At 34.3% G+C, this 66876-nt stretch overlaps 1 protein-coding gene, 2 long non-coding RNA genes and 1 pseudogene across 4 annotated transcripts; 1 reads left to right on the forward strand and 3 right to left on the reverse strand.

Moving 5' to 3' along the window:
* The first annotated feature begins 9266 nt into the window (after nucleotides 1-9266).
* Nucleotides 9267-9381, forward strand: LOC141694326 (small nucleolar RNA R71; annotated as a pseudogene).
* Nucleotides 9382-19984: 10603 nt separating this feature from the next.
* On the reverse strand, nucleotides 19985-21444 carry LOC141689237 (uncharacterized). Its single transcript, XM_074493466.1, has 2 exons — nucleotides 20875-21444; nucleotides 19985-20749 (listed from the first exon to the last, which is right to left on the reverse strand). The coding sequence occupies exons 1-2, from the start codon at nucleotides 21442-21444 to the stop codon at nucleotides 19985-19987; spliced, it is 1335 nt and encodes a 444-aa protein (XP_074349567.1).
* An 8467-nt stretch (nucleotides 21445-29911) lies between these two features.
* Nucleotides 29912-31455, reverse strand: LOC141693291 (uncharacterized). Its single transcript, XR_012563062.1, has 3 exons — nucleotides 31131-31455; nucleotides 30797-31003; nucleotides 29912-30231 (listed from the first exon to the last, which is right to left on the reverse strand). It is a non-coding gene; the product is annotated as an uncharacterized LOC141693291 (long non-coding RNA).
* An 11911-nt stretch (nucleotides 31456-43366) lies between these two features.
* LOC141693290 (uncharacterized) lies at nucleotides 43367-46252 on the reverse strand. 2 transcript variants are annotated; one of them, XR_012563061.1, is made up of 5 exons: nucleotides 45935-46252; nucleotides 45757-45835; nucleotides 44459-44533; nucleotides 44228-44328; nucleotides 43367-44129 (listed from the first exon to the last, which is right to left on the reverse strand). It is a non-coding gene; the product is annotated as an uncharacterized LOC141693290 (long non-coding RNA). The 2 variants fall into 2 exon arrangements; XR_012563060.1 differs by having other exon boundaries at nucleotides 45925-46252.
* Nucleotides 46253-66876: the final 20624 nt, after the last annotated feature.

Raw genomic sequence — 66876 nt, forward strand, 5'->3', positions numbered from 1 at the left:
CAAATGACTTGTCGACATCTCAGAGATCTCTATATACATTTTGACTTGTCGATATCTTTGAGATCTATAATGATAATTTAACTTGTCGATATCCCCAATCTTCATATCTTCATTTGGCTTGTCGATATCTCTGAGACTTCTCTATAAGCTATTTTGAACTTCTCGATAAGTCATTCTGGAGTTCTCGAATGACTTCTCTATATGACTTGATCTGTGACTTGTTGATATCTTGACTTAAAATATTTTCCCAAAACATATTTATTCAAATCCAAGCTTCTTCACAATTTCTCTGAGGCATGATCTTCTTGATCTTCTTTCAGAGTTTATTATTAGACTTGAGACTGTTTACAGAAAAATACTCCAGTCTAATCTTTGACATTTTTATAGACTCAAGTAATACAGTACAAAACACAAATTTTGGATTATCATACAACTAATTCTTAGGGTTGTCAATTTCACTTAGTCTTGTTATAGTACATGCATGTCTTGCACAACACATCTCAATTCCAATTGGAAGAATATGACATTTACCGGAGCCACTGTATATGATGATCAGTCGTAATACGAAAATCTATAACCTTTTCTACTAGTAGAAGGACGACTTCCTTACTCCCGGTTATCACCCTGGCCACATTCGGGCTATGTGTCCCATTTCGGGTATGCACACACTTCACAAGTTCTTGAGTACATAGAGTACCTTCGCCTGCGATAACTTTTCATAGGTTCCTGAGTACACAGAGTACCTTTGCCTATGGTACTTTTGGTAGTCTCCGTGGTGCTCATAGTACTAGGGTCTGCCCCTCCTTGTCCTGCGAAGAATCCTATCATATCTCGAGAACTCAAACCACATCGAAGTTCTCCAACCGTTTTGTTTGTTGATAGGCACAGCTCATCTCGTTTATATATATATATGTAATTTCGAGAATTTTCGGAGGAAGCACCAAGATAATGTGAGTTGACCATTGTCAACAGATAAGTATTTAAGAGGGGGTTTATTTTGAAACTATAGTCAAATTATTTAAATTATGTCAAGATAATATTCATCGACGATCTGAAGGTATTATAATGATTTTCCGAAACTCAGAAAATATTTTAAAAGAGGTTTTATGATTTGTAATCGATATTATATTATTTAATAAATATTTAATAATTAATAATAATTATTAAATAATTAAACCTCAAATAATTATATTTTAAAAGAATAATTGAAATTATATTCTTCTACTAATTTATGTTTAGATAATTAAATTAATCAATAATAATATAAAATAATTGGTTTTAAAATAAAATAAATTTTGGAGAATACTTCTCCCTTTTTAAATGAATATCTGAAATAAAATTCATTGCTCGGGTAATTAAATAGAGTTGAGGGAATACAATATTTAGAAATCATTTAAATAAATTCGAGGTATTTAATAAATCGTGAGAGGACTCGAGTCCCTTGAGATAAAATAGATACAGACTTTTATTCGTCCAAAACAGCTCCGGGGTTTATACTTTATAAAAGATGACCGACTCTCGGTCTTACAATTTATACATTATGCTCTACTATATCGTTAAAATATTCTACGATATATTCATCGTAATCTCGATTGTTATTTGATACGTAAAACTCATATTTTACTATCATGGCAAACATGGCAATTGTACGAAAATAGTAAAACAATCTTCACAACACAACAGAGTGTAGAATAGGATTCATGAACTTTTCTGGGTACTTTGAAGTGGAGGGTGCTCTAGGGTTCGCCCAAAAATCTATAATTATAAATAATTATCGTTTCGTTAGATTCCGTTCGTATTTATCATTACTTGTACATACGCGATATTTACTGTTCATTCACGCAACTCGCTTTACTCTCATTATTCCAATAAGTACAATTACTTGTCATATTCGCTTTCTTTTCGAAATCCCTTATGTTCGTTAATGTCTTTTACATTTCGTCTCTCGGCTCCACTCTCGATTCTTAAGTTATTAAGGGTTTCTATTCGCGCAATCTCGGCTCCAATATTTTTATAAAATTGAAAAATATATATTTTCACTTAAAATTTTTATTACGGTTAAAAAACTCTATTTCTTACTCTCTGTAAAAATTTATTATTTTTGAATATTTTTAAGACGGTCATTTCTATTTCCAAAGTTCATAATTCGTAATAGTTTTTATCGCGTAAATCATTTTCACTAAAATGGACTTATCTTTTAAACCGTAAATCGAAATCAAGCGATTCAAGCGCCTAAATGATCCTTAAAACATGTTATATCATTTTTAAGTCTTACTTGTCAGGAAATTACAGTTTATACATTCTGTACTTCTGCAGAAAACTTATAGTTACGTTTCTCTCGTTTTAACATCGTTACGCTCGCGATTCGGGTTTCGTTCTCGCTCTAAATCATTAACCAACCATCAACCATCACCATACTATCATTTTAACACTTACGCCTCTCAAGAACATCATGTTCTTTACGCCATAGTATCAACCTTAATAACTAACTAACTAATCATCAAGAAAAAGACAAATTAATTATAAAAACTATGTTTACAACTAAGATCTTTAATCTTTTTGATACTTAAGCCTTAAACAAAATTTGGATAAGGATTTTTACCTTTTTTGAAAACTTGAAATTTGTTCTTGATGGTTGAACCTTGGGGAGGCTTGGTTGTGCTTAAGGATCCTAAATCATGCCATAAAAATCAAGAAATCAAGAAGTGTTACTATTTGACACTATTCATCATCACTTTCATGATATTTGACTATCTAAACCTCAATTAAATGCTCTAAAAAATTTATCCTACCTTACATATACTTATTTGGTACGTATAATCATGTTATCTACTCGGAAACTAAATTTCCCATGTATAACATAGTGTGGGATAAAACATTTCCCCGGTTGTCAGGGTTACTATTCATTAATCATTTTACAAAGTCTCAAAAATTCGAGTTATTACAGATATTCATATTTATGATACAGTTTTGATTCTCTTATTAGATTATCTTTTGATTTCATTCATAGTTGTATGATATAGGTGTGTGTGATGAGTAATATCGGATTTTAATGGGATTTGGGTTGGTTTGTTTTGAAAATATAGGTGGTGAATTTTGTATGTTGTATAACATCTACATAACTTATTATGTGGCAGTTATGGCTGACTTGATATCCGATGTGTCTGCTAACTTAACTTCATCCAATATTTTCCGTCAAAGTCAATGAAATTTAACGACGATGCTTTTTTTCAGTGATTTAGTTGCAAGATTTTTTTTTAGTTTAATCATCAAAATGCAAACTTTTTCAGTTGATCCAGTTGCAAGTTTGAACCAGCTTCAGCTATGATTTACCCATTAACCCGTTCATAAATATATCACTATGTGCTGCATATTTAATCAATTCACCCAACCACTATATCCAGTCATTTCCAGCTTAAGTTCTTAAGTTTTGGCTGTGCTTTTTACTATTGTCCTTGTTTGTTACTGGCTCTTGAGTTTAATTCTTGTGTCCTAGATACCAAGACTACACAAAAGACATTCCACAATAATCAATGTCCTCTTGCTGGGGTAGGGCTTTATTGGGTTTCCTACTCTAAAGTTCTTTCACCAACAATCGTCATTTTTTAAATTATCACTTGTATAAAAAAAATCTTGCATCCTTTTCAGGAAAGTAAGTAGCCTTTTTTTCTTTATCCTTCCCATGCTTTAGTGGGACCAGTTAACCCATAACGGTTTGCACATCCAGCAATTCGATAAATATACTGTATATCTGAAGGAAAATTAGCATATTGATTAATAGATAGTGTCAATTTATGTCAAGTAAGAAATATAGGATTTCTGTTAAGCTTGAAAAAAAAGATACAAAGAGAACTATTTTTCTATACTACTCCTTAATCAAATAATATAACACATATATGGTATATATCTCATCTACATTAATTTGAAATGCAATTTGCATTCCTAGAGGACAGTTGTAACAGTTGTCCTAACTGAAATCCCCATCTTGTGTGATTGTGTATTAAACCATTTTGTCATGAGGAAGTTGGGCCTGAGTAGTGTGTGATTCAGTGGACTCTATAATCTCAACATCTCCCTCAAGTTGGAGGTTTGGAATAGATTACAAAGACCCAACTTGGAGAGTAATTGAGATGGGTGAGAGGAAGCCAATGTCTTAGAAAACATATCGGCTGGTTGAGCAAGAGAAAAAATATTGGATGTAGTTATCACACTGAGCTTGAGTTTTTCATGAACAATATAACAGTCATGTTCAAGATGTTTTGTCCTCTCATGAAAGATGAAATTAGAGACAATATAAAGAGTGGAGTCGCTATCACATAAGAGAAGAGTGTAATAAGAGGAAGAGTGTAATAAGAGTGTAATAATAGTAAGCTTATAGTACCTAAAAGCTTTGAACAAAGATAGGAGCCAGACAATTTCACAACATGTATCATCCATACCCTTATACTCTACCTCAACAGAGAAGCGAGAAACAATATGCTACTTTTTGCACTTTCAAAAATTCAAAGATAAGTCAAACATAACACTATTGGCGAGTAATTTGACAACCACCTTAGTCGGAGTCACGGTAAGCATGTAAGACAGGTTCTAAGTTAGCATACATTAGATTTCCTTGACAAGGAGATGATTTGAGGTATCCAAGTATAAGCGGCCCGTAAACTATCACACTTTAAATTTTAAATTTAAGCATGTTTACATTTTTAAGACAATTAGATCTGTCTTTTTACTCAAATACTCTTGTTTAATATTAAATTAACACCATTCTAAAGTATTAGTATTAATGATAATAGTGGTAGATGAATGATAAAAGTGAAAAATAAAATTATTTTAGTGATAGAATAACCTAATAACTACATTTTTAATAAGTGTGCATGATCAAAATATGATATTTAAAAAGAAATGGAGGGAGTTTAGAATAATAGTTAGCTATATTATAAAGAATATAAAGGTATTTCTTATCGTAGAGAATGTCGTATTTTTTCATATATTTATATGTTATTTGGCCCTACTAGTTGGATCGATTGTTTTCTTGCTGGGTTTCGCCGCTCATTACTTACAATTGCAGGTTTAGTTTAAGATTTGAGTTGGATAACATTAGAATTTGAGGACCTTAGGTTGGGAGTGGTTTAACTTTTGGACTTTTGATTTTAACTGCGCGTTTGTAATAGTCAACTTTGTAATAGATTTTGGATTAGTAATTGAATTTTATTTTGGTTTTGATTTATAATTAATAGTCCGGAAGTGCGGGCTGTTACAATTGGTATCAAGAGCAGGCTGTCCTTTAGAGTGTATTAGGTATGGGACTAGTACATTCCCTAGGATACGTTTCTGTGGACCATAGTTTGACCTATAGGAGATTAGAGAGAGTAGACGTATAGGATTATTATGAATTTGGGGACCAAATTATTTTAAAGGAGGGTAGTATGTAATATCCCATAATTTCTAGAATTATGATAATAATAATAGGATAATTGAAAGAAAGGATTAAAATTAGATAAGGATTAGGATTTAAAATTAGTTTAGACTAGTGGGCCTAAAGTTTGGATCACATTCTAATATGGATAACTTGTAGGTTAAAAATTGGGTTTTGTAATGTTATAAATACATTATATTCGTATTCCTCTCCTTAAATATTAAAATTCGTAGGCCTTTATTCATAAAATTCAGCTGGCTTGTAAAATTCGTAAAAAAATCATCGTAAGTCAGAATTCGTCGATTCTAGACTTTTCAGAAAGGTCTTTTCGTTCTCTACAACTTTCGTGTTTCGTGATTTTGAAGAAAGCCTCGTTTAGATAGGCAGAAGGGTAAATTCAGATCTGGTCAGGTTTTGAAGTAAATTTTTGATCGATCTTGCTAGTGTTTTTAAAATTATGTGTTATGTGTGTATATTTGATTATCAAAATATTGGCTAAATAACAATATATTTTGAAGTGATATGTAATATCGTATATATGTGTGGTGTGCCAATGATAATTTCAGATCTTTGATTTGGGTCATGCTTTGTGAAAATATCGAATAAGAACTTAGGACCATAGTCACCGGATTGTAGTGACAGTTTTCTGAAAATTTAGGACCATTATCACCGGTTTGTAGTGGTCGTGGCATGGATTACGGATTTTAAATTTTTATTATTTATGTGCTATGTGTATCTTATGTATCGAATAAGAATAAGAATATGAAAGTTATCGAAAGTGTGTGCTTCGTATATCGTATAGAATGTCATATTTTGTCATATGTTTATATGTTATTGGGCCCTACTAGTTGGATCGATTGTTTTCTTGCTGGGTTTCGCCGCTCATTACTTACAATTTCAGGTTTCGTCTAAGATTTGAATTGGAGAACATTAGAATTCCAGGACCTTTCGCTTTTAACTGCGCGTTTGTAATAGTCAACTTTGTAATAGATTTTGGATTAGTAATTGAATTTTATATTAGTTTTGATTTAGAATTAATAGTCCGGAAGTGCGGGCTGTTACAATTGGTATCAAGAGCAGGTTGTCCTTCGGAGTGTATTAGGTATGGGACTAATACATTCCCTAGGGTGCGTTTCTGTGGACAGTAGTGTTAGGCACAAAACACGCGCTAATATCCACACAAGTATACGCGTTCGAAAGTAATATAGAATAATTTCTAGTTCGTTCCCACAGAGACTCAGACTAATTATGTTCAATTAACACTTACTCACCAATGTATGATTACTTCTCAAAGTCAAGACAATAACACTTAGATTTGATTAACTAATTATTAACTACAATTAAGTACGAGAATTAAAACACTTAATTGGCACTTGAATTAACAATATTCAACACACATGAGATTATAACTTCATTACTACTTCCTTCAATAGTCATCGTTATTACCCTTAGCATGAAACGGTGATGATATTAATTGAACAACACGAAACTGATAAAAGCCAACTTTCGTTGTACTAATACCATTCTACCAAACATCCATAATTAAGATAGAAGTTGAATAGGCATCAATTATGTTGAGACCCTATATGTCTACAAAATTTGACAACATAACGATTTAAGCACAAGTTATTCTTTATGATTACACAGGGCAAGTAAAACGGTTAGAGTTACCCACTAATCATGCATAAACATACATGAACCTATACTAGCATGGTAAGTTCTAAACCTCAAGATCCGCCGTCGCTTCACAAGAGATTAACAGCCTATCTTATATGTTCGCGACGCACATACGACGAATAAGCACAACCTATGCTAGATATCATACAATCATCACACATTAAGGTATTAAACAACTAACTAAAGAAATCCATAGTAAATCCGTTACGACCCCATGATCACGATTAGCCCATGATAGAACTCATCGTCACCATGGGTTCATATGAAAACATGATGATAACACACAATAAAAACTAATAAAAATACTTATTAAAACCAGAGTACGTCACAAGAGTAATAAGGTTCAAAGTAAAGAAAACTAGCATCCACTGATACAACGAATAAAAGAATCACAAGAAAACGTATGCTTCCTCTTCTTCGTTGCGATGTGCTATGTTGCTCAACAGTCGGCTTACTACCTTCCTCTAGCAGAATTTTATGCATACAGTACGAAGGGCTGATCCCTTTTATATCTGCTATAGTCCATCCGATGGCCAATTTGAATTCTCTCAAAATCCTCAAGAGCTTGTCCTCCTCACTACCTGAAAGGTCAGATGCAATAATAACAGGTAAAGTAGATTCATCACCTAAAAAAGCATACCTCAAGTGTTCAGGAAATGGTTTAAGCTCCAAAGTAGGTGCTTCCTCAATAGATGGTTTGAGCTTTCCCTCAGCATTCTTGAGATCAGTAGTACCAAGAGATTCAAATGGCATGTCTAGCTTTCGCTTCTAAGGAGAAATCTGCAGGGAAGAAGAGCTTATCCACCTTTACTAACACGTCCTCCACGATGCCTCGTGGGTATGTAATAGAACGATCAACCAATTGTAGAGACATGTAGGTGGGCTTTGGATCAGGCAAATTCAACTTTTTGAAGATAGACAATGGCATCAGATTGATGCTTGCTCCCAAATCGCACAGGCATTTGTCGAAAGACAACTTGCCAATGGTGCAAGGAAAGGTGAAGCTACCTTGATCTTTAAGCTTTGGAGGTAATTTTTGTTGCAGCACAGCACTGCACTCTTCCGTTAGAGTAACGGTATCAAGGTCATCCAGTTTCACCTTCCTTGAAAGAATACTCTTCATGAATTTTGTATAACTAGGCATTTGCTCCAGAGCCTCAGCAAAAGGTATATTGATGTGAAGTTTCTTGAACACCTCCAGAAACTTACCGAACTGCTTATCCAATTTTTGTTGTTGCAATCTCTTAGGGAAAGGTGGTGGAGGATAGAGTTGTTTCTCCCCTGTATTACCCTCAGGCAGAGTGTGTTCAACAGTAGTCTTCCTTGGTTTCGCCGCTTTCTCCTTTTACTTCTCTTCTTCATCAACAACATCAGCTTCTCCATCTTTTATTTTTCAGCAACTTTTCCAGACCTTAAGGTGACAGCCTTTACTTGCTCCTTAGCTTCCTTCCTGCCTGGCACTTCAGTATCACTGGGAAGTGTGCCAGGTTGACGATTGAGCACAACATTGGCTAATTGACCGATTTGATTTTCCAAGGTCTTGATAGAAACAGCCTGACTTTTGCACAACAGCTTGAGCTCCTCGAAATCAGCACTACAAGGTAGAGCAGCACCTCCTTGTTGAGGATATGATTGCCTTTGAGCGTAATGCTGTATTTGCTGGAATCTAGGTGGATTAAACTGTTTACTTACAGGTTGCTGATATGGTTGCTGAACAGCATTCTGATTATTACTCCAGCTGAAATTGGGATGATTTCTGTTGTTAGGATGATAAGTAGTTGGCATAGGCTGCTGCGGTCGCTGATAATTATTCACATACTGAACAGATTCATTAACAAGAGAAAACTAATCCGTAGCATGAGAACCTGCACAAAGCTCACAGACCATAGCTATCTGATTGACTCCATAGTTGGCTAAAGAATCGACCTTCAAAGACAACGCTTGGAGCTGCGCTGCAATAGCTGTAGCTGCATCAACTTCCAGAATACCTGCTACCTTCCCAGGCATCATCCTTTGAGTTGGGTTTTGATGCTCATTTACAGCCATAGTTTCAATAAGATTATAAGCCTCAGTATAGCTTTTGTCCCACAAGGCGCCTACAGCTGCTACATCGAGCATGGTCTGAGATTGGGCCCCCAAACCATTATAGAAACCAGTGATCACCATCCAGTCAGGCATACCATGATGTGGACACTTTCTCAACATCTCCTTGTAGCGCTCCCAAGCTTCGCACATAGATTCTGTTGGTTGCTGCGCAAACTAAGTAAGAGCACTCCTCATAACTGCAGTCTTCGCCATTGGATAGAACTTTACCGGAAACTTTTGCGCAAGATCTTGCCAAGTAGTGATGGACCCAGCTGGCTCAGAATGTAACCAGTCCTTAGCTTTATCCCTCAGAGAGAATGGGAAAAGCCTCATCTTGATAGCCTCATCAGTCACACCATTATATTTGAAAGTACTGCAGATCTCGACAAAATTCGTGATATGCATGTTGGGGTCTTAAGTCGCAGCACCTCCGAAAGAAACAGAATTCTGCACCATCTGAATAGTGTCCGGCTTGATTTCAAAAGTGTTAGCCTGAATAGCCGGATGAAGGATGCTTGACTGAATGTCATCAATTTTAGGCCGAGAAAAGTCCATAAGAGCTGGATCTGCTGCTGGAACTATACGATCCCCCATGATTACTGGTTCTTTCTGCTCACTCTCTTTATCCGAATCTTTAAAATCTATCTTTTCTGGAATATCAAGAACTGAGTCTGTCTCCTCAGCTGTATCTAAAGTTCTCTTGCGAGTGCGAGAACGTGTTTGCATAAATGCTCGCTAGAGTACCTAAAACACAACCGGAAATAATAAGTAACACGTCTTAATCAATGAGTCCTAATGACCACTGATGGCAAGTACATAAACTAGACAAATACGCCGAGTCCCCGGCAGCGGCGCCAAAAACTTGTTAGGCACAAAACACGCGCTAATATTCACGCAAGTATACGCGTTCGCAAGTAATATAGAATAATTTCTAGTTCGTTCCCACAGAGACTCAGACTAATTATGTTCAATTAATACTTACTCACCAATGTATGATTACTTCTCAATGTCAAGACAATAACACTTAGATTTGATTAACTAATTATTAACTACAATTAACTACGAGAATTAAAACACTTAATTGGCACTTGAATTAACAATATTAAACACACATGAGATCATAACTTCATTACTACTTCCTTCGATAGCCATCGTTATTACCCTTAGCATGAAACGGTGATGATATTAATCGAACAACACGAAACTGATAAAAGCCAACTTTCGTTGTACTAATACCATTCTACCAAACATCCACAATTAGGATAGAAGTTGAATAGGTATCAATTATGTTGAGACCCTATATGTCTACAGAATTTGATAACATAACGATTTAAGCACAAGTTATTCTTTAAGATTACACAAGTAAGACGGTTAGAGTTACCCACTAATCATGCATACACATAAATGAACCTATGCTAGCATGGTAAGTTCTAAACCTCAAGATCCACCGTCGCTTCACAAAAGATTAACAGCCTATCTTATATGTTCGCGACGCACATAAGACGAATAAGCACAACCTATGCTAGATATCATACAATCATCACACACTAAGATATTAAACAACTAACTAAAGAAATTTATAGTAAATCCGTTACGACCCCATGATCACGATTAGCCCATGATAGAACTCATCGTCACCATGGGTTCATATGAAAACATGATGATAACACACAATACAAACTAATAAAAATACTTATTAAAACCAGAGTACGTCACAAGAGTAATAAGGTTCAAAGTAAAGAAAACTAGCATCCACTGATACAACAAATAAAAGAATCACAAGAAAACGTATGCTTCCTCTTCTTCGTTGCGATGTGCTAAAACGGTCTTCTTCCTTCTCTCCTTGCTCCTTGCTTGATACCACTCTTTTGTGAAACGTCTCTGAAAACTACTTATATAGAAGCCCACAAGAACCAGCCGCCTCAGAAGTCCAACAGAATAATGATTATAAAAAATCAGTATTTAAGGAGTTAGACCTATAGGAGATTAGAGAGAGTAGACGTTTAGGATTGTTATGAATTTGGGGACCAAATTCTTTTTAAAGAGGTTAGTATGTAATATCCCGTAATTTTTAGAATTATAATAATAATAATAATAATAGAATAATTGAAAAAAAAGATTAAAATTAGATAAGGATTAGGATTTAAAATTAGTTTAGACTAATGGGTCTAAAATTTGGATCATATTCTAATATGGATAACTTGTAGTTTAAAAATTGGGTTTTGTAACGTTATAAATATATTCTATTCATATTCCTCTCCTTAAATATTAAAATTCGTAGGCCTTTATTTATAAAATTCAGCAGGCTTGTAAAATTCGTAAAAAAATCATCGTAAGTCAGAATTCTTTGATTCTGGACTTTTCGGAAAGTTCTTTTTATTCTCTACAACTTTCGTGTTTCGTGGTTTTGAAGAAAGCATCGTTTAGATGGGAAAAAGGGTAAATTCAGATGTGGTCAAGTTTCAAAATAAATTTTTGATCGATATTGCTAGTGTTTTTAAAATTTTGTGTTATGTGTGTATATTTGATTATCAAAATATGGGCTAAATGACAATATATTTTGAAGTGATATGTAATATCGTATATATGTGTGGTGTGCCAATGATAATTTCAGATCTTTGATTTGGGCCATGCTTTGTGAAAATATCAAATAAGAACTTAGGACCGTAGTCACCGGATTATAGTGACAGTTTTCTGAAAATTTAGGACCATTATCCCCGGTTTGTAGTGGTCGTGGCATGGATTACGAATTTTATATTATTGTTATTTATGTGTTATGTGTATCGTATGTATTGAATAAGAATAAGAATATGAAAGTTATCGAAAGTGTGTGCTTCGTATATCGTATAAAATGTCGTATTTTGTCATATGTTTATATGTTATTTGGCCGTACTAGTTGGATTGATTATTTTCTTGATGGGTTTCACCACTCATTACTTACAATTTCAGGTTTCGTCTAAGATTCGAGTTGGATAACATTAGAATTCGAGGACCTTAGGTTTGGAATGGTTTAACTTTTGTACTTCCGATTTTAACTGCGCGTTTGTAATAGTTAACTTTGTAATAGATTTTGAATTAGTAATTGAATTTTATTCTAATTTTGATTTAGAATTAATAGTCCGGAAGTGCGGGCTGTTACACTTAGCTATTTATTAAAAAAATATTTTCACTGCAACAAATATAGGCATTTATGACAGTTAACTTGCAACAGGAAAAAGTGCGCTCTTAAATTTCGATGAAAAATTTCTACCATCGTAATTATTTATGAAGGAAATATTATTCCTTCGTAAATTTATTATTTTATTATTAAAATCCACTATCAAATGAATAAAATCAGTCAAGCAGGAGAACGACGTCGTGCAGACTTTACGACGGAAATATTAGTTTGTCACAAGTTAAATATTTTATTATTATTCCATTATAAAATTTAATTAAAAAAAAGAAAATAGAAGTTTTATTGGATTTGATGACATCGTTTTACTGTAATTTACAACGGAAATATTAGTTTGTCATAAGTTAAATATGTTATTATTATTCCATTATAAAATTTAATTACAAAAATGAAAATAAAATTTTCATTGGATTTGATGACATCGTTTTACTGTAATTTACGACGGAAATATTTTTTGTCATGAATTTTCCACCTTCCACAATAAATGCCACGTACTAGCATTTGTTTGCCCTCGAAAATAATACTTTTTTTAATAAAACTTATGACGGAAAGCCAATTCTTCAGTCGCAAGTTAATATATGCAAAATGCTACTGACTCTTTTAGCAGTTCACTTTTTCCCCTTGTTTTTTCTCACAAAAATATATCTTCGTATAATTCAAAATACATGATGACATAATTACAATAAATTTTACAATCTTCAATGTAAGTATTAAATTCTAGTTTTCTCTTATATTATTACATGCATTTAAATGTGTGATTTAGATTTTTATGTGTGCATGTTCAATATAAATATGTGTATGTATGTGTGCTTATGTGTTATTGACTTAACATTTTATTTTCATTTGTGATGTCTTATGATACTAGTTAGATCACTAAACGAATTATTCCCGGTGGTTATGATTTTACGAAAGAAATTAATAAAGGGGTTAAAGATTTCTTGGCATTTGCAATAAAAAATAGCAAGAAACCGGATGATCCGGAACTTTTGATTAGATGTCCGCGTAATCATATAACAATCAACTCTTTCAACTCATTTCTGATGTCGAGTTTCACTTATATGCAGTCGGTTTTCTTGAGACTTACACCATATGACATTATCATGAAAAAGAAGGTGGCTCAAGAAATGAAGAAATGAATGATCATGTAGATGTATTTGATGAATATGAGATGTTGAGGGATGCCTTTAGCGGGGAAGATTTTGGATATGTCAATAGTGTCCACGAGGAGCCGAACGAGCAAGCATCTAAATTCTTATATAATGTGAATAATGTCGGAGAACCAGTATTTCTGGGTAACATCAAGTACACACAATTGAAGTTTGTCACAAGATTACTACATTGGAAGAATTATAATAAATCTAGAGAGACGCGTTAAGCTATTGTTAGGATTATGGTGGAGGTCCTAAACAATATCTAAAAGAAGGACGGAAAATGAGCTGCCAAGATAAACTTGTCGTTAACCTTTTCTCTTGGAGAAGTTATACGAAATGTTAGAAGTTCAAAAGTTTCTTATATCTGATTTTAGGTTGATCTTAGAGTGTTACCACCCTAATTTATCAACTAATATGACCACGTGGCTTACCCTTGTTTCCACGCCACTTTTCTCATTTCTGGTGAAGCACAAGAAAAATGTTAAATGTAATAAGAATGTCAGGAATTCGACATTTTCGATAAATTATAATATTAATGGTTCTTGGGAAAAATACAAGTAAATATAATATATTTAAAATAAATTTAGTTAATATTTAATTAAATACAAGTAAATATAATATAATATATCTATTTATTGATTTATTTAACGAAAAATATTGAATGTATAATTATATAATTATTATAAGATACTTATAGATGTTAAAAAACATATACTTATATATATTATGAAATTATATATTTATATCATATTCTATATTATTATATAAAATTAAATTTTGTAGTATTTTTATAAAAATTCAATGTGTATTTAAATATTAATAAATTTGGTCAATAAGAAAGCCATAAGTTGACATTTAATATTATATAAAGTTAAAATATTAACATTAAAAAGAAGACAACACATATACATAAATTTCTTTAGGTAAGAGGGTGATGATCGTAGATGCTCCAAGTCATTAGCCAAACGGGCCCCTAAGTTTAGGGGCAGGGCATCACTTTCAACATGTGCAGAGAACGATGAAACTCCAATCACTGTTTTAATAACTAAGTTTGAATGGTATGAATAAACCTCAGCCTCACAATATATAACTAAGTCATCTTCATACAATGGTAGTAGTGGATACATGATGAATTTGCAGAGAAACATGATACACATGGATAAACTTTATCACATTCGCTCTGTTTTTTATTCTCATTACTTCCGTTCACCCTCGCATCAGTATCTACAACAAGACAAAGAGAAGCTCTGGAGAAGTGGATGAATAATAGCCTACCCCCGTCTTCCTTACTCGATTTATGGTCACTCGCTAATCTAGCTAATATTTTGTAACTGGACTGGTATTCTCTGTAATGCTTCTTCAGGTGCAGTCTCTGAGATATTAACCTTTCAGCACCTCGATTTTAACTCTAATAATTTTAGTGGATCCATCCCTTACCAGCTTAGCAATCTTCCTCCTGAGTTAACTAGTTTGACATTTCTGGAGGTCTTGAATCTCTCAAAATATCATCTTATCAGAGAAATTCCTCAAAAAGGACAACTTAGCACTTTCAATAATGATTCCTACCTAGGTAACTCGGCCTTATGTTGTATCTTTGGCATATAGGAGTAACAATATTCGTGGTGTCATAGTAATAATTTTATTTGCCAAGTTCACTAGTAGTTGAGGTCAGCTGGTAATAAAGTTAGTTTTGTTTCACAGTCATTAGTCTTCCCTTCAAATTATGTTGACAAGTTTTTTGCCAAAAAAAGTTCTACAAATAACATCACAGAAGATGTTTCAGAGTAGAAATGCGTCTCATTAGGAGGTTATTGAATTTGGAGAAGTCTCATTTTCGCAGATAAAGTAGACATAGAAGTTCTTTAGTCTAAACCTTCTTCTTACCAACTCTAAGACAAAGAAATGTATTTTAGTTTTGATTTCATCTAGATCTAACATATTAAGGGTGAGAAAGATGGAATACATTAAGTGTTACAAAATACATTACATACAACAGGGAACGGTAAGAACAATGCCTGAACCTAGGGGATAAAATTTAAATTAGACTCAATAGACCCAAGTAATCTTCTTATTATTTTTCTTTATTGTTATCACCCAATATTAGTGCTCCGGGTTAGGAAGCTGACGGTCTCGTCACTCCTTATCTTCTTACTAATATCCCTTTCCTTTTTATAATTTGTTCTCACTATATTAGTAATATTGATAGTATTACTTAAATTATTTGGTTTTAGTCAAATGGTTAGTATTAGTCAAAGATGGTCAATATTAGATTAAGTCAATATGAGAGGTAAAAAGTTAGTTATAACTAACTTTCCCTCCAAGTATATGGTGATGTATATATATGAGATGTAATAGCTGTAAATATAACTCCTTCTTCAATAACAATGAAATGATCTTCTTTACTGAAAATAACATGGTATCAGAGCTCACTAAGCTCATTAATGGCGGATAATCAAGTAGTAAGGTGACCGTTACAAACTGCTCGTCGTGAGGTTACGTTCTCGATTTGCTCCTTCAATTTCTTCATTTTATGTTTGTTTCTTGTGTTCAAAGTTCATATGAATAAGTGATTCATGATTGTTTCTGAGAAATCTTGTTTGTTTCTTGAATAATTGTGATCATACATCACCGATCTTGCTTATCTGGTTAGCCGATTAGCTATAATTGATAAATTCTGAACTTGATCATAATTGCACACCTAGTGTTTGATCAATTGATCTTCTAAATATCATAATCTTCAAACGATTTGTTCATTTCTCTTCTACGAAACTATCTCGTTCAGTTTTTTTTTATCTGCAATGGCGACTGAAACTACAAATACTGCCAATACCTCCTCCTCTAATACTAATCAAGATCCTATGAGTGTGTACTATATTCATCACTCGGATGCATCATCTACTCAACTTGTTTCAGTAAAATTCAATGGAGTAGGCTTTCACAATTGGAAACGATCTATGATGCTTACCTTATCTGCAAAGAACAAAATAGGCTTTGTGACTGGTACAATACCAGTGCCTGCATCTGATACTGCTGAGTATGCATACTGGGAGCGTTGTAATAATCTTGTCATATCCTGGTTGATTTTTAACCTTGATGAACACATTACAAAAAGCGTGTTGTTTCTTCCAAATGCTCAACAGATCTGGGAGGATTTAGAAGAAAGATTTGGTTATGCCTCCATGACACAGATTTATTCTTTGGAACAAAAATTACTGGAAATCAATCAAGGCACAGATTCTATATCTGAATTCTTTACTAAGATCAAGACACTCTGGGATGGTCTTAATGATGCAGATCCTCTTCCTCACTGGACCTGTAAATTGTGCACTTGCAAACTTACTTAGAGGATTCAGCAAAAACAGCTAGAACATAGGCTGTTGCAGTTTATGATGAAGCTAAGTGATCAGTATAGCACAGTAAGGGGAAATATATTGATGATGCACCCTTTGCCTAGTGTTTCTCAAGCATACAGGTTGTTTGCACAAGAAGAAAGACATAAAGAAGTATCTCAAATTTCCACTCAGACAGAGTCTCTTGCTTTTGTGGCTAACAAAAATAGTTATCAATCTCAAAGGTTTACTGGGAATAAGCAACAATTTTCAAGAAACAGTGATAACAACAAAAAAGAGAAGGTCTTTTCCTGTGAGCTCTATTAAAACTGTTTCAGCATTTCAATTGCTACATTTAGACATATGGGGTCCTTACAAGACCAAGTCTCTTTCTGGATGTACTCAGTTTCTTACAATTGTAGATGACTTTACCAGATTTACTTGGGTACACTTGCTTAAGTCTAAATCTGATGTGTTTTCAATTCTGAATAATTTCTTCAATTATGTTAATAATCAGTTCAAAACCAAAGTTCAGTGTGTGAGGTCTGATAATGCATTGGAATTGACTGAAGGATTACTTAAACAGTTATATGCCACTAGAGGAATCATTAACCAGACTACCTGTGCTTATACTCCACAACAAAATGGTGTTGTGGAGAGAAAGCACAGGCACCTCTTAGAGACAGCTAGAAGTTTGCATTTACAAGCTAAACTTCCTGATAAGTTTTGGGGAGATTCTGTGTTGTGTGCTACTTATCTGTTAAATAGAATGCCATTGAAATCCTTTGGTCTCCAAACTCCTTATTACAAATTGTTTCAAGATAATGCTGATCTCAGTCACCTCAAGGCTTATGGTTGTCTCTGTTATGTATCCACCAATAAAGTTCATAGAACCAAATTTGATCCAAGAGCACCGGCTGCTGTTTTTATAGGATACCCCAATTATACTAAAGGATATAAAGTTTTTAACCTTCAGAAAAATTCCACTATCATTTCCAGAGATGTGATCTTCCATGAATCCAAATTTCCTTTTCACATCATTTCACAGCATCAACAAACACAATCTCAGTTTCTGGATCACATTTTTTTACCTATTCTCCCTTCTTCTTCTTATTCTGGTTATGATGTGCACCATTCCACTACTGTTTCTGGCACTCCTACTATCAATGATTCAACTTCTACTACCAATGACACAAGATCTGTTGTTGATCTTTCTACTATTCCTGTCAGATAATCTTCTAGAACTAAAACAACTCCTTCTTATCTTCAAGATTATGTCTGTAACCTCAGTCATACTCCAAACTCTCATTGGTTTGGAATTGTTTCAGCCTCTAATATTCCTTGAAAACATTATGCTCTCTTGTCTCATTCATACATTACTGAACTTAAATCTTATGCAGAAGCTTCTACTAATCCTTTGTGGATTACAGCAATGCAAAAGGAATTAGAAGCCCTAGAAAAAAATCAGACTTGGGACTTAGTTCCTCTCCCTCAAAGTAAAAAACCAATAGGCTGCAAATGGGTATTCAAGGTAAAATTTAATGATGATGGATCTTTAGAAAGGTGTAAAGCAAGGTTAGTGGCTAAGGGTTATAATCAGAAACTTGGGATTGATTATGATGAAGTATTCTCACCTGTTGTGAAAATGAGTACAGTTAGATGTATCATTTCTTTAGCTGCCAGCAAACATTGGAAACTGCACCAATTGGATGTGAATAATGCTTTTCTTCATGGAGATCTCCATGAAGAAGTATACATGAAAGTTCCTGAAGGATTATCTAATCCCCTCAACTATGTCTGTAGATTAAGGAAATCTTTGTATGGTTTAAAACAGGCTTCTAGGATGTGATTTTCTAAATTGGCTACAGAGTTGCTGGCTCAAGGCTTTACACAATTCAAGAATGATTATAGTCTCTTCATTCTTAATTCTAATGGACATACAACTATTATAGCAGTTTATGTGGATGACATCATTGTCACAGGTAGTGATGAAACTCATATTGCCTCTATTAAGTCTCATCTTGATCAAGTCTTCAGTATTAAAGACTTAGGTTTGTTGCACTATTTTCTGGGAATAGAGATTAATTACTTCCCAGAAGGAATTATTCTTAGTCAAAAGAAATTTACAGCTGAGCTTCTTGAAATGAGTCAAATAGATGTATCAAAAAAGGCTGTAACTCCACTTCCTATTCACCTCAAACTAGATAACTCTCAAGGTGAATTGTTTTCTGATCCTGAACTATATAGATCAATCTTGGGAAAGTTGAACTTCCTTACTAACACCAGGCCAGATTTAAGCTATTCAGTTCAGGTTCTTAGTCAATTCATGCATCAACCAAGAATACATCATTTTGTTGCTTTGACTCATACTCTAAGGTATATTGCTCATTCTGCTGGTCAGGGTATCATCTTGAAAGGTTCAGATAAACTTACTCTGCAGGCTTATTCAGACTCTGATTGGGCTGCTTGCCCTGATTCCAGGAGATCTGTCACTGGTTATGTGCTCATGCTTGGAAATTCTCCAATCACATGGAAATCAAAAAAACAATCTACAGTTTCTAGGTCTAGCTCTGAGGCTAAATACAGGGCTATGGCTTCTGCTGCATCAGAGGTCACCTGGCTAGTTAGATTGCTTGCAGAATTAGGCTCACAAATCTCACTCCTGTCACACTTCATTGTGACAATCAGTCCGCTATATATATAGCAAAAAACCCTGTCTTTCATGAAAGAACAAAACACATAGAAGTGGATTGTCATTTCACTAGAGACAAAGTTCTTGAAGGCCTTCTTCAACTTACCTATCTTCCAACTAAACACCAGTTGGCTGATATTTTTACAAAATCAGTACCTTCTCCACAGCTTCATTATCTCACTGCCAAGTTAGGGTTATTTGATTCTGCATTCTCAACCACCCCTAACTTGAGGGGGGATATTAGTAATATTGATAATATTACTTAAATTATTTGGTTTTAGTCAAATGGTTAGTATTAGTCAAAGATAGTCAATATTAGATTAGTTAATATGAGAGGTAAAAAGTTAGTTATAACTAACTTTCCCTCCAAGTATATGGTGGTGTATATATATGAGATGTAATAGCTGTAAATATAACTCCTTCTTCAATAACAATGAAATGATCTTCTTCACTGAAAATAACACACTATGTAGCGGATGGAGCGATAAATGAGATTGAAAGAATAATTAATCCCAACCATGTCAATAGTCCTAATGTAACTGCAGCAGCTGTGCTGTTAGTCGCAAATTCCTCTTGGGTAGTAGCTGCAACTGCACATGAATAGGCCATTATCATTGATGTGAGAGTTATCCACATGGCCGCTCGTATAAGCCAAACAAAAAACCTCTGTTTCAGAGTTGCACCACTGACATATAGAAAGATCACACTTAGAGAAGCCATAAACGAGATGGTGTTACATATCCAAAACCTGTCGCTCAAATCAGGGTAGTAGTAGGCTAGAAGGGAATTTGCAGGAGCAGGTCCATATATATCTTTTGTGGCATCCGTTCCAGCAACACCACCAGGTGGGCTAATAGTTGCTTGGTAAGCCATAGCAGCTATTACAGATGCAGCTACCAGTAGTATCTTGTCTCTCTTTTCTCTTTTCTCTTGAAAGAAGGTAAATCTTTTCACCTTTTTCCACATCTTTACCAGCTTGCTATTGCTGTCAGTTGCTGGTTCTCTGCCTAAGTTTTGATCAGCTACTCCGCCTACCTCTGGAATTAGGAGGCTAGTCGTCTTTGATGCTTTAGCCCGCAAAGTACCAGCTGAGATCAGGAGCTCCTTAATTTCAATGGTGTTCACATCTTTAGGCATCTGCTCTACTATGTCCAAGGCTGTGAAACCATTTTCATTTACTGCATCCACGTCTACTTCTTGAATTCTACTCATCACCAGGTACTTCACTATCTGAGTAATTAAGCATAAAGTCATTCACAAGAAGTAAAATATATTAAACACATATCCAGAAAACAAAATATTAATTAGAATAAGTGATCTACAGAATAAGTAATCACAGGTGTAGGAAATTTTACCTGCATCCGTCTCAACGTTGTTGCAGAATGTAAAATAGTATTGCCAGCTTTATCTTTGATGTTTGACAAACCAGGACCATTTGATTCTAATATAAGAATGAGAACATTTAAACGATTATACATAACACACAAGTGCAACACTGTTGTTTCTTCATCACACAACTTAGGGTGGACTTTAGTCAACTCACTGACACACTCAAGTTGACCATTCATTACAGCCAGATGGAGAGGGGTCCTTCCATCCTCGTCAGACACTTGACACATGTTTGGATCATACTCTAACAATATTTTAACAAGATCTGCATATCCGTTAGCAGATGCCAAATGAAGAGGAGAACGACTTTGTGAATCTAATCTGCTTGCAAAGTCAGCCTCGTAAGAAAGAAGAGATTTAGCAAATTCAAAGTGGCCTAACATAGAAGCTACATGCAAGGGTGTTTGGTTAAAGCAAGAAGATATCGAAACTCGAGCAAGAGTGAGTTCATCTTCTTCCATCATTGCTTTCAGAGTATCTATGTCTCCTTTCAAACATGCACCGTACAGCTTCTTCTCCATCACCCCAATATTCATACCTTGTATTTATTTGTCGAAAATATGGCTGTGATGAAAAAAAATAGTTTTGGGAAGGGTTTTTATAGAAAATTAATTACTGTAGCTATGAGTTTGATTCTCAGGCATGTCCAAGAATTCCCTGCACCAAAGATACGGCAAAATTATCAGAAGTCAAGATGACTGATTTGATAATTTCGTAGAAATTATATATTCCCAACTTGCTATTCACGCACCTAATTAACATCTAGTGGCTTGATGGAAATAAATTAGATTGTTATTCATCCTTCCCAAAATATAAGTTATTTTGATTTTTTACTTATATTTTATGGTAAATAAAAAATAATAACTTCACAAATTATTTTTTAAATTTTCTTTTTCTAAATAAAAATATATATATTAAATTTTAATTTAAAAAAAAAATTGAAAAAAGTGTAAGGAGCTATAATTTTTATACACTTTAAGTACACGTAAAAAATCAAATAGACTTGTATTTTTATACGGAGAGAGTATGTTTTAGGAAAAGATATGTTCGGATAAAATTTATTATTAGGTGATTAATTAACATGAATTAGCATGAACATGTCATATTATAATTCATATAATTATTTGTTTATGTGTTGTTACAATTCGATCATTGGTACAATAGCAAATCGATTTAGTATTTTTAAAATTATTGTATGAAAATCCACCCGAAGGGTAGCGGCTGCGGGTTACCTACGATAAAAAAAAATAATAAATAAAATAAAAAAATAATTACATAACATTATTATATAAAAATCGTTAATTACAAGTAACTCTTAGATATTAAATCTATATGTAGCTTTCACAATTCATTTTTTCCAATATTTATTCTTTTTACACTTGTGACAAGCTCCAATAAAAAATTTATTCTTTCTTGATATAGATTAAAAAAAATAAAGGGCTTACCTCTTCTTTGTCACTTGATTTGTATATTTTTTGAGTATACTTTCAATTATTTTTTACTATTCATGAAATCATGCTTCATAACCGAAGTTGCGAAAAGTTGATATACACTTTAATTGTGTCATTCAACTTTAAAATTGTTGTTTCGATGTTTATGAGTTAGGTCTGTTATTCAATATCCACGCAAATTTCATATTCTTGAAATACCCATTTTTACATACTTTCAAACGAACTTTAATATTTTGTTGCAATGATTAATCAAGTTCTCGTCTGAATCATGTGCCTAAAAATGATATGCAATTTTGATTGTGTTATTCGATATTAAAGTTGTGTCCATGTTAATTGAACTTGGCATGATGTCCGATATCTCCGCAACATATACTCAAAAAGCTTATATTTAACCACCGTCAAATATTTGGCCAACACTAATATTTTATTACATCAATCACATTTCAATCTCATTCATCATAAAAATATTATTTATGTGCAATATAATGTGTACATTCACATCAAACATTATTTCATATCTCTTTATTGACTTCCTGAAATTTTCAATTACAATCTGAACACCTTAATTAGATCCTTGTCGTAAATCTTGATATATTCGATCATCTTTTCTCGTCAATCTTATCAGTATGTCTCAATCTATCTAAGTTTGATAATTGATAACCATACTAATTAAAAAATATTAGTTCAACTCTAAATCTCGAATATTATACTTGTTTAATATAAGAAGAATTACAAATAAAAATAATATGTAAGAGAGTCAATCGTTGATGATTAAATACTATCACGATAATATTGGATCCCTTAATTAATTTTCAAAAACAATCTTAAAGATTATAAAAATAAATTTACTATCTACTCAGTTTCTAGAAAACCTTCATTACTGTTACTAGTTTAAAACTCCTACGATGCACGGATCGTACAAATATTTTTTTATATTATATTATATAAAAAAAACTAATTTGAATTTTATTCTTAAATTTTTTATTTTAAAATTTTAAAAGATATAACTTCATGATAATTATATTTATATATGTATATGTTCATAGTTTTTAATACATTTATATCAATGTAAAGTAATAACCTCGGTACCGAGAAAAAAATATTATTATATCGAGTTTGTTATTTCTGAGAGTATAAATAAATGTCTCCATCATATTGGAAGCTTAAAAATAATATTTTAGCTAGTTTATTACTTACTCGATTAACTTTAAGAGCTATTTAAAAAAGAAAATATTACTATATTACTGATTGAACGATCCAGTTTTATTGATAATTTTATGTGTGTTTTAAAAATAAAATGATTATGTTTTAATTAAAAGTTAATTTTTAGTTCAAATCAATAGGATATGAAATATTTTTAGTCTAATATTAATTTGATTTATCCCATATGAGTAGTTTACATTTTTTTTATTTAGCTCGAGACCCATTACTGCGACCAAATCTAACTAAATATTTTTCGTTTAATTTTAATTTTTTTAAGTCCGATTCAATAAGATATATTTGTTTTAGCGTGAACAATTATTATATATGATTTCGTTTTAGTTGATCGAATTATATTTTAAATTTTATTTTTATTTTTTATTAGTTTTGATCAATTGTATAATATATCATTATCTTGGATGACTAATATATATTATTTTGTTTGTTTTACACGAATAATTAGTATATATAATTTTATTTTATTTGGTCCAATTATATTTTAATTTTAATTATAATTTTGTGTTAGTTTGGATTAATTGTATAATATGTTAGTTTATCGTGGATGACTAATTTATATTATTTTATTTATCCTAATTCAATTGTAAAAACAATTAGTCGAATTAGTAGTATTTATTATTAATTTATCTTAACCCGAGACACATTATATTAACCAAATATTACTAATTACATTTAGTTTTCTTAAATTTGTTTTAGTCCAAAATATCAATTAGAATATAGAACTCAATTTAAATTAGAATTTAAAATTGGTTGAAAAAAAAGTTAACTTTTATATAAATTATAATTATTATGATATAGAGTTCGATATAAAATAAAACTTAAATTGATAGAGGAAATTGATCTCAATATCATTTACAAATAGAATTGACTATTTGACCAATTAGCACGTTAAAATTAGAATAATTAAGTAATTTCAGTAAGTAACAACTGACCGATTATCAAATTTTTAATGTTTTCTCTATTATAATTTAGTATAGATTATTTATTGTCGAATAGAAACAAAATTTAGAACAAGCTTAAAAAATGTTAACAATTGTAGATGTAATTATCTATTCTAGAATGTACTAAGAAAACATGACAAGTGCCCAAATTATATTTATGATGGTCAATTTATATATATATATATATATATATATATATATATATATATTATTTACTATTATATTAAAGACGAAATAATGAAAGTTTGGTTGGTAGTCGCTCTGGTCACCGTAATTATAGTAATATTTAAAACACTTTCATTAATAAATTAATATTTATAATGTAATTACTTAAATACAAATAAAATTATAATATGTCTCATGGTCTTGATTTAAATAAACTAATATATAATATTCACGCGCCGGATTAAACAAAATTATACTATTGATCAAACCTTAAATAGAAATTAAAAATGAATTACATACAGTTAGCTGGATTTGTAGTCTCCGACTAAAACAAGATAATAATGACTAACAGAATTTTAAAGCAAATTCGTTTGATCGATTTAATATCATGAGGCTAAAACAAAATAATAAAAAGGTCTAAAACAAAATCAAAATTTAAAAGAAAATTCGTTTAGAAGATATGATGTCATCAGGCTAAAACAAAATTATATATTATCTATTTGCTCCAAAACAAAATAATGGTTACCCGGAACTAAAACAAAATTATATAAAAAAATAAATATAATTAGCTGGATATGATTGATATAACGGGTCTGAGGCTAACACCAAGATTTATAATTTGTTTTATTGAACCATGTCAAAACAAAAAATAAAATTTTAAACATAATACATTGGTCGATATAATGTCATTACGCTAAAATAAAATTATTAGGAATATATTGTAGACTTGATGATAATCACCAAAACACCTTAGTAGATTTAATTAAGTGTTTTTGTAACTATCAACGGATAACCACACTTGTTCATCCGTTGATAGAGTAGCTTATATTTTAATAAATTGTTGTAGCACACTATTCTGTATACTATAATTACTTAGAGGTTTAGAAGGTGTTGGAAATTCTAAAGTCATGTTGACTACTAGAAGGATATGCAAAATAGGTTGGCTAATTATAAATAGAAAATGACTTATAATTTTATAAAATTGAAAGAGTATCAACTGCTAAGGAAACACTTTCAACGGATAAACCACAAAGCCTCGACGGATAATAAGACAATTTCAACGGAAAATCCATTAGAGACTAAACGGATAACTCAAGTCAAGTATCGATGGATAATACTGAAGTCTCGACTGATAAAAAATTAAAATAGCAGTTAAAAGTGACTGTCGACTTGACAGTCACATGGGTTGATTGTATATAAAGGAAATGTGACAAACTGTTTGCAGGTTTTAGAGAACAAAGAAGTATTTTCATTTTCATGCTTAACTGAAGATATTCAAAGATGCTGGATAGATAAATGAAGGAACATGTGAATAGACCTAGATTCTTGTTTTCTCTATTTGTCTTATTCATATGTAACTTGGTAGTATATAAACCTAGTGTAGTAAGTAGTTAAAAAAAACAAGACAAGCATTTTTGAACTGAGATATAGAAAAACTACATCTGTTGGGAATTCTCTTTGTTCATCTTTGTAACAACACTTGTAAGCAGCTGTGTGCATTCTTGCATCACAGAGTTCTCTAATATATATATATAGTGGAAAGATCAATCCACCGGAAATTTTTTATAAAGTCTTGTTTATTTACTTTGTATTTGAATACTTGAATTCTTTTAATCTGCAATATTGTATATTCATTCACAGTTATCCATCGAAGCTTTATATTTTATCCGTTGAAAATATTTCCTTAGCAGTTGCGACTGTTTCACTTATGCAAAATTACAAGGCATCTAATATTTATAATTAGCCAACCTATTTTGCATATCTTTCTAGTAGTCAACATGACTTAGAATTATCTACAACTTCTAAACTTCTAAGATATTACAGTATATAAAAATAAGTTACAAAAACTTATTGAAATATAAGCTACTCTATTAACGGATGAACATGTATGGTTATCCGTTGATAGTTACAAAATCATTCAATTAATCAACTAAGGTGTTTTGGTAAATTGTAATCAAGCCTACAACATATTTCTAATAATCTCCCCCAATTTATGTCTACTAGAATTATAGGCATAAATTTAGGAGGACTTGATGATATTAAAAACACCTTACACAAATAAACAATCAATAGTAGATAAAAATGGTAAGTGCTGCATTTTATTAAAAATTGCACAAAAGAAAGTTCACAGAAATCTCACAAGCCATTTTGAAGGTGCTCCTCTAGACTGAGAAAATTAATCATTTTTCCTTGATTGTCTAGTCTTCTTTCCCAGTTTCTCATTATTTTCTTCTATTTGGTATTGGAGCTGTCTGTAGAACTCATATTCATCTTCATTATTGAGATCCAGCATCTCATGCATTTCCTTGAGAGTGTCATTGTTTGATATTTTCAGCTGAATCTTCAATTCTAAAGAATCTTCTGGTATTTCTTTCATCATTAAACTCCATCAACCAATATGGTCTCAAATGCACTCTACTTCCAGTGTAAGGAATAAATAAGATTTTCGGTAGTGCATTTGGATCTCTCCAGCTTTGTCTTATTTGTTGACTTTTGTTGAGTACCTCTGTTTTGGCCACCTTGGTGAATCCAAAATCTTTCTTCATTGCAGAGAATACTTTTGTCAAGACACTGTAGCCTTCATTGATAATCCTATATAGAGGCCATGTGATTTCTTTTCCACCCTTGTACCTGAACACCAATCTTTCTGGGATTCTGTTGTGAGCATTAATTGCTCTTACTTCATCTAGCTCATCCAGGTAAAGGTTGATATCTGAGAATTCTTTTATGTCACTGATAAAGAGTTGATCTCCTTTGTTGACTGTCGGTTTGAGTTTGGATAAGGCTTAAGATTGGGATAAACTTGATTTCTTGCTTTCTTGCTTCTTTCTTTTTGATGTTGTTGGAATTGGAATATTTAGCTCAGGAATAGGTAAGATGTCCCAGTCTATTGGTTCATCCTTGGGAATGATTGGCTTACCATGAAATTTCAGACTAGGATGTACCTTGAATTCAACTTGCTCCACTGTGGGCATAGTTGTTTGACTTGTAGTGTTAGACTGGATTGTTTTAGCTTCCTCTTCTTCATCTTCAACAATCTTCCTTTTGGCCTTTTGCTTGATTTTGTTCCCATTTTGCCAAATTTGCTTTTCTCCAACTACTGGCTCCTTCATCTCAGTTGAGGTTGCAATTTCAGATGCAGTCTCAATCTTTTGAGTTTTCTGCTTGGCTCCTTTCATAACTTGTTTCATCCTCCTTTTCTGAGCTCCAATTCTTCTTTCTTCATCATCCTTAGCTTCTCTAAATTGAGGGTGCCTAGACATTACACAAATCATCTATCCATATCTATAGATTCTTGCAATTATTTATTTAAGCAAAGAGTCTTTGGTGTGCTTGAAGTTTGAAATTGAGGAGCCCATCAGTTTGTCTTCATCAGGCCTGGGAGGAGAATAGTCAACCAACATTGGGTGCTTTAATGATATAGTCACACTGGCTTGTTTAGGCTTCAGCACCACAAAGTTGTTGAATTCATTCTTTGTTGAGGTTTCACCCTTAGCACCTTTTCCCAACTGCATTTCTTCTAGGGTAATTGGCTTCAACAATGTGAAGTGTTTCACTGATTTGACTTGAGTTGTAGGTGAGCCAAAAACCTTTAAAATTCTTTGATCTATCTTTTATCTTTCTTCTTTAATCTTTAGTTCAACTGCTACTATGTTGATCAAATCAATAATGTCTAACATTGGTGGCTTTGTGAAGGTAATAGTTGGGACTATTACCTTACGGACTTGTACATGCACATTCTTCTCCCTTTTTTTGTTATCATCAAGTAAGGCAGGGCTGGAAGTTTGAGCAGCCACCGGTTGTTGAAGAAGATGTGTCTGAGTTACTTGATTGACATGTATCTTGGTAATTGAATTCTCCACTTGTGTCAGTTTTTGAATCCAATGCCTCGACCTTTCTGTTTAAGTCAGTTTCCTTCCTAATTTTCTGGTGAATGTCTGTCATTGTTGACTCAGGAAGATTGTACTTCATTCTTTTATTGAGGTCCTTTTTGACTTCCTCAATGGTGTTCTTGATTTAATCCATATCTTGATTTTGTTTGAGAGTCTAAATTTTGTGCAGTTGCAGAGATTCAAGATGGGATTATAGAAGACTTTTGGTACTGGCATTGGTGGTGGTTTGAATGGTTGTTTGAGTCTCATGAATTACTTTGAACAGTATGGAGTTGAAGTGATGATAACTGCAATATTTGGAGAACATCCAGGATGGAGTGTTTGTTGATGAGCTAGGTTATGCATCTCCCCATATGTTCATACCAGTTTCATCAGCATCTTTTCCATGAGAATCATCCCCAAAAGAACCATCTGAATCACACTCAAAATCATCACCAACTGTAGGTGGAAGAGAGTTGATTGCATCCTCTGTCCTTAGCATAAAGGTTGTGGTGTGTACCAAATTTAGAGTCCTCTCTGCATCTTCATTGCCCTGTTCAGCTAAGAGTTGATATGCTGGAACGGTACGAGTAAATGCCTCAGCATCAAAAGAGAAGAAATCTATAACAGCTTGATATTATTGCTGAAATAGCCTCACTTTGTCTGCCTCATTGACTTCCCACTACAAGAAACAGGTCAGAAGACATCAGTTATAAACCCATGTTAAAAAAATTTAAAAGCGATGTCTTTGCATGTGTAGAGAAAGGTCCAGAGTTTTAAACATCGGTTTTAGACCGATGTCGAAAATTCCAGTAGACAACAGTTCTAACTTAAAAATTGATGTCTTTTTTCTAATATATTACATTTTAACACATGATCACGAGTTCAATAATAGTTTATCTTTTAATTTCTTCTATCAATTTAAGCATATGACACACAAAGAAAAAAAAAGACAAAGACAACGTTTATGAAAATTAGGACGTTGTAAATAAGTACTTTTAACATCGGTTATTTTATGAACTGGTTTAAATTATAATATTAGACATTAGTTATGTAAGCTTGTATTTAACATAACTTTTGAATTGTTGTTAAAAATGTAATTTAACATCGGTCATCTTAAACTAAACTGATGTTTTGTTCATAAGAGACATCAGTTGCTAAGTAATAAGCTGATGTCAAACCTCTATAGGACATCAGTTATATGTTAGGTTTGATTTGTATATAAATCCTATTCTTAAGACCAAACATGCATTCAATTGGCCAAGTACATTGTCAAACATTGTCCAATTAACCAGTATACAAAAACCAATATACCAAACCCAAACATGCATTCAATTGGCCAACTACATTGTCCAATTCATCCAATATCAAAATTAACTAAATATTCCAAATTAACCATCCAATATCAAAACTAATTACATAATTTAACCATTGAAACTAGAACAATATCAACACAAATCTATTATACTAATTCATCCATTCATATGAAACATGTCACTGAGCCAACCTACTTCTGCCTTTGGTTCTTATCTAAGGATCATGCCTCTTCTCTCTTTGAACCCTTCCACGAGATGCAACATGAGTACCTGTGGATGGAGCAGCAACACATTGACACGCTCTCACAATAATCAGGACAACTACTCACTTTATGCTGCATGCCTTGTCCCGCTGTTTGACTTCCATCACCAAGTCACTTTGTTAGATAGCTACTCACTAATTTATTTAGTCATCAATCATTTGTAGTTGGTAAAGTCAGCATAAACACAAAGACAAAAAAAAAGATCAAACTCTTTTTAGAAAATTTCTATACACCATTACTATGCCCAGAACCTAAAAGAGTATTCTCACAAGGCACCGCATAGAATTCTGCCAAAAAATACTATATTATATAGCTCAAGGCATCAAATTTTCCTTATTTCAAAGTAAAAGCAGTCATTTTCCTCCAACATGTCCAATGCCTTGGAATCATGTTTTTTGTTTAAATAAAGGGTATTAGTGTACAAGAACATCAATACAATCAGATTAAGATTACAACAAATAGTAGTTATCATTAGTAATAATATAAAAAACAACCAGCAGGACCAGCACTTGCTATATAATATTTCTCAACTTCTATTAAAAAAGGAAGAGATTCCTGAAGTTGGATTTTATTTGAAGTCAAAGTCTAGCATTGAACCGTAAAACACACACCCGCACCGCACATGTATGAAAATATTAGGATTATTAAGCTTCAAAACGTACCTCTGCTTAGCAAATTCTTGAAGCAGCAGACCGTTACCAGTCCCAACATCAAGCACACTCCGATCAATAATATCCAAGGAGCTGGTGTTATTTTCATGATCACAAGCTAAGACACAGCCCTTGGATCACAATATCCAAGGAGCAGGTGTTATATATATCTGCTGCTCAGCGCATGAAATGAATCAGCACATACTCTGCATATAATAGCTACACGCAAAGATCCAAATTGAGGACGATGTCTCCAGTCAAGTTAGGTATATATATGTAATTGAAAAGCAGTGGTATAGTGTCAAAGAAAGAAAAGTATATGTGGTGCAAAACATAGTTAAATTACCTTATATAAAAACATGTAAAATGACTGCGTTGGTACAGGATCGTCCAGATTAGTAGAATTTGCTCGAAGCATAAGGAGGGATGAAAGTATAGTGTGACCTATAACCTGAAAGAATAGGTATAGGGAAAAAATCTCCAGATAAATGTAAGTAATCAAGGTTACTCCAAATGTGCATGTGTCTGTGTTTTTCTTTTTCTATATGTCCGTAAGTCTTGTTGGGTGACATTGAACTTACAGACACGATCTTGCACATTAGAAGCGACGAAGAAGCTCCTATAACCACAACAAACCCGTAGGCAATTAGCAGGATATATAGACAGAGAGAAAAGACCTGCAAAATGTGAAGTCAACTAGACAATTTTCCAAATAGAAGTTGTTAATAATCTATAGACTTGTTAGATATGTAAAGAAGATATTAGTTGATGAATAGTTACTGTTAGGTCACACACACTGTAGAGGGGGTGAATACAGTGTATAGTACATTCAAATCGAACTTTAAGAACTTAAGTAACAGAAAACAAACTTTATTGAAACAATAAACTCTGTTACAGTATGGAACTATTACCTCTCAGTGATGAACAAATATCACGAGAGCTGCTAGGGTTACAATGAATAATCTTCTCTAATAATGATAACACTTTTTGTGTAAACCCTATGTCTGTGTTTATATACTACACAGTTACAAGATAATCGCTAATTGATATGGAATATAATTCTGCTTCCTAAAATATATCAATCAGATATCTTTTCTTCCAAGTATTCCATTCTTTACGGAATTCCTTCTTCATGCATATCTCTTCTTATCTTTATCTTGATCTTCTTTCCTTTAATCAGCTACTGTCCTTATCTGATTGTCCTTCAGCACTTAAGTTCTGATATCTATCTTCTGATGATTATCTCCTGATAACATAAATACTGATATCCTTAAGTCCTGACTTCCAGTATAAGTATTGATCAACAGTTAAGTACTGATTTATCCTGTTCAAGTAAGATCTGAAAGCTAAACATAAAACATATTAGCCATGACATTATCAAATATATCTAACAATCTCCCCCAACTTGTAAATTAACATAATATACAAGTTTAACAGATATTTGATGATGTCAAAAATATTAAGTACAAATGCATGAGAATTAGACTAGATAACTACAACTTACAGTCCTTAAAGCTTTTACCAATTTCAACTTCTGATAACAACTTCAGTCTGTATAAATATCAGTATTTAAGCAGTTGTAGATCTTCGACTTCGCTTCATCATTTTCTGATCTCTCTGATGTCAGGAGTTGTTCTGAGATAGTTCTTCAACAAACATTTCTCAACATATCTTAGTTCATCAATCATTCTCCTTTTGACATCTTTAAGCTCTGCAGTATCTTCACCAGTTTGAAAGATTGCAGCTCTGAGATCATTGATCTTTGCTTTTCTCAACTCCTGATCTAGTCTTATGACATAAGCTTTGTCAGACTCCAGATTAAATTCAAGTCCCTTAATACCAAGATATGTTCTGATCTGTGCAGTATTAGGCTTCATATCAACAATATCACCATTGTGATCTCTGTACTTTGGAACATATATGCTGTCAGACTTAACAGAATAAAACCTTTTCTGTCTCTGAATATGTTCTTTTAAGTAGTTTGCAGCAGTCTCTGTTATTCTGTCATCCACTTGAAGTAAGAAAAGTACATGCTCCAATTCTTCAAAATACTTCAATGGAATGGCATTTTGTCTTATATGATAAACCCTACCATATGTCGTGAAATACAACATAATGTATTCTTTCAAGTAGGTATGGTAAACCATCTGTACAGATTCCAGTTGATTCAATCTCTCAGGAGTTGCTCCAATACCTGGTTCACTCAAGGAAGTTGGATCATTGGTAGTGTTGTGTACTCTTCTTTCATCAGCACTTCCCAATCCAGTTTTATCTCTAGCTTCCTTTCCAGTAACTACTCTTGCTTCAAAACTACTTGCAGTAGTCTTCAAAGATTGAGTCTGTTTTGCTTTAGTGAATCCTGGTAAGAGTGTCTTTGATCTATTTTCTGATATCAAGTTAACTTGAGCTCTGTCAGAGGTTACTTGCTTCTTCTGAATATCAGAACTTACAATTTCTTGACTCTGAACAACTTGAGCCATGTCAGAGGTTGTTTCAAGAACTTTTCTTGAAGTCAGAGCAAGATCATCCTTTTCATCAGTAATTTCTTCTTCCTCAGGAGGTACATAAACCTTGATAGGTTCACCAACCTTTTCTTTACCCTTGGATCTTGGATCTATCTATGGTTGTGATCTAGTCAACGTTGCTTCAGTATATGTCCTTTCTTTGATCACAATGCCTTTGAGTTTTGGAAGTGAAGTTTTACCAGAAGCTTCAGATTTAGATGTGACTTTCTCTGATTTAAGTCTAGCTTCTTCTTCCTTTAAACTTTCCAAGTCCATTCCTGGATTTTCTTGAAGAAATAACTGTGTTGACATTTCCTCATCAAGATCTAGAAGTTCATCAGAACTTATCCTTTTACCAGCAGCATAACTTATTCTTTTCCCAGTATCAGAACTTGTCCTGTGACTAGCTTGTCTTGATGTAAACCTTCTACCTTGACTATGACCACTACCCATTCCAGAGTATCCTTGATCATCATTTCCATCATCCTTTCCTTGCAGTGTCTTGTTAGTGTTGCATTTGGACTTAATTACCTTCTCCCCCTTTTTGGCATCAGCAGGTAGTAAAAGAGAGATAAGTAATTCCACTGAGGATTGGATTTCAGTAAGTTGTGATTGCTGAGAAGCTTGATTTGTCAGAATGTCATCAATCTGAGCTTGTTGTTTCTCTTGAGTGTTCTCAATATAAGCAATCCTATCAATGGTAGGTTGAAAGAACTTTTTCTTATCAATTTTCCAAACTTGTTTTTGTTTGATAAAGTTCTCCTGAATCTTGTGTAGCTCTGCATGAGTAGTTGAATGAAGACCTTGTAGATGTTTAATACTCAATGCAGTGACTCTAAGCTGGGTTTTTAAATCATCAGAATTTAACATTTCATCAGCTTTAGTCAAGTGCTCAGCAAGATGTATTGCAGTTGGAACACATGAAACTGAGTTCCATTCCTTAGTCCACTCCTGACCTGCAGGAGTTTCACTCCAAGGTACTGGTGCAGCCCCGGTAACAAACTTCTGTACCAGTTCAGACTTAGGAAGAGTCTGTTGAGGAGTATGTCCTGAAGGACCTGCTTCATCAGCATCTACAATTGGAGCAGCTTCACCAGTATCTCCAGCATTTGCAGCATCAGAACTTAAAGAATCAGTATCTTCTGATAAGACAACAGTGTGAGTAGCAATGGAGGCTTCAGCATCCTCTAATTGCTGATCTGATACTAAGTTCTGATCAACAGCCATATCCTGATGCTCACCTAAAGTCTGATCATCAGCATCTTGATGCAGAGAAGGTGTTGTTGATAACTCTGGAGTTTGAACAGCATCAGTAACAGGTGTTGTGGAAGGATTATTTGTTGTTGGAGCTTCTAAGAGAAATACTTCAGACACAACCAAGTGTTGAATATCAATATCAGCACTTGTGTCTGGATCAACAAGAGACACAGACGGTGAGTTAGCCTTGTCAGATACAGCTTCCTGAGATGGAGTTGATGGAGAAGAAGTGACTGGAGCAAATTCCTTGTCTTGTGAGATCAGAGATTCTTGATCCCCTTCCTTAGCTGCTTCCTCTTCATCATCTGAAACTGGCCTTTGTGCCCTCTGTTTCTTGTACTTCCTTGTTGATTTGGATTCCTTGGGAGTTTCAGGAACTGTCATTCGTCTAAGCTTCTTGAGAAGCCTAGAACCCCCAATTTCAGAATCCTTCTGAGAAATCTCTTTCTCAACTTCAGATACAACAGGTTCTCTAGCAGAAACGTGTTCCTCAGAATCAGATTCATCTCTCAATATAATCCTCCTTCTCTTTTGAGATGTTTGAGGAACATTCTTTGTCCTCTTTGGCTTGGAAGATGAAGGCTTCACAGTAGGTGCTGAAGATAAAGGTTGAGCAGTCTGTGAAGTGGAGAGATAGGATTTGAGATATGTTCTGAGGGTAGGTTGAGTAGAATGAGAGGTAGGTACTGAGGTTGATGGATTTTGGGTGTTTGGAGTTGGTTGGACATCAGAGTAAACAGATCTATAAGTATCAGGATCAGCATTTACCAGGATCTGTTTTACAGACTTAGGAATCTGTAATGGTCTAACCACTTTTTTCTTAGTATCAGCATTTACCAGGTCATTAAAGTATCATTTTGCAACCTTAAAAGGTGGGGTTTGAGTGCTGACTAAATGAGGTTCATCAGTACAGTAAGTGTAAATAAGTTGACAGAATCTAGCAAAATAAATAACATCTCGATCCTCTGTCATCCTATCCCCAATAAAACCAATTAAAGCAGTTGCAAAATCAAAATGAGTTTGATGAATAATAGCATACCCTATGTGCTGACTCAGAATTGGGATAGCATCAAAATTTGAACATTTGTTCCCAAAAGCTTTGGTGATGCAATCAAAGAAGAAACTCCATTCTCTTCTGATATTAGCCCGTTTCAACTGTCCAAGTTTCGTCAGACTCTTTTCATATCCCAATTCAGCCATTAACTCCCGAAGGGCTGAGTCCTCTGGAATTGAGAAAGTACAATCTTCTGGAAGATGTAAAGCCCTGCGTACTGTACTAGGAGTGACTACAAAGGATGAATCACCCACTTGGAAGATAATACTGGGAGTTCCACGTTGACCACCATCATCAAAAAGTCCAGTCCTCCAAAACCTCAGAACTTGTTGGCTTGAAAGGAATTCAGGCTGTGTTAATGCATACCCAACCTCACTATGTGCAAGAAGATCTTGCACAAAGTGCAATTCAGATGGAGCTTCAGTGTGATCAAGAACTGCAGCATAGTTGTTGGGGACAAACTTAGTTGCATCAATGATTAAATCATTTGGTGCCATGTGAAAAAAAATGAGATTCAAGTATGCCTGTTAGGTGTTTGAGATAATGTCTGTATGAAAAACCAACGTGAGAAATAAAGAGAAAGAGAGTAAAAGTAAGGAGAGAGATAAAATATGAAGAAAATAAAAGATTAAAGAAATCTTCTCTCTGTTGTACTTATACTCTGAACAAAAATGTTACTGTTGGACACCTGTCAGACATGCAGTAATAACGGACAGTTACTGGGCTCGAGAAAACAGGAATCATTACTTACCCATTTGCCTAGTTTCAAGGAAAAACCGTTCCATGTATCAAGAGAAACAGTTTTAATTCAAAATTTAAACCGTTAGCACTGATTGAATTATTTTTCACTGCATCATTAATATTCTGAAAATACATCACATGAAAATGACCAAGATAAATTAGATAAGTAAGTGCTGAAAATGAATCAGAACTTAATATAAAACAAAATTTATATGGTCGTCAGAATATCAATCAGGATTTATCAACACAAGATAAAATAACTCAGAGACAAAATCTTGAAGTAAAAACAACTTTCATTAATATATCAAGACAATACATTTATGAAATGGAAATTACATCAATACTTATACAAGATTTTCCCTAAGCTTCTAAACCTAACATCAACAGCCTTAGTCCTAGCTAAGAAACCTGACAAAGCTGATGATGAAGAAAAACAGGAAGAAGACGAGATTAAGTCATCTTCTTCTTCCTACTCTCGACAAACAGAATGGCGAGTCTGATGATTCGCTCTTGCTGGCGGAGATGATGAAGATGAAGTTCTCTTCGAACGGCCACCAGATCACGTTTGATAACCTTTGGAAATTGAATCCAGAGATTATGAGGAATGTTGGTGATAGGGTATGGAGTTGGAATTCCATTCAAAAAGACATGAACAGTCTCATCACCATAATTGTAGAACCAGCCAAATTCAGCCATTTGTGATGATAAGTGAAAAACGAGAGTGAGTTTGTGATAAAAGTGTGATGGGAAGGCTGATGTGAAGTGGTTGCTTATATAGGTAAGAGAATGCCAGGAGACGCAAAGAAATTGAATGCTGACAGGTAGAATTAATTCTACCTCGTCTCCCTAGACTTTGAAAAAGAATAACATTCATTGGAAAGAGGAATCATGGTTTAAAACGCACAAGAAACAAGAAACAGTGGACTGTTCAAGTACGAATACCATTAATCCTAATCATAGTGACTATTAATCTTCCACTTCAACATATTCTAGGTCGAACTGAGACTGTTATCAAATTTTATTCACATATAAGCCAAGTAAAGGATTAGACTGAGAAATCAGAACTTAGACCTATACCAGAACTTAACAGTCATCATAACATAATTTCTTAACTCGAAAAAAAAGGAATGCCCATCTCAGTAAATCCTCATATAAGTTCTGAGTTATAGACTTCAGAACTTAATCATCAGAACGTGTAACTAGAACTTGTCCTCAGAATTTGTGCAGTAATGACACAATGACTGTTTATCTAAAATAACATAGACCACCACAGAAATTTTCATCATTCAGATGGAGTGATTAGTGTGTGCATTAAGCTAAATAACAGATAAAGAGTAAAGTCTGATTCACTTCAGTACATCTTAGAAATAAGGCATAACTAAAATTTTGCTAAAGAGCTGTCATTGTCCTGAAACCTACTGATGAATGAGTTCATGCTTGAGTCCACCTCAACTGTTTTGTGCTAATTTTATGCATCTTTTGAAATTCTATTTTACAGTGGCTTCTCAGTGTAAGTGAGTCACGACTGTTTATCATAATTTATGCTATTATCAGAGTATTTCTCCAGTAATCATAGAGTGTGAAAAGTCACCAAGAAAATATTTTGCTTTTCTAATGCATATCTACTTAATACCAGCAATGCACTTGGGTCGTCCCTTCCACATTTTTACTCTAGATCTCAAAGGAGTACCTGATTTTATTCTTTGATCTTTTTGCTTTTTCTTTTGATAAGTGAGGTTTATCAGCACTTAGTACATTCAGCAGTTTTACTGGTATCAGAACTTAACAGATGAGTAGCATTATTCTAATTTGTGACTTAGTAATAAGATATACAAAGTAAACTTAACTAAGCTCAATTATCAGAATTTGCTAGTGTCATAGGGTTTCCACTAAAATAATTACTTCTTACATGGAATCATTTGTTTATTGAAGACTACTAGGTCAGTATCTAGCACAGTTATCCTCATAGGATAGAATACGTACTTGAACAGACATATCACTTATCAGAGTTTAGAAACATATATCAGACAACAGTCAGTACTTAAAGACATTTATCAATTAAGCACAGAATACACAATGAGATTAATTCTGTAAATACTGAGCATAAAGTCTGATAATACAGAACAAGACTAAGCAGATTTAGAGAAAGAACCTAAAACCATTCCAAGTTCATTTACCAATCTTGTAAAAGTAGCTTCACACAGTGGTTTTGTGAAGATATCTGCTAGTTGTTGATCTGTGGGAACAAAATGCAATTCCACTGTACCTTCATCCACATGTTCCCTGATGAAGTGGTACCTGATGCTGATGTGCTTTGTCATTGAGTGTTGAACTGGATTACCTGTCATAGCAATAGCACTTTGATTATCACAGTAAATAGGGATTTTGAAATATGTTAACCCATAATCCAGTAACTGATTCTTCATCCAAAGAATCTGTGCACAACAGCTTCCTGCAGCAATATACTCTGCTTCTGCAGTTGATGTGGAAATTGACTTTTGTTTCTTGCTGTACCAAGAAACCAATCTGCCTCCAAGAAATTGGCAGCTTCCACTTATGCTTTTCCTGTCAATTTTGCAACCTGCAAAATCTGCATCTGAGTAACCTATTAGTTTAAAATCTGATTCTCTAGGATACCATAATCCCAGAGCAGCTGTTCCTTTAAGATACTTAAAGATTCTTTTTACAGCTGTTAAGTGAGGTTCTCTTGGATCTGCTTGAAATCTTGCACAAAGACAAGTAGCATACATGATATCAGGTCTACTAGCAGTTAGATAGAGTAGAGAGCCAATCATACCTCTGTAGTCAGTAATATCTACTGATTTACCGGTATCCTTATCCAGTTTTGTCGCAGTGGCCATTGGAGTGGATGCACTTGAACAATCTTGCATTCCAAATTTCTTCAGCAAGTTTCTGGTGTACTTGGTTTGATAAATAAAAGTGCCTTCCTCATTCTGCTTGACTTGAAGGCCCAGAAAATAGCTAAGTTCCCCCATCATACTCATCTGATATCTTGACTGCATTAGCTTGGCAAACTTTTTGCAAAGTTTGTCATTTGTAGATCCAAAAATGATATCATCAACATAAATCTGGACCAGAAGTAAGTCCTTTCCATGGTTGCAGGTAGAACAGTGTTTTGTCTATTGTCCCTCTGTTGAATCCACTTTCCAGAAGAAACTGAGCTAAAGTCTCATACCATGCTCTAGGAGCTTGCTTAAGTCCATAAAGTGCTTCATCAAGTCTGTAGACATAATCTGGATGTTTGGTATCTACAAAACCTGGAGGTTGTTCAACATATACCTCTTCCTCCAATTCTCCCATTGAGAAAAGCACTTTTCACATCCATTTGAAAGACAGTAAACTTTTTGTGAGCAGCATAAGCCAAGAATATCCTTATGGCTTCTAACCTAGCAACTGGTGCAAATGTTTCATCATAATCAATTCCCTCCTGTTGAGAATATCCTTTTGTAACCAGCCTTGCCTTATTCCTTGTAATTATGCCATCACTGTCAGTTTTATTTCTGAATACCCACTTTGTACCAACAACAGATCTATTCTTTGGTCTTGGCACTAGGGTCCAGACTTTATTTCTTTCAAATTCATTAACTCTTCCTGCATTGCTTGCACCCAATCAGCATCTTGAAGAGCTTCTTCCACTTTCTTTGGCTCAGTCTGAGAGAGAAAAGAATTGTAAAGACATTCATTTGAAGTACCTGTTCTAGTTCTGACACCTGCATCAGGATTTCCAATTATCAAATCAGGTGTATGTGATTTTGTCCACTTCCTTGCAGATGGAAGGTTTTCATTAGAACTGGATGCTCCCCCATGATCCATGCTATTTTCATTTTCATTTTCTGATGCTCCCCCTGAAACTATGCTCTCTGAGTTGGATTCTTCAGTATTTAGATTTTCAGCACTATCAGAACTTGGCTTATCATAACTTGACGAATCAGAACTTGAAGAGCCAGATGCATGTTCTGATGTTTCTTGAGATGTGGTAGGATCTTGAGTATGCTCCCCCTGCATAGGTGCATCTTCCTTTGACGTAGTCTCCACAGTTTCAATAACATCAGAGTTTAATCCATCAGAGTTTACAGTATCAGAACTTAGACTGTCAGGATTTTCTGTATCAGAATTAGAGTCTTCATTTTCAAATCTCAGCTGATCATGGTCAATGAAATCTTCAAGACCAGTAATCTTTTTGTCATCAAAAGAGACATTGATAGATTCCATGACCACTTTTGTTCTCAAGTTATAGACTCTGAAGGCTTTTGTGGAAAGTGGATATCCAACAAAGATTCCTTCATCAGCTTTTAGATCAAACTTTGATAGCTGTTCAGGATGAGTCTTGAGAACAAAACACTTGCATCCAAATACATGAAAATATTTTAGATTTGGCTTCTTTTTCTTCACCATCTCATATGGTGTTTTTCCATGCTTGTTAATGAGTGTTGCATTTTGAGTAAAACAAGCAGTCTGCACAGCTTCAGCCCAAAAATAGGTTGGAAGCTTTGCTTCTTCAAGCATTGTACGTGCAGCTTCAATGAGAGTTCTATTCTTCCTTTCAACAACTCCATTTTGCTGTGGAGTTCCAGGAGCAGAAAATTCCTACTTTATTCCATGGCTTTTGCAGAACTCTTCCATTATCAAATTCTTGAACTCAGTGCCATTATCACTCCTTAAAACTTTCACAGAATCTTTGACCATTTTATCCAGATGTTTAATATGATCAATCAAGGTTGATGCAGTTTCACTTTTTGTATGCAAGAAATACACCCATGTGTATCTGGTGAACTCATCCACTATGACCAACGCATACTTCTTCTTTGCAATAGACATGACATTTACTGGACCAAATAGATCAACATGTATTAGATGATAAGGCTCAAGAATTGATGATTCAGTCTTGCTCTTGAATGAAGATTTTCTTTGTTTGGCTTTCTGACATGAATCACAAAGACCATCAGGAGCAAATACTGTGTTTGGCAATTCTCTCACAGGATCTTTCTTGACCAGTTCATTTATATTGTTGAAATTTAAATGAGAGAATTTCTTATGCCAATTCCAGTTTTCTTCAATTGATGCTCTACTCATCAGACAGATTACAGAACCATCAGTACTTGTTGAAAGCTTAGCTTCATAAATGTTACCACGCCTGTATCCTTTCAGAACAACTTTGCCTTTAGATTTACTTACAATTTCACAGTGTTCTTCAAAGAAATCAACATGATAACCTCTGTCACAGATTTGACTTATACTCAGTAGGTTGTGTTTAAGTCCTGAGACTAGAGCTACTTGTTTAATTATGACATTTCCAAGATTGATATTGTCATATCCCAATGTTTTTCCAATGTTGCCATCTCCATAAGAAACACTTGGGCCAGCTTTCTCCACAAAGTCTGATAGCAGGGCCTTATTTCCAGTCATATGTCCTGAACATCCACTGTCCAGAACTAGAATATTTTTCCTGTTGCCCTTTGTTTCAGCAGCTTCAGAACTGCTCTCAGCACTTTCTTTATCAACATTTGCCATCAATGCATAGTTTTCCTCACTTTCAGAGTCTGAGGTGTCTGTCCAGCTTTTCTGCTTTGTGACAAGAGCCTTGCCTTTGTCACCCTTTACCTTCTTGCAGTCAGGAGATATGTGGCCTTTCTCACCACAGTTATAGCATTTAACATTGGTGTAATCTCCTCTGTCAGACTTTCCTCCTCTGCCTTCAGATCTTCTGAAATTCTTCTTATCAGAACTTATGCCTTTCCTGGAAAACTTCTTTCCCTTCCTGAACTTCCTGTATGCAATCTTTGTGATTCCTTTCACCATAAGAGCACACAGCTTCATCATCTCCTCATCAGCATCAGTCTCAGGCAAGCTTTCAGAATCTGAGTCATCATCACTCTCAGAACTTGATGACTCAGTATCAGACTTTATGAAAAGAGCTTTACCCTTGTCTTTCTTTGAGGAAGCTGCTTTGGGGAATTCTTCTTCAGCCTTAAGAGCAACTGTCCTTGACTTTCCTCATTTCCTCTTGCTTCTTTGTTCCATCTCCAGCTCATGAGTCTTGAGCATTCCATAGATTTCGTCAAGAGTTGTTTCATCAAGATTGTAGTTGTCTCTTATTATCGTTGCCTTCAAATCCCAGCATTCAGGAAGAGCTAACAGGAACTTAAGGTTTGAATCTTTAAGATAATACTCTTTATCAACCAATGACAAATCATTCAAAAGTTTGACAAATCTATCATATAAATTATTCAATAACTCATTAGTCTTTGAGTCAAAGTGTTTATACTCTTGAGTGAGTATTGTCTTCCTGTTCTTCTTAATTGTGTCAGTTCCCTGACACCTTGTTTCCAGAGCATCCCATATCTCCTTAGCAGTCTTGCAGTTGATTACCCTGTTTGACATTACATTATCAATGGCACTATGCAGTAAGTGTCGTACCTTAGCATCCTTAGCAATTGATGCTATGTCTTCAGCAGTATAATCACTCTTCTCTTTTGGTACGGTCTTTGCTGCTTCACCTGCAACTGCAACAGCAAGCTTGGTTGGTTTGTGAGGGCCTTCCTTGATTCTATCAAGGTATTCTGGATCTGTTGCTTCCAGGAACATGGTCATCCTTACCTTCCATATGGGATATTCAGATGGTCTCAGTATGGAAACTCTGATGGTCTCATACCGACTCTGAATTTGTGTCTTTGGTGATTCCTCAGTTTTGGTAGGCTTAGTTGGAGTTTCTGTGTCCGACATGATTGTGTTTGGATCTTTAACTGTATGTATATTAACAGATAGGCTCTGATACCAATTGTTAGGTCACACACACACACTGTAGAGGGGGTGAATAAAGTGTATAGTATACTCAAATCGAACTTTAAGAACTTAAGTAACAGAAAACAAACTTTATTGAAACAATAAACTCTGTTACAGTATGGAACTGTTACCTCTCAGTGATGAACAAATATCACGAGAGCTGCTAGGGTTACAATGAATAATCTTCTCTAATAATGATAACACTTTTTATGTAAACCCTATGTCTGTGTTTATATACTACACAGTTACAAGATAATCGCTAATTGATATGGAATATAATTCTGCTTCCTAAAATATATCAATCAGATATCTTTTCTTCCAAGTATTCCATTCTTTACGGAATTCCTTCTTCATGCATATCTCTTCTTATGTTTTTCTTGATCTTCTTTCCTTTAATCAGCTACTGTCCTTATCTGATTGTCCTTCAGCACTTAAGTTCTGATATCTATCTTCTGATGATTATCTCCTGATAACATAAGTACTGATATCCTTAAGTCCTGACTTCCAGTATAAGTACTGATCAACAGTTAAGTACTGATTTATCCTGTTCAAGTAAGATCTGAAAGCTAAACATAAAACATATTAGCCATGACATTATCAAATATATCTAACAGTTACTAACTTTCTGTTTGCCATATTTGACACTGAATGTCATAATGCTGCAAGCTTTGTCTCCTTCAACATCGGGTATGTCCTATAACACAGTGCAGTAGATGGTGATACTTCATATTTATAATTAAAGCTTTAAATGATTCACATGAAAAAACATCAGAAATTGCTAATTATACTATGATATGAAGTAAATTAACAAATTTTTTAGTCTATTTCACTACAAAGATTTAAATATGGAGTTCCAATCTTTAAAAAAATATATATATAGTTTAAGGTTTACCTTAATCACTCCAAGAACAACTATAAATACGCTGAAGAAAATGGTAGCAAAACCAATTGACCTTGAGAATACCATTGGTTTACCTAGCGCATTCTGCATACATATTGGTTCAGTTCTTATATATGGCCTTATAACATATTATAAACAACTAGCACCTATTATGTGTTGCATGCAATAGTGTAGTTGGTTACCTGGATGTGGTAAAAGGCAGCAGGCAGCATCGTGAGTCCCAATAGTCCGCCCATAGAAAATGAAGTCATTGTCGTATAATTTTCCATCTAAGTAAAGGTAGCTGCCAAGAAGTATTATAGGTTACCCATTTTAAAAAAACATTTAACGAAAAAAAAGACAAGGGAGTAAACACAGTTAATATCAGTGAGGGATAGTTAAGGGTCAAAGAACAAGTTAAGTAGTTTGATTACTTTGTCTATGTCCACATTAAACACTTGATTTATCCCCGAGGTATAGATACTCGCACAAGCAAATGGTAGGAGTTCCTGCATTTAGACATAAACTCATTTATATAAGGGAGATGACGCATAAAAATATCTTCAATGGTTAACACCACAAATATATAGTTAGGGGGGCTGAATATTGTTCAAGGGCACCGAAATAAATTATTTTATATTTTTTGAAAATTTTTACTAAAATTCATGTATATTTTGATGGTTAGCGGGGAGCGGAACCATCCAGTCTCAGATTCCTTCCCTGGATAGCACCCATTTATACTAACTACAAATTTAAATTATATACGCACAGTCATAAATAATTAAAGTCAAATATGTTATGTCAATCATATGCATATAGAATACAAAATTTTTAACTCAACTCAAAACAAAATTTATATATATCCCTACCTATAGAATTCCCACAAGATACGCAGGTGATAAATCTCCAACAAAAGTTAAGGGCAGTAAAGAACTTGACCTCCTATAGGAAACAAGTATTAGAATAGAAATTCTTCTGGTACAGGTTAGAATTACATGGAAAATAATTTATTCTTGTCATCATCGAGAAGATACTTGGCTTGCCATAAACACAAGACAGCCAAGTGCCACAAAATAACAAACTTTGAATGAACAAGAACTAAAGAGTTCAAATCAAAGCTAGAAGTTATATTAGTAATTGGTACGGCTGCTAAAATTTGAAATTCATCATCACAAAAGTCTTGATATGCAAAAGAAAAGCCTTTTGTACATATATATTAAATAGAACCTAATACCCATACATATATTGGTCACCTAAAACCATGATACATATTCATACAAGTAAATACATGCTTCAACAGTTCTAACTAATCAAGAAGTTTCAAGTAACATATACAGTGATGATCAAACTACAGTTACAATTGTCAAATCCTAATGATCCACAATATATAAATTGACCACAGGTAAATACATGCTTCCCTAGTAGAAAAATTGACCATTAATATATTATATACAAATATGATAGATTGAACAGGCAAGCCAAGTAATTCAGAACCTGGAACTGATCAGCTCCATAAAATCAATAAAAATCACATCTTTCAAATATTCATTTGTATAAAACATCAATAAATTCACATCACATCAACATTTTATTATCAATTAATCAAAACCAAAACACAAACACATTCACTATAATCCATATATATCGCTTAATCGAGATAATCAAACAATCAAACATTAATTCATCAAAATTCAAAAAATCCAAAATTACAAAACCGAGCAAATAAACTCACAGAAATATCAGCGATAAATGCAGCCAAATCATCAACATCAATCTTTGCAGCACCTTCCGCAACTCTATATACTTCAGATCTGCATAAACCAAAAATAAAATAAGAAAACCCAAACCAAAGAATCTTAAAATATGAAAATAAACTAAAGAAAATATGAAGAAACAGTACATAATCTTACTAATTGAAAGCTAACCAAAAATCTTAAGATGGGTTGAAATAATATGGCTCACTTTGTACTTAATTTTAATTAGGGTTTATATCTTCTTAGAAAGGGGGTTTTTGTTAAAGCTCTAGGGAGAGAGCGAGGTGTGAGAGAGAGTAGGAGGTAGGGGAGAGAGAGGGAGTAGGTGAGAGAGATTTGTGTAGTGAAATTAGGGTTAAAGTTTGAAGAGGGAGGGAGAGACAATGAGGGAGAGAGGGATGGTGATGCAGTGAGTGAGAGAGAGAGGGGAGAGTGAGAGGATGGAGAAAGTGGTGGTCGGGGGTAAAAGGGGGGAAGAGGGGAAGTGAATTGTGAAAGAGGGGGGAATTGGAATTTTGGTCAAGGGGAAATGAATTTTTGTGAAATAAAAGCGGGGAAGAGTATCTCCGTAATAACAGTCATTTTTTATTTTTTTAATAAATAGAGATTAGACAATGGTTAAAATTAAAACCGATGTCTACAAAGGCTTTAACATCGTTTAAAACACAACCGATGTTAAAAATACTTTTAACATTGGTGGCTTTTTGAACCGATGTTAAAAGGGTGATTTCTTTTGCCCTGTTTCTTGTAGTGTCCCTTAACTCACTTGCAATGGATTTCTACCATTGTTCTTCTATACCTGATTTTCTCTCATGTTCCCTCTCATTTTGCATCAAGGGCTCCCCTTGGCTTCCCACCCTCACACCCCACTTTCACCATCGAAGGTGGGACTCCTCTCACTCACTTTTACCATGCTGGAAGAAATATCATGTGAAGGTTCACTCTTTTCCTCTCCTTTTTCCCTGAGAGCAACTCAGCCTCTCACTCAAATCACTCCATTCCCTCATTCCTAGAAGTGATTGTACAACTACTAAGTCGTCTCCACTTATCACAGTTTTGGAAATATCAAGTTGTGTAGAGACTTTCAACGGATAAGAGACATCCGTCAAAATAGCAGTTGTGAGTGTCAACTGATAATTGCTATTAAACTTATCCATCGAGAGACAGTCACTTGTCAACGGATGAGGAATATCCGTTGAAGAGGTAGAAATGAAAGAGTTAGGAGTAGAAACTACAGTTGAGTCTGTGGTGATTGATTTGAAATTTGTATGCACAAAATTATCAGTAATTTCAAAAAAAAGGGCAAGTGACCCAAAAAATCATCAATAAGATGATGCTCACTTGCTTTAGATTTTGGCTCCTCCATGAGTTTCAAAGATGGAAAATCAGAAATTAATGTGTTTATCATATCCACATCCAGTGAGTTTATGAAAGAATTGTGTGTGTGAGTTGTTTCAATTGAGAGAGAATTTGGTTGTGACTCCACATTTATTGAAGCCACATCAAACTAAATTTGAGATGGTGCATGAACTGATCTTTGACTACAGTTGGCACAGTGTGTGCACCCTGTGACTCCCTCAATGGTTTCAACTTCTTCTTTTCGATATAGGTTTGAGTTTGGTATGTGGTGTCCCTACCCCTTTTGTTCTGTGCTCTTGGAGAAGAGCTATATTCAATAGTTGCATCCTTTTTGGGAGGATGCAACTAGCAATATGTTAATATTCTTGTTAAGCACCAAAGCCTGTTGGGAGACTTTGGTGTGGCTAGGCTGGGATACACTAACCTCTCTCACCTTATCCTTAGGGCTTCTTGGATGTTCACCCTGTCCCTCACCTTTCTCACTACCCTTCACACTCCCCTCATGTGATGTGGTAGTTTTTAAAACTAGTTTCTTTTGAGAGGAACTAGAGTGTGGTTTCTTTAATTTGGATTTTGAAGTTTTAGGTTTTATGGCTTGGGTAGGCATCTGTTTGGTCACATTCACAGATGCCATAGCCACAGTAGAAGTCAAAGAAATTTGAGGTTGAGATTGGGTTAAGATATGAACATTTACCTCACTTAGCTGAGGTGCCTCCATGATTGGCAAGTAGTTGAGAGGCACAGCACTATGGAAGTTGTTCCTGTTCAAGTCAGCAAGTACCCTCTTTTCTTGGACCCAACAAGAAAGCTTGTTGTTTGGGTTCTCAATCAAGAGGTCTTTAGAAATATTATTTGCTAGCATCATGAGAAACCTTGCATTATATATATTCTTGGACCTTTTCTTGATATCTCCTAACTTATACCCTAATTCTACCATGACATAATTACTGAAATTGAAATATTTGTCATTTAGAAGCAAATAAAGCATGTTAATCATTGTTGAGGTAACTACATCAATATTACTAATTTTACCAGAAAATACTTTTATGAATGGGTCACAGAGAAAGCTCCATTCTTTTCTAAGGCCCATTCTCCTAATTCCACCTAAATTGATATAATCAAGAGAGTATCCCATAGATTTAAGCATGGTGCTCACATATGTGTCTGTGTGTGGAATAGAAGTGTTATTTTCAGGAAAATGTAAGCAAGCTTGAATTTCATCATAGTTGATACAGAAGTCATTACCTTAAAGAGTGAAGGTAATGGTCTTGTCTGTGGAATTGAACACGGCTGTAGTCTAGATTTGCTCCACAACTTCACAGTAAATCACTGGAGACTCGAGCATAACATAATTCAATTTGCAGTTGCGAATAAAGTCCCTCATCTTGTGAAAGTCTTCATTAGCAACGCTCGTGTCCACTAGAGCTACAAAGTTATTCTTTTCGTAGACAACCCCGGATTGAGACATAATCTTAACTACTGGTGCCATTTGTGATTGGTAAGCAGTTATAGAAAAAGACGGTTTTGTTGATGAAGAGAGTAAAATTGCTTTGAAAATGAAGAAAAGATAAAAAGTGAAATAAAAAGTCAAAATAGGCTTTTATACTTTCTCAGAAATAGATAAATAAAAAATAAAAATTATAAAAAGTACCCAATGAAAATTGCCAAAAATAGCCGTTTAAAAATGAAATGAACTGTAGAAATTCTAAAGACTATCCATTGACATATACATACACACTGTAAGTAAATTCGACGGATAAGCTGTAGAATTAACGGCTTTGACTAAAGCAAATCAACGGATATAGAATGGACCAATATCCGTCGAGGGATAAAGTACCCAGAAATATATTTGACTTTCAATGGATGCTGATATTCAATGGATATTCATTCTTAACGAATAATGAACATCCATCGAGAGATTAATTTTGACTTAGCTAAAAATCATCTTTTAGGAAAAATCAAATTTAAATCTAGCTACATAAAATTGCTTAGACATCAAAATAACTTAAGAATAATTAAGCATACATAATTCACTTACCAACCTAGAGAAAGTTGACTTATCAAGTGGCTTGGTAAAGATGTCTGCAAGTTGCTACTCACTTGGAACAAAGTGAAGTTCCACAGTACTATTCATGACATGTTCTCGAATGAAATGGTACTTGATGTCAATGTGATTTGTCCTTAAATGTTGCACATGATTTTCAGTAATGGTAATGGAACTTGTGTTGTCACATAAAATTGGAATCTTGTCCACATGTAAACCATAGTCCAATAGCTCATTTTTCATCCATAAAATCGGTGCACACCAGCTACTAGCATCAATATATAGAAATTGATTTTTGTTTCTTACTAAACCAGGACACTAGCTTGTTTCTTAGAAACTGACAAGTTCATGTTGTACTTTTTATATATATTTTACAACTTGCATAATCTGCATCTGAATAACCAATTAGATCAAAACCAGAATCTCTAGGATACCAAATGCCAAGTTTTGGTGTTCCTTTGAGATATCTGAAAATTCTCTTAATATCTACTAGATGAGATTATTTAGGATCAGCCTAAAATATGGAACAAAGACAAATAACAAACATCATATCTGGCCTACTTGTTGTTAAATATAAAAGTGAACCAACCATGCCTCTATAATTTGAAATATCCACTGACTTTTCAGTTGTGTTTATGTTAAGTTTAGCGACAGTGGCCATATGAGTTTTTGTAGATGTGCAATCCATTAAGTCAAACTTCTTTAAAAGATGATGAATGTATTTGGTTTGACTAATAAATATTCCATCACTAACTTGCTTAACTTGAGACCAAGAAAGTAAGTTAGTTCTCCTATCATGCTCATTGTGCATTAGTTTGGAAAATATTTTTCAAAGTTTTTCATCTGTAGAGCCAAATATAATATCATCTACATAAATATGAACAAGTATGCTAGAGCCATTAACATTTTTAAAGAAAATAGTTTTATCAACAATACCTCTTGTGAAATGATTTTATAAAAGGAATTTTGAAAAAGTGTCATACCAGGCACTAGGTGCTTGCTTCAATCCATAAAGTGCTTTCAAAAGATAGTAAACATATTCTAGAAAGTTGGGGTCTTCAAAACCAGGAGGCTGACTGGCATAGACTTCCTTCTCCAAATCTCCATTTAGAAAGGCACTATTTACATCCATTTGATAGACTTTGAAACTGCATGGGCTGCATAGGCTATAAATATTCGGATAGCTTCAAGTCTTGCAACAGGAGCAAAGGTTTCATCAAAATCTATCCATTTCTGTTGACAATAGCCTTTAGTACCCAATCTTGCTTTATTCCTTATTACTATGCCATTCTCATCCATCTTGTTTCTGAATACACATTTGGTGTCAATAGAATTCTTGCCTTTTAGTTTGGGTACCAGCTTTCATATATTCCTTTCAAATTGGTTTAGCCCTTCTTGCATAGTTAAAACCTAATCAGGATCAAATAAAGCTTCTTCTACCTTCTTTGGTTCTTCCTGTGACAGAAAACTGCTATATAGACATTCATCTTGAGTGGTTTTCCTTGTTTGCACTCTTGAAGATGCATCACCAATAATTAGTTCAAATAGGTGATCTCTAGTCCATTTCCTTTGTTATGGTAGATTAGATTTAGATGAAGAGGCCTCATAGTTATCTTGATGTGTGACTGAGTTTTAATTTGAAGAAACTCCCCCTGAGTGTGTGGATATTTGATTTGAGGTTGGGGTTCTTTCAGTGTGTAATCTAAAAGGGCCTTCAAAGCCTATTGATGGTTCAACGGATGTTGAGTTTTGCCTTTTTTATGGATGATGCAGTTTGTCTGTCAATGGATGATGCACCATGTCTTTCAACGGATGATGTACTATGTCTTTTGACAGATTTAGAATTTTTTGCTTTATTTGTTGTTGATTTTTCTGCATATTCCTTAAAAATTATTTCTTGATCATTTTCATCATAGTTCATCTCGACATTGTCAAATTTGAGGCTGTCATGGAAATCTTCATCTTGCAAACCTTCAATCTTCTTATCATCAAAGACAACATGTACAGATTCCATAACAATGTTGATTCTTAGATTGTAGATTCTATATTCTTTTCCAACAACATTTCCAACAAAGATACCTTCATCATCTTTGGCATCAAACTTTCCATATTTCTCAGTTTGATTCCTTAGAATGTAGCATTTGCATCCAAAAACATGAAAAAAGTTCAGTGTTGGCTTTCTGTTCTTGAACAATTGATAAGGAGTCATGCATTTTGCTTGATTAACCAAAGAAATATTCTGAGTGTAGCATGTAGTATTTATAGTTTCAGCCCAAAAATAAGTCGATAACTTTGATTCTTCTAGCATTGTCCTTGCAGCTTCAATTAGAGATCTATTCTTTCTTTCCACCACTCCATTTTGTTGTGGAGTCCTTGCTGCTGAAAACTCTTGCATGATCCTATTTTCTTCACAAAACAATCTCATTGCAGATTTTTTGAACTCAGTTCCCTTGTCACTCCTAATTCTTCTAACTTTGAGATCAGGATGATTGTTGACTTTCCTTATATGATTGATAATGATTACACTAGCTTCATCTCTAGATTTGAGAAAATATGTCCAAGAGAACTTTGAGAAATCATCCACAATCACTAGACAATATCTTTTCTTTTAGATTGACAACACATTGACTGGTCCAAACAAATCCATGTGCAATAGTTGCAATGGTTCTTCAATTGTAGATTCAAGCTTCTTTTTGAATGATGTCTTCATTTGTTTTCCCTTTTGAAAGACATCACACAATCCATCTTTTGAGAACTCAACTAGACTAATTCATTCATAGTCTTGAAGTTCAAATGAGACAGCTTCTTGTGTCAGAGCCAACTTTCATCTTAACTTGCTTTTCTGAAAAGACAAGTGATAGAATCTGCATTTGATGAGTTGAAGTCAGCTAAATACACATTTCCTTTTTCTCACTCCAGTGAGAACCACTTTGTTGTTATACTTGTTGGTAACAACACATGCTTCTGAATTGATGGTTACAGAGTTTCCTTTGTCACATAGTTTGCTGACACTCAGAAGATTGTGTTTGAGTCCATCCACTAGAGCAACTTCTTCAATGATGACATTCTCCTTAGAAATCAAGCCATATCTCACAGTATACCCTTTGTTGTCATTTTCAAAAGTTATACTTGGTCCAGCTCTCTCCTTGAACTTAGTGAGCATGGTAGAGTCTCCAGTCATATGCCTTGAGCATCCACTGTCTAGATACCATAGACTCTTTCTGTTTCCCTGCACACATCAAAATCAAATTAAGTTGACTTTGGTACCCAAGTTTCCTTGTTTATTATATGCATGCAATGTGATGTTATTTTAGTATAAACCATTCCACTATTATATGGTTGAAGAATGATCTAATCCTCAAATTCTTAAAACATGACAAGAGAAAAAATTACAAAAATTACAACATATATGCTTAGTAATTAATTTTAGTGAAAATTAACTATCACTTGACTTGGATATATTGTTAAAAACTAATGTAGCAGTGTAGAAGGATCTCACATTCTCACTGACTAAAGGCAAAGTAAACTACAGTTGCACAAGTAGTGGTAAGGTTAATGAGGAAGCTGAAATCATTGTGTTTGCCAGCTACTTTGGTGGATGGTTAATAGTTAACAGTGCATAGTGCATATATTTATAGGCAGTGATGTAGCCAAGTAGGTGAGAACAGTTTTAACCTGGGGTGAGACCAGTTCTTCTGCACTCTTAGAGAAGTATGGAACCATTAGTATGCACATATTTTACACTTCTCTAACATACCACCAAATAGATGGAATACTTTCATACAGAAACAGAGCAATAAAGAAACTTCCTATATATATAGAAACATACATTTATAGCAATAAATTAAAAGACACACAATAGAAAAGGAGAAGAATTATACTTCTTGTTTCGAATTTATGGAGCAAAAGAAAAGCAGCTTTGAAAGCTCCCCTTCCAATCTGCTCAATCACTTGATAATCTTCCATCTTAGACTTAACAACATCACCATTCTCAGCTTTCATGAAAAGATGCAACCTTCAAAAGATCAAATTTTTAACATGGGTTTATCAAACCTTTATTAAGTTCATAATTTTCAAGATTTTATGCAGGGCAGAGAGCTAGAAAGATCTAATTGGATTAAAAGATGCAAACTTCAAAAGGTCAAAATTTTAATATGGGTTCATCAAACCTTTATTAAGTGTATAACATTCAAGATTTTATGCAGGACTGTGAGAAAGAAAGACGTAATTGGATCAAACACTTACCTGCAAAAACTAGTGAGAAAAAAGGGAGAAAACTTGGTGTGAACAACAGAAATGTTGGATCGCATACCATAAACCCTATAATGTGTTTTGCAGAAAAACCAAAGGAATGTTAAGTTGAGTACATAATTCAATTAAATGGGATCCTTTTAGAGCAGATTCTTTGAAAATAACTCAACTAATTCTGATAATTCCTACAGGGTTTTCGTAAATTCTAGCAAAGCCTGTGTCAAACGTCTACAAAAGCACAACACACGTTATATACTGTGAGGTATAACTTTCGATACAATTATGAACGAACATGGATGTTAGAAGAAAAAACTCATAACTTGTTTAAAATATATGGCTATCACTTATCTCAGATAGCATATTACAAAAACAGGGCAAAAATAGGAGGCCTAAGAAGAAATAGCATAAAATAGATGGCATAAAATGAGGATAAATATATATATATATATGTGTGTGTGTGTGTGTGTGTGTGTGTGTGTGTGTGCGTGCGCATATAAATCCCTAATTACTAGATAACCCCCCCCAATTGCCAGGGTTTATAAAAACCCCCAAATTTAATAAATTAAAAACCCTCAAATAATTAGGGCTTGTAAATATCATTAGCACTAGCATAATTCTAGTTCGAACAAAATAAAAGAAACATTAGCACTGGAACTAAAAAAAATCTATACGTACCAACCAATAAGAACTTATTAGTTACAGGGTGGGGTGGCCTTTGGCTTAAGAAAAATATAAAAGACTTGCACATACACAGTATGCTATTTTTTCCAAACCTGAGTTTATATATTTTCTTAGTTACTCAATTATGGAACATTTAGGATCAGTGTGTACGAGAATACAATAGGAACCACGACAGAAAAGAAGAATTAGATACAAGCTCCATTCTAAAAGAAAATTGGACTTTAGTGATGAGAAAATGGAAGACTACATTCCCAAGAAGTCTACAACTTCAACTCAGACATTCAAGCCCTCAGTGGTACATGAAGAATTCAAGGTGGATCCAACTAAGAATTTTCATGGTGAGCCTATTATTCCCAAGGATGAGCCATTAGCCTGTGAAAGTCTGCCAATTCCTGAGTTCAAATTACCTATCTTCAACAAGCCAAAGAAGACAAAGATAAAAGCTACCAAGAAAAGCAAGCATGTAACTCTCAGAACCAAGACCCTAATCAAATCTAAACCTGCAGTCAACAAGGAAGATCTGTTATATATCTGTGACATCAAGGAGTTTTCATATTTAAACCTCTACTTGGATGAACTGGTAGAAGTAAGAGGAATTGATGCTCACAGACATCGTCCTGAAAGATTGGTGTTTAAGTACAAGGCAGAGAAAGAAATCACATGGCCTCTTCACAAGATTCTAGAAGAAAGCCAATATGTACTAATAAAGATCTACTCATCTTTTTAAAAGAACTTTGGATTCAATGTGACTGCAAGGAGATTGGTTCTGAAGAAGATTGAAGAGCTAAGGAGTAATAAAGCCAAATATGCACTTCCAAAACTCTATTAATTCCTTTCACTGGGAAGGGAGTGCATTTGAGGCCTTATTGGTTGATGGAATTCATGGATGATGAGGGAGTTAGAAGATTCTTCAGACTGGATGACCAATTGAGTATCTCTAGCAATGATACTCTATTGGAAATGCAAGAAACGCTAGATCTATCTGAAGCTGATGAACTTGAATTCCACAGACAACTCTAGAATCAAATAGAGGAAAATAACAGGAAGCTTGGGAAGAAATTCAGACAATCAAGGAAACAGAAATATCTGCTCAGACTAGAGGAACACCTTGATAATAATTGTGAGAACTCTTTGTACACTTTGTTTTGTTCAATTTTCAATAAATGTTGTAGCACTTATCAGTTTTATCTACTACTTTTTAATCTGTATTTTTAGGGTGTTTTGTTATCATCAAGTTTCTCTTAATTTATGGCTACAATTCCAGTAGACATAAATTGGGGGAGATTGTTAGGAATATGTTGTGAACTTGATGATAAGTTAAACAAAACACCTTAGTAGATTTAACTTAGTGAATTTTGTAGCACTCGACGGATGATCTAATATAGTCCTGACGGATAAACTTTATAGTTCCGACGGATGACAAACTGACATCCATCGAGTGAGTAGCTTGTGTAACAAATAAGAATTATAGCACATTTTGGCAAACAACTTGTATTAGTCAAGTAGATTGCTTAGGGTTCTGTAAGTCATGTTAACTACTAGATTGATATGCAGAATAAGTTGATTAATTGTAACTATGAGATGTCTTTTAATTCTGTATAAGTGAAATAGAGTCAAGTGGCAAATAGACTCCCGACAGATGATCTACAAGACTCCCGACGGATGATCAACAAAGCTCCCGACGGATGACAAGAATAGTCCCGACGGATGATCAAATTCAAATAGTTGTTGACAGTGACAACACAGTCACATACGTTGGGTGTTTACAAAAGGAATGTGGTAGCCTGTTAAGTAGGAATTTGAGAACAAAGAAGCATTACCATTTCCATGCAATTGTGAAGATATTCAAAGATGCTGGAATAGAGTAGTGAAGCAGCATGGAGTTAGACTAGATATGTTTTGTTTTATTATCTTGTCTTATTGTCATGTAAACTTGATGATATATAAACCAAGTGTAGCAAGTAGAACAATCAACTAAGCAAGCCTATTTTCAGATAAACATATCAAGTTGTATTCTGTAAGCATTTCTCTGAAGTTTAGTTGTTCAAACTTGTAAGCAGCTATGAGCTATTCAAAGCTTCACAGGGTTCTCATTTGATATATATATATATCTCTGGTGGATACTTTCAAATCCACCAGAAATTTTTAAAAACTTGTGTTTTTATTAATTAGTGCTTTGATTTCTATCAATCTTTTAGTCCGCACCATTGCTAATCAAACACTGTTATATTTATCAAGTTAGAAGTTTATATAAATTTGAAAAAGTAGCCAGAATTAAATTCAACCTCCCCCTTCTGTAATTCTTATTGTATTGTTAGGGAATAACAGAAACATTTCTTTAAACATCACTGCTTCAACAATGTTCAAAATGATAGAGAAATCTATACTAGTGGACTCATAATCTCCTTCCATATCAATAATTCAGAAAGTTCCATCTGTGAAATTATCAACTAAGTCAGACATCAAGTCTTCATATAAATATGTACTAAATTTCATAAAACTAATTTAAAAACCTCCAGTTAAGATAAAGTATTAGCTTGAACTATCAAATGCAGTACTATCCCAGTAAACTATAATCTCTAATTATGCGAGTATAAATTATATGTTTCCTACACAAAATTTTTATAACAGCTTCCAAAAAAATGAAAAATAAATTGATATAAACCCTCAATAGACTTAATGGTACATAGCTCCATTCAAAATTAAGTCAACAGAGGTTTGTAACTCTACCAAAAGCCGTAGCAACCAATTTTGAAGCATTCTAATGGACAAAATTAAATGCTCTACGCGATGCGTACATATCATTAGCTTCAACCAAATGCGTAACCAACCAAGGCAAAATACGTCAAAAAAAATGCACCTGAAACATACAGAGGTACCAAATTCTCATCCTTGAGCTCAAATGCAGGTCCATCAACAACTCCTTAGTTTCTTCAAATTATCAATAATCACCTTACAAACAGTATGAAAAAAACAAAACAATTAAGCAATATCTAAAACAATTTCCACCCGATTTTGTAATATCTGGGATATATCGTGTAATTATTAATTATTATGTATGTTAAGTATTTATTCTGTGAATTATTTGTTAATTGTTAAATGTGTTTGGATGTTTAAAAAATAATATTAATTGAGTATTTTAATTTTTATATGTCCAAAATAAAATATAGATAATTGTCATATCTTCCTATTTATTTTTATGTTGATTTATGATTTTATCGGAAATATATGGATTTTCTAAAATCTTTTTCCAATTATTTAAAAACTATTTTATACAATCGGGAACCAACCGACGTCATCCGTTTTTACGTTTTTATAACCCGAAACTCTTCCGAGAACTCCTTCCTAACCTAATTGCAATATTCCGAGCATTTTCCATGTTTCGACATTTTCGATTCGGTGTACGGTTTGTCCTGCGCGGGTCTCGGCGCAATATTTTTGATAAATTATTCATTTCGGTAAATCAATAAAACTCGTATTTTTGATAAACGGGATTTTTTTATTAAACTATCACAATTATCACCTCGTAATACGTGTAACCAGGCGTTGAGACCAAGACCGTAGTACAAATTGTACTGGTTTGGATAATTATCCCGAAAATCGGTACCGTTTGGATCAGTTTTTATAAATAAACGTACCATTTTATATCCGGAATGAACCAATAGGATACTAATTTTCCATAATTATAAATATCCTTTACCGTATTTTATTCCGTATCAAAAATCATATGCAGACAGTAATTATATAATTTTCCAGAGAAAATACTTATATTCATAAACCTTTCTGAGAATCAAACAGCAATTCGAAGGTGTTAGTGATCTTTTTTTTCAACGCTCGAGTAACCAAATCAAAGGTCTTGAAGTATCTATCAGAATCTGTGATCCATACACCTGCAGAATCAAAGGTTTATTTTCTGTAAATTTATTTATTTTCGAATTATTTTGATTAAAAATATGAACTTTTGTTCGGATGATTGTTTGAATGATTTGATGATTGCATGTTGTAGAGCTTGTTTTCCTGATGATTTTGATATATTATATGACTGATTTGGAGTTCAATAACATGTTCAAAATTGAGTTTGATTTTCGAATTTTGAAATTAGGGTTTATACCCCGTATGAATGTTCTTAATTGAAATTTAGGGCTTTTAGATTTAGGGATTATTAGCTGTTGATATATAGTGGGTTGTGTTCCTTATGAAATTTGCAATTGATTGGTATATAGCTCGTTAACGGAGGATTCGTGAATCGAAGGGAGTTGTGTTTTGAAGTTTTCGTCGGGTCACCAGAAACCGGTGAAGTTCTTGGCCATTTTCCTGGCCAGGTCTAGGGTTATTAAGACGAAATGATTGTTGGGATGTGTTTCTCATGAATTGTAGATGATATCTGGAGCTCCTGGAGGTGTGACGATTCCGGGAACGCCATCTCTGGCGAACCCCGGTCGTTTTCCGGCGAGCCCTGTAAAATTTGCAGTTTGGTACCTAAACTTTTGGGGACGATACAGTTTAGTCCCTGAAGTTTCTGGAAAGTTACAGAAATAGGAATCCTGTTTTAAAAATGTTTAAAAATTATATTTTCTATTTATTTTAATTATAAAAATCCGTTTTTATTTCTAAAAAATTCCAAAAATCATTATTTTAATTCCAAAAATTATTTTTAATTTAAAAATAAATCTGAATTAGTTAGTTAATTAATTTTAGTTAATAATTAATTGATTAATTAGTCAATTAATTCAAAAATTAATTGATTAATTGATTTAATTAATTATTAATTGATTTTAATTAATTATTTAATTAGATTTAATTATTTAAAAATGATTTAAAAGTTCCGAAACATAGTTTCGAGCTTTAAAATATTATTTTAAATTGTTTCCAAGGCTCGATAATTATTATAAAATTGTTTTGAAGCCAGATTTGGCCAATTGAACCCTGTTTATTACTCTGAAATTGATCCAACGACCCGTTTTAATTCCGAAAAAATGTGTTAAAAGTCATTTTAAATACCTGAAAGCCTATTCATGACCCAAGACTCCTTTATAAATGATATGTCATTGATTATTTGACGTGTTATGTGTTATATATGACTTGTTGTTTGACTGTCGATCTATATGTTTGATGTTTACTTGTTTATAGCATAACTTTCAATCCGTTAATTGGATTTGGGTGAAACGGAGGGTAGACAAAAATGTATGTCGAATAGAATCGTATGAGTTGAATATTGATAGATGCTTATGATATGTGAGCAGAAGAGGCAAGGCGTAGGAAAGAGAAACAGATAGTCGAGGAGTAGACGGTTGTGATTGGAAGTTAGTGCAGTATAGTAAGCTAGTACCAGGCAAGTGTTCTGAACTTTCTCGAGATATATTGCAGTTGATTGATAGTCCTGTTTTATATTGCAAGTGCTTTGACGCACTGAACCCTAAACCCGGATTCCAGTTATTGATCTTGAGCCTTAAACCTTATTCTTTCTAAATCATTGATTGTTGTATACCCAAATACGAACCACAAATATACAACACTACTCCACAAATACATACAAACTAAATACCAAAAACTGAACCGAATTACTTACATATTCAAACCATCGTACCTTATGCTTTGAAAGACCAAATCCTTGAATCCTTGAAAAGTTGATTCCTTTATTATCCAATTCTTTCATTACCTAACAGCCAAGCTTTGAAATTGCCATATTGATCCTTGTGAAGATTGAATCCATGTCATTATTGAACATCCAATGTTATTTATGATTATGTTTATTGCTTTACATTGTTTATTCTGTTATTATGTTAGAATTGGATTATTTTATAAAATTGTGGACCAGATTCGTGGTCAGACCAGATTAATGGTCAAGTTAGGCCAATGTGTGCCTTGGATCCAGTAGTTAAAGCAGTGTTGTGTGCTTTGCTCGGGGTTAGTACGTGACTGATCAGCAGTCTAACCTTGGTTTTTAAAATAAAATTATAATATCCAATTCTAAATCATAATTCATTGTTCACTTGATATCATAACCCTTTTCACTTGATGATCATTATTCTCAGTCTTATCATTATGACTTGCTGAGCTAGTTAGCTCATTTGTGCGATGTTGTTTATGTTCTTTTCTAGTTAAGAAGGAACCAGTTGGTAGCGAGGATCCCCAATCCAGTGCGAGAGCTAGGGGTCCAGGTTGATCGAGTTAAGTTAACAGGCATCTTTTGGGATAATTTAAGTTTGTAAAAGTTTGTAATAGTGTTTAATACATAGTTCTGAGTTTGAATAGTTGGGATTTGAACGGTTTGTAATATAAGTGTGTGTCTGGCTTGTGTACATACTTTAACCTATTACGGTCCGTGGTAGTTGGTAAGTAGGGTCACTGCATATTATTATTATTATCTTTATTATTGTTATAAGCAGGTTATAAATAAGGTATGTGTGTCTGTGTGGACCCCAAACGGCATCCGTTGAAAGACATGGTGTATCATCCATTGACAGGCAAACTGCATCATCCGTTGAAAGGCTAAATTCAACAACCGTTGAACCCTCAATACAAGTTGATAGTCACTCTAGATCACAGACTGAAAGAACCCCAACCTCAAATCAAAGATCCACAAACTCGGGGGGAATTCCTTCAAATCAAAACTCAGTCACACATCAAGACAGCTATGAGGCCTCTTGATCTAGAGATAATCTACCACAACAAAGAAAATGGACTAGAGATCACCATTTGAATTAATTATTGGTGATGCATCTTCAAGAGTGCAAATAAGGAAAACAACTCAATGTGAATGTCTATATAGCAGCTTTCCGTCATAGGAAGAGCCAAAGAAGGTAGAAGAAGCTTTGTTGGATCCTGATTGGGTTTTAGTTATACAAGAAGAGCTAAACCAATTTAAAAGGAATAAAGTATTGAAGCTGGTAAAAAAACCTAAAGACAAGAATTCTATTGACACCAAAATGGGTATTCAGAAACAAGATGGATGAGAATGGCATAGTTATAAGGAATGAAGCTAGATTGGTTGCTAAGGGTTACTGTCAACAAGAATGAATAGATTTTGATGAGACATTTGCTCAAGTTGCAAGACTTGAAGTCATCAGGATATTTCTAGCCTATGCAGCCCATGCCAATTTCAAAGTCTATCAAGTGGATGTCAATAGTGCATTTCTGAATGGAGATTTAGAGGAGGAACTCTATGTCAGGCATCCTCCAGGTTTTGAATACTCCAAATTTCCAGATTATGTCTACTATCTTTTGAAAGTACTTTATAAATTGAAGTAAGCACCTAGAGCCTGGTATAATACTTTGTCAAAGTTCCTTTTAGAAAATCATTTCACAAAAGGCATTGTCGATAATTTTTTTTTATAAATGTTAATGGCTATAGTATACTTGTTCATATTTATGTAGATGATATTATATTTGGCTCTACAGATGAGAAACTTTGTAAAACATTTTCCAAATTGATGTAAAGTAAATATGAAATGAGCATGATGGGAGAACTAACTTACTTTCTTGGTTTACAAGTTAAGCAAGTTAGTGATGGAATATTCATTAGTCAAACTAAATATATTCATGATCTTTTAAAGAAGTTTGATTTAATGGATTGCACATCTGCAAAAGCTCACATGGCCACTACTACTAAACTTGAATTGAACACTTTTATATTTGGCTCACTTTTATATTTGACAGCTAGTATGACAGATTTAATGTTTTCTACTTGTCTTTGTGCTAGATTTTAGGCTGATCCTAGAGAATCTCATTTAATAGCTATTAAGAGAATTTTTAGATATCTCAAGGGAACACCAAAACTTGGCATTTAGTAACCTATAGATTCTGGCTTTGATCTAATTGCTTATTAAGATGCAGCATGTTAGTCCCTAACAATGCAACACGAATTACAGAAGGGGGGTTGAATGGAATTCTTGAAACTTTTTCACAAAGATATAAAATATTCTATCTTAATAATATATAACTGGGTGAATTGATTCGCAAACTGCGGAATAATATCTTGGAATGAATCAAGACACAAGTAATTAAAAACACAAGTCTTTAAAAACTTTCTGGTGGATTTGAATGTATCCACCAGAGATATATATTATATCAAGAGAACTCTGTGTAGCAATTAGCTCACAGCTGCTTACAAATTTGAACAACTAAGTTTACAGAAAAATGCTAAGAATACAGCTTACAAATGTTTCTCTAAGAATAATTATCTTGCTCAGTTGCATTTTTTTCTATTTGCTACTTCTTGGTTTATATAACACCAAGATTACAAAGTAATAAGACAAGATAATAAAACAAAAACTATCAAGTCTAATACTGTGCTACTTCATTACTCTATTCCTGCATCTTTGAATATCTTCATAATAGCATGGAAATGGAAATGCTTCTTTGTTCTCTAAAATCCACTTGAATAGGCTTCCACATTCCATTTGCATACACTCGACGCATGTGACTGTGTTGTCACTGTCAACAGATGTTTGAATTCTTTATCCGTCGGGTTCATGATCATCCGTCGGGTTGCCTTGTTGATCATCCGTCGAGTGGCATTGTTGTTTATCCATCGGGTAGCTATCTGGTACTTGACTTCATTTCATTTATGCAGAATTATAAGATATCATCTATGTACAATTAATCAACCTATTCTGCATATCTAGTTAAAGTCAACATGACTTGAGTACTACTACAGAATCTAAACAATGTGTATGCAGAAATGTGCTACAGACTTATTGTTACACAAGCTACTCACTCGATGGATAATAAATCATCATCCTTCGGGACTATATTGAGTCATCCGTCGGGACTATAATCCTTATCCGTCGAGTGCTACATTTTTCACTAAGTAAAATCTACCAAGGTGTTTTGTTAATGAAATCATCAAGTTCACAACATATCCACAATAATCTCCCCCAATTTATGTCTACTGGAATTGTAGCCATAAATTAAGAGAAACTTGATGATAACAAAATACCTTAAAAATACAACTTTGAAAGTAAGTAGATAAAACCGTAAAGTGCTTTAATTAACAAAATGTACAAAGATTTGCTCACAGTCATTTTCAAGGTGCTCCTCTAGCCTGAGCAGATTAATCTATTTTCTTGAAGATCTGGATCTCTTTTCAAGCTTTTTGTTGTTTTCTTCTATCTGATTTTGGAGTTGTCTGTGGAATTCTAGTTCATCAGATTCTAAGAGATTTAGCTTTTCTTGCATTTCCAAAAGATTCTCATTGCTAGAGATGCTCAATTGGTCTTCTAATCTGAAAAATCTTTTCACTCCTTTGTCATCCATGAACTCCATTAGCCAGTAGGGCCTTAAATGCACTCTTCTCCCCGTGTAAGGAATAATTAGAGTCTTTGGGAGTGCAACTTTAGCTCTAATACTCCTCGATTCTTCAATCTTCTTTAGAACCAGTCTTCTTGCAGTTACATTGAATCCAAAGTTCTTCTTGAATGATGAATAAACCTTTATCAGTATAGCTTGGCTTTCTTGAAGGATCATGTGAAGTGGCCATTGAATCTCCTTTCCTCCCTAGTACTTGAAAACTAACCTTTCAGGTAGATTCCTGTAGGCATCAATCCCTCTTACTTCTTCTAGTTCATCTAGATAGAGATTTAGATCAGAGAATTCCTTGATATCACACAAGTACATGTAATCTCCCTTGTTGATTTTGGATTGTGCTTTAGTTAGAGATTTGGATTTGAGAGGTGACAACTTCACTTTCTTGACTGCTCTTGACTTTGTTCTTTTTGGCTTGCTGAGGACTGGCAAATTGAAGTCCCATGAATGTTCCTGTAAGGATCCACCACTTTAATGTCTTCAAATACCACAGAGGGTTTTGATGCTTAAGTTGTAGTTGGAGTGGATTCCTTGGAAAACTGATCCTCCAATTCCTTATCAACAAAGTCCAATTTCCTTTTGGTTCTTTTGGCCAATTCCTTGTATCTTTGAGGTTTCTTCTATTGTGGTTCAACTTGCTTCTTTGGATCTTGAGATTCAGTGATTTCAGATGGCTGAGCAGGAATTTGTTGTGTTGGTTTCATAGCTTGTAGCCTGGCCAAGATAGCAGCTTGCTCTTTCTTTTGTTTAGCCTTTTTAGCATCTATAGCAGCTTGCTTCTTTTCTTACTTCAATCTTGCCTTTTCTTCTCTCTTTGCTTGAGCAAATTGAGGATGTCCAGCCACCACAAAAATTTCTTTTCCATTCCTGAAAACTTTAGCAATTCTCCTTTTTAAGGCTGAATCAGCTGGATCCTTTTAGAAGGCAATTGACCTTGACAACGGTTTCTTCTCATCATGCTTAGGTGTCTCATACACTGTATCCAAAGGGTTTTTTAATGATGATTTTGGATAGTTCACCCTTAGCTTCAGAATTATTTCAGCCTTTGGAGATTTGATGCAGGATGGCTGTCCCCTTTCCAGATAGTTCATGCTCATTTCATTCACAAAGATTTTCCTGACTTGAGAGTGATGAATGGCTGACTTTTTTGGCTTCTTTACTAGCCCAAACTTCTTTTGAATGACCTCATCAATTTTCTCCAAGTTGATTGGACTCAACTATTTCTTTTCAGCTACTCTTATATTGGCTGCTGCTTCATTTATCAGATCAATAATGTCTATAACTGGTGGTTTGATGAAAGCAATTGTAGGCACAATCACTTTACTGATTTGAATGTTAAGCTGTTTCTCCCCCTCACTTGGTCCTTTCTCCCCCTTTTTGTTATCATCAAGTTGAGTAGAGGAGGAGGTTTGTGCAGCTACCAGTTTCTGAAGCAAGTCTGTTTGTTGAGCTTGATGCAGATGAATTGCTGTAAGAGATGCTTCCATAGTTGGCATCCTTGTATCCAAGGCATCTATCTTTGTGGCAAGATCAGAATTTTTCCTGAGTTATTTCTTAATATCAAGCATTGTAGCTTCTGGAAGCTTAGAGTCCATTTTGTCAGAAATAGCCTTCTTTATCTCATCAATATCTCCTTTGACGGTGTTGACATCTCTAGCATGTTGGAAGCCTTGAATTTGTTGTAGTTGCAGAGAAGCAAGATGTGCTTGAAGGAGCTTCTTGGTGTTGGCATTTGTGGTGGTTTGAATCCATTTTGTCAGAAATAGCCTTCTTCATCTCATCAATATCTCATTTGATGGTGTTGACATCTCTAGCATGTTGGAAGCCTTGAATTTGTTGTAGTTGCAGAGAAGCAAGATGTGCTTGAAGGAGCTTCTTGGTGTTGGCATTTGTGGTGGTTTGAAGAGCAGAATTTGTCTAATTTATGAGTTGAATCAGGGTTGTCTTGAAGTAGTGTTCATCCCAATACTTTGAAAATGCCCATGATGGCATGCCTGATCTTGAGCTAGAACCTACTTCCCCCCTATGTCCAATGGCTCTTCTTCACTATCTCCACCTTCATCTCCAAAGAAATCTGCTGAACCACCAGTCTCATAATCAACATCATCAGTTATAGAGGGCAAAGCTGTGATGGCATCCTTGGCTCTTAGTATTGACTGTGTGGTGTGCACTAAATTGAGCATCCTTTTTTGCATTGTCATTGCCCTATTCAGCTAGAAGTTGAAAAGCTGGAACAGGGTGAGTAAATGTCTCAGCATCAAGGGAGGTGGAATCTATAACAGCTTGAGGTTGCTAAGATAGTCCCTCCCTATCTGCATCCTGGGCATCCATTAACTCACTTACAATGACATCCATCCTTATAGCTCATGTACTTGCATTTCTCTCGTGTTCTCTCTTTTGTTACATCAAGGTCTCACCTTGGCTCCCCACCCTCACACCCTCACCTTCACCATCTAAGGTGGGACTCCTCTCACTCTCTTTTGCCAATCCTGAAGAACTGGATTGCTTATTTTCACTCTTTTCCTCTCCTTTTTCCTAGGAGATACCCAGACTCTCACTCATAACACTCTCTTCCCTCAATTCTAAGAGTGACTGTACTACCACTAAGTCTTCTGCACTTGAGATAATTGATGAAATTTTAAGCTGTGCAGAGACACTCGACGGATAAGGGATATCCGTCGGGTTAGCAGTTTGACTATCCGACGGATAACTGCTGTTAAGCTTATCCGTCGGGATACAATCACTACTCAATGGATGATCAATATCCATCGAGAGAGTACAAATGAGTGAACTTGGAATTGAAACTATTATGGACTGTGTAGATTGATGAGATTTTGGGCAAAGATATTTCAACAGTTCTTGAAAGAATTGGCAAGTGAGCCAACAAATCATCTAAAAGATGATGCTCACTTGCATTAGATTTTGGCTTCCCCAACATAGTTAAAGAAGGGGAATCAAGAATTGATGTGTTGATCATATCCACATCCAGAGAGTTTGTGGGAGAATTTGGTGTGTGAGGTGCTTCTATAACTAAAGATTTTGGCTGTGACTCCACATTTATTGGAGCCACATCAAACTGAATTTGAGAAGGTGCAGTGACTGTGTCTTTAGCACCAGTTTGCACAGTGTGTGAACCCTATGCATCCCCAAAGGTTTTGATTTCTTCTTTCTGGCATAAGTTTGGGGTGAGCTAGTATCCCTTACCCTTTTGGCCTGTACTCTTGGCTGAGAGCTTTGTTCAATAGCCACATCCTTTTGGGAGGATGTAGCTAGAAATGAGCTTTTGTCCTTTTTAAGCACTGCAGTTTGTTGGGAAACTGCAGTGTGTCTAGACTGAGAAACACTCACCTCTCCAACCTTATCCTTAGGGTTTCTTTTATGTTCACCCTGTCCCTCGCCTACCTTACCCACCTTCACACTCCCCTCTTTGGGTTTGGTGGATTTTACAATTGGCATC

Source organism: Apium graveolens, chromosome 10 (genome assembly GCF_009905375.1).
Source record: "Apium graveolens cultivar Ventura chromosome 10, ASM990537v1, whole genome shotgun sequence".
NCBI classification, from domain to species: domain Eukaryota; kingdom Viridiplantae; phylum Streptophyta; class Magnoliopsida; order Apiales; family Apiaceae; genus Apium; species Apium graveolens.

What these genes read in the sequence shown, in the direction of transcription:
- LOC141689237 (XM_074493466.1), bottom strand. Translation starts at nt 21,444, where the DNA reads ATGAATATTGGGGTGATGGAGAAGAAGCTGTACGGTGCATGTTTGAAA. An exon ending in CAACGTTGAGACGGATGCAG is followed by an intron (nt 20,750 to 20,874) that starts GTAAAATTTCCT and finishes TTAATTACTCAG; the next exon opens with ATAGTGAAGTACCTGGTGAT.